Source organism: Panthera onca, chromosome X (assembly GCF_046562875.1).
Source record: "Panthera onca isolate mPanOnc1 chromosome X, mPanOnc1 haplotype 2, whole genome shotgun sequence".
In the NCBI taxonomy this organism is placed as follows: domain Eukaryota; kingdom Metazoa; phylum Chordata; class Mammalia; order Carnivora; family Felidae; genus Panthera; species Panthera onca.
Window position 1 is genome coordinate 45,051,553 of NC_138357.1, and position 72,089 is coordinate 45,123,641.

The 72,089-nt window shown below is 41.6% G+C and overlaps 1 protein-coding gene across 2 annotated transcripts; it reads right to left on the reverse strand.

The window, feature by feature from the left end:
• Window positions 1-16,305: 16,305 nt before the first annotated feature.
• On the reverse strand, window positions 16,306-32,749 carry PLP1 (proteolipid protein 1). 2 transcript variants are annotated; one of them, XM_081793754.1, is made up of 7 exons: window positions 32,579-32,749; window positions 23,855-24,041; window positions 22,900-23,056; window positions 21,514-21,682; window positions 20,907-20,980; window positions 19,847-19,912; window positions 16,306-18,737 (listed from the first exon to the last, which is right to left on the reverse strand). In XM_081793754.1, the coding sequence occupies exons 1-7, from the start codon at window positions 32,580-32,582 to the stop codon at window positions 18,666-18,668; spliced, it is 729 nt and encodes a 242-aa protein (XP_081649880.1). In that variant the 5' UTR covers window positions 32,583-32,749; the 3' UTR covers window positions 16,306-18,665. The 2 variants fall into 2 exon arrangements, with proteins under 2 accessions (XP_081649880.1, XP_081649879.1); XM_081793753.1 differs by having other exon boundaries at window positions 22,795-23,056; window positions 32,579-32,748.
• Between the last annotated feature and the right edge of the window lie 39,340 nt (window positions 32,750-72,089).

Here is a 72,089-nt window from a genome sequence, read left to right on the forward strand (position 1 = left end):
TAGGAGGAAATAGAAAACTTGAAAAAGATCATAGACAAAATAGACCTAAAGGACATCCATAGAAAACTTCACTGCAAAACAACAGAATATCTATTCTTCTCCAGTGCACAAGGAACATTCTCCAGGTTAGATCATATGTTGCACTATAACACAACACTCAGTAAAACACAAAGGATTGAAATTATATAAGGAATGTCCTCTGACCACAGTAGAATGGAATTAGAAATCAACAACAGCGGCACCTGGGGGGCTCAGTCAGTCGAGCATCAACTCTTGATTTCTGCTCAGGTCATGATCTCACTGTTAGTGGATTCAAGTCCCCGTTCTGAAAGCCCAGAACCTGCTTGGGATTCTCTCTCTCTCTCTCTCTCTCTCTCTCTCTCTCTCTCTCTGCCCCTCCCGCACTCATGCGTGTGTTCTCTCTCTCTCTCTCAAAATAAATAAATAAACATTTTTTTTTAAAGAAATAAACAGGGGCACCTGGGTGGCTCAGTTGGTTAACCGAACAACCGACTCTTGATTTCAGTCATGATCTCATGGTTTGTGAGATTGTGCCCCTTTTTGGGCTCTATGCTGACAGCATGGGAGCTGGCTTGGAATTATTTCTCCCCCTCTCTCTCTGCTCCTCCACTGCTTGCTGTCACACGTGCTCTCTCTCTCTAAGTAAATAAATAAACATTTTTTTAAGAAAACAAATCAACAACAGGAGATTTGGAAATTTGGAAATTTGGGGAATTTACAAATATGTGGAAATTAAATAACACTCACCTAAATAACAAATGTATAAAAGGAGAAATCACACAAAAATTATAAAATACTTTGACATGAATGAAAATTAAAGTACAACATGCCTAAACTTAGAGAATGCAATGAAAGCAGTGCTTAGAGGGAAATTATAGCTGTAAACACCAATATTAAAGAAGAAAGATCTCAAATAAATAATCTAACCTTTCACTTTGAGAAACTGTAAAAGAGTAATCTAAACCCTAACCAAGCAGAAAGAAGGAAATAGCAAAACTTAGAGTAGAAATAGATGAAATAGAGAATAAGAAAACAATAAAGAAAATTAATGAAACTAAAAATCATTCCTTCGAAAGATCAACAAAGCTGACAAAACTTTAGCTAGAATCAACTAAGAAAAAAGAGAGAAGACTCAATTTATTAAAATTAAGAATGAAAGATCATCCTACAGGAATAAAAATTAGAGAGAAGGGGCAGTGACTATGAAGAAGTGTAGGTAAATAACTTAGATATTCCCTCCCAAAGCAAAGAAAGATACTTCCTTCCATAAGGACATGTTCCCACCACCCCTGTTTGAGCCCCAGGAAATGCAATTCTACCTTAGAACAACCACTTTGTCCCAGCTTGCATCTACCCAGGGTTCAGGAACTCAGAGCATCTCACTAGGCAATCAAGAATTATTTTTTTTAATTTTGAGAAGGACATTTACAAGACTCTTTCAGTCAACTTTAATCTCAGGGAAGAGTTAGCAAAAACAATAGTGGTCTGGCTCAACAGCAATCACTGAAAAACCATCTGAGGGAGGGTTGTATGAAAGACAAACTTCCCCAACTTCCCAGTTGTTTTTTTTTTTTCTTGACTGCCTCTGGATTGATTAATTTCAGAGAAACTGAAGAGGGTCCAAAGGAAGAACCATCAAAATGATTAATAAAAGCAAGCTACCGAATGTTGTTAGGAGCTTCTAGTGAAGGACAAGAAAAGGGGATGGAGAGGGGGAGGCCCTGAAAGCTGAAGTCAAAGCAGCCATCAGAGACTGCATTGCTGCGGGGAGCTATGGGAGGAAAGGGCAAGCATCCTGGGCCCAGCTCCCCACTAGCCATCGCCCAGCATTGGACCAGGCACTCTGGAGATCGACAGGCACATAAGGCTTGGTCTGTGCCCACAAAGATAGGGAGAAAGGGATATATCCACAAAGGGACAAATTACAGTCCAAGCCAAGAATACACGTGCTGTGAAGAAGCATTCATATGTGCCAAATGACTAGGGCAGAGATAAGTGCTCAGCATTCCTAGGAGGATGGGAACCTTCACAGGTAATGGGGCTGAAGCCTAGGGGGAAGGACAGGATTGGCTAAGCAGAGAGGAGGGAGAGCCACACAGGCCGGGGAGAACTGCAAGACGAAAATGCAGAAGGTGGGATAGGAGCAAGAAAGAGTGAAAATCCACACCTGGTGAAAGGTGCAGTTCTCAGAACAGACTAGCGGACACTAGCAAAGGCGTTTACAGTTTATGCTATGGGGTGAGGGCAGCCACTGAAAGTGTCTGAACAAGACAATGTCATAGTGCCAACCATGCTTTGGCAAGATGGATCTGTCTAGGCACAGTGGATTGGAGGCTAACACTAAGCCTTTTTTTTCCAAAATCTGAGCTCTTTATTTTTTTTATTTTTTAATATGAAATTTATTGTCAAATTGGTTTCCATACAACTCCCAGTGCTCATCCCAACAGGTGCCCTCCTCAATGCCCATCACCCACTTTCCCATCCCCCAACCCCCCATCAACCCTCAGTTTATTCTCAGTATTTAAGAGTCTCTTATGGTTTGCCTCCTTCCCTCTCTGTAACTTATTTTCTCCCTTTCCTCCCCCCTGTTCTTCTGTTGAGTTTCTCAGGATCCACACATGAGTGAAAACATATGGTATCTGTCTTCTCTGCCTGACTTATTTCACTCTCCAGTTCCATCCACATTGCCACAAAAGGCTATATTTCATTTTTTCTCATTGCCAAGTAATATTCCATTGTATATATAAACCACAACTTCTTTATCCATTCATCAGTTGATGGACATTTAGGCTCTTTCCATAATTTGGCTATTAACACTAAGCCTCTAAGAAACCTTTTGCAGGGGCTTCTGGGTGGCTCAGTTGGTTAAGCATCTGACTCTTGGTTTCGGCACACGTCACAATCCTAAGGTTTGTGAGATGGAGCCCCGTGTCAGGCTCTGCACTGACATTGTGGAGCCTGCTTGGGATTCATCCTCTCTCTCTCTCAAAATAAATAAATAAACATTAAAAAAAAAGAAACCTCTTGCAGCTACAGCCACAGAAAATGTGTTCAAGCTCTGACAGGGACCAGGCCTCAGTTGACAAAGCCAGCTGGAATCCAAGATTTTCTCCAAAAGATGCAGTCTGGGTTCCACACCCTGAGACCACAGCCTTAGAAAGAAAGAAAGAAAGAAAGAAAGAAAGAAAGAAAGGGAAAGGAAAGGGAAAGAAAGGAAAAGAAAAGAAAAAAAAAGAAAATAAAGATTGATTTTAGATGTAATGGGCACATTCCTAGAAAGGCATACACTACTGAAACTGACTCTAGAAGAAATAGAAAATAATAGGTAAAGAGATTAAATTAGTAACCAAAAAGCTTCCCACAGAGAAAAGCCCAGGACCAGATGGCTTTATTAATTAATTCCACAAAACTTTTAAAAAGGATTAACATCAATTCTTTGCAAGTTTTTCAAAAAAAATAGAGGAACAGGAAACACTTTGCAATTCATTGCATAAGGCCAGTATTACTATCCTGATACCAAAGTCAGATAAAGACATCATGAGAAAAGAAAATACAGACTAATAATCCTTATAAATATATATGTAAATATTCTCAACAAAATACTAGCAAACTGAGTGAGGCAATATATATAAAAGATTATACACCTTGACCAGGTGGGATTTATCCCAGGAATATAAGGCTGAACATGTGAAAATCAATCAGTGCAATTCACTATATTAATAGAATAAAGGGAAAAAACACATCATCTTAGTAGATGACAAAATTGAACACCCTTTCATGATAAAAAAAAAAAAAACTCTCAACAAACTAGGAATACAACGGGACTTCCTCAACCTGGTAAAGGGCATCTATGAAAAACCTAATCTAACTTCACACATAATGGGGAAAGACTGAATGCTTTCTCCTTAGATCAGAAACAAGATATGAACTTTCTCCACTTTTATTCATTATTGTAATGGAAGTTCTAACCAGGGCAATTAGGCAAGAACAAGAAAAAAAAGTATCCACATTGGAAATAAAGAATTAAGATTATCTCTATTCTCAGATGACATAATATTATATATTTAAAAATTTAAATAAACGTTAAACATAGAATTAGTAAATGACTCAGTAATTCTACTCATAGGTATATACCTAAAAGAATTGAAAGTACATCTTGTCTCAAAAATTTGTACAGGAATGTTTATTGCAGCATTATTCATAATAGCCAAAAAGTCAGAAAAAAAAAAAAAACAGATGTCCATTAACTGAAGAATAGATCAAATGCAGTATATCTATACAGTGGAATAAATGTTACTTGGTAATTGGATATAAAATTCAACAATTGATAGATGTATTATTGCCAACAAATAGAACAAAGTGCTGATATATGCTACAACATGGATGAGCCTCAAAAATATTATGCTAAAAGAAAGAAACCAGTCACAAAAGATCAGATGTTATATGACACTATTTATATGAACTGTCCAGAACAGACAAATTCTTAGAGACGGAAAGTAGATTAGTGGTTGTCAGGAGCTGAGAGGGAGGGGTAGGATTATGGGAAGTGACTGCTAATGTGTATGGAATTTCTTTTGGGGGTGATGAAAATGTTCTAAAATTGATTGTGGTGATGGTTGCACGACTCTGTGAACACAATGAATTGTACCCTTTAAATGGGTCAGTTGTTTGTGTGTGAATTATATCTCCATGAAATTGTTAAAAACTAATCTATCACACACTGATAGCCTGAAGTATGAGTTTATTTTCACAGCTAACTTCAAAGAAAAGAAGAGGCAAAGAATAGCCTAGTCATCTTCCAGGAAAGCAAAAACTGTATCAAGCTACCTCCTAGATATTAGTCCCACTTACCCTTGAGATATATCAGAAACTCTGTATACATCCAACCAGAAAAATTATGAGCAATTTCAAGAACAAAGGATTCCATTGCAGAAGAGCTATTTATTTGTTTAATTTGGACCTCAGGTGGCTGAGAATTGAATAGATTATACTCTTCATTTGTATTAAATGATCATTGTCATTCTGGGCGAGGCCTCTCTCTCTCCCTGTCTCTATTTTTCCTTCTTCCATGAATCTACTCTCATTTTCTTCTTCTACTTCAGGTACCCACTCTCATATGTTTAATATAGTTTGTAAACATGCTGGTACTCCTGTGAATTATGTGTTAGTGTTTTATGTAGTATGTATTTTTTAGCTGTTTAATTTTTGATAAAATTTGTTCCACACTTTGTGGCTACATAATCTGCACAGTGGCATTTATGTTGTGGGACTCTTCCACATTGAGGGGACTAGGTGTCCCAAGTTCTGATTAGCTTGTTCTGGCCCTGGGCATCCGATCATCATTAATCTTATTTTGTCCTCAACATACCCTCCTTCTAGGATACACAGGACAGTTTTGTTACACAAATGTTTTTCTTAATTTCAAAGTCCCGCTCCCCTAAGATAGGAGGATGTGTCCCTGTCCTGTGGATCACAGAGCAATGGTTAAATGCAGAGACTCGGGAATCTGACTACCTAGGTTTAAATCTTGCTAGGAGCTGAATTGCTCCTTGCTAGGAGGAGGAAAAAATGGGGACATTTTGTCTAAAGGGTACAAAATTTCAGTTACGCAAAATAAATAAGTTCTGGAAATCTACTTTACAACATAGTGCCTATGATTAACAATACTGTATTGTACACTTAAAATTTTGCTAAAAAAGGTAGATCTTATGTTATGTGTTCTTACCACAAAAGGAAAAACAAAACAAAAGGGACAGAAGGAAACTTTTGGAGGTGGTGACTAACGTTATGGCATTGATAGTGGTGATGCTTTCAAATTGTACACGTATTTCCAAACACATCAGGTTTTAATATATTAAATGCCTACTGTTTTTTGGATGTCAGTAGTACCTCAATAAAGTGGTTTAAAAAATCTTAGTTCTAAGAGTGCCTGTTCGGCTCAGTTAAGCGATTGATTTCAGCTCTGGTCATGATCTCACGGGTTCATGGGTTCCAGCCCCGCCTGGGGTTCTGTGTGGACAGATCAGAGCCTGGAGCCTGCTTTGGAGTCTGTGTCTTCCTCTCTTTCTCTCTTCCCTTCCCCCACTCGCATTCTCTCTCTCTCTCTCTCTCTCTCTCTCTAAGATAAACATTAAAACAATTTTTTAATAGATTTTGGATACTAACACTTTATCTGATATGTCATTTGCAAATATCTTCTTCCATTCCGTCGGTTGCCTTTTAGTTTTGCTTATTGTTTCCTTGGCTGTGCAGAAGCTTTTTATTTTGATGAGGTCCCAGTAGTTCATTTTTGCTTTTGTTTCCCTTGCCTCAGGAGACCTGTTGAGTAAGAAGTTGCTGCGGGCAAGATCAGAGGTTTTTGCCTACTTTCTCCTCAAGGATTTTGATGGTTTCCTGTCTCGCATTCAGGTCCTTCATCCATTTTTAGTTTATTTTTGTGAATGGTGTAAGAAAATGCTCTGGTTTCATTCTTCTGCATGTTGTGCTCCAGTTTTCCCAGCACCATTTGTTAAAGAGACTGTCTTTCTTCCATTGGCTATTCTTTCCTGCTTTGTCAAAGATTAGTTGGCCATACTTTTGTGGGTCCAATTCTGGAGTCTCTATTCTATTCCATTGGTCTATGTGTCTGTTTTTGTGCCAATACCATGCTCTCTTGATGATTACAGCTTTGGAGTAGAGACTAAAGTCAGGGATTGTGATGCTTCCTGCTTTGGTCTACTTCTTCAATATTTGGCTATTCAGGGTCTTTTGTGGGTCCATACAAATTTTAGGATCGCTTGTTCTAGCTTGGAGAAGAATGCTGGTGCAATTTTGATTGGGATTGCATTGAATGTGTAGATAGCTTTAGGTAGTATTGGCATTTTAACAATATTTATTCTTCTAACCCATGAGCACGGAATGTTTTTCCATTTCTTTATATCTTCTTGAATTTCCTTCCTAAGCTTTCTATAGTTTTCAGCATACAGATCTTTTACATTTTTGGTTAGGTTTATTCCTAGGTATTTGATGCTTCTTGGTGCAATTGTGAATGGGATCAGTTTCTTTATTTGTCTTTCTGTTGTTTCATTATTAGTATATAAGAATGGAACTAATTTCTGTACATTGATTTTGTATCCTGCGACTTTGCTGAATGCATGTATCAGTTCTAGCAGACTTTTGGTGGGGTGTATCATGTTTTCCATGTATAATATCATGTCATCTGCAAAAAGTGAAAACTTGACTTCATCTTTGCCAATTTTGATGCCTTTGATTTCCTTTTGTTGTCTGATTGCTGATGCTAGCACTTCCAACACTATGTTAAACAACAGTGGTAAGAGTGGACATCCCTGTCGTGTTCCTGATCTCAGGGGGAAAGCTCTCAGTTTTTCCCCATTGAGGATGATATTAGCTGTGGGATTTTCATAAATGGCTTTTATGATGTTTAAGTATGTTCTTTCTATCCCGACTTTCTCAAGGGTTTTCATTAAGAAAGAATGCTGAATTTTGTCAAATGCTTTTTCTGCAACAATTGACAGGATCATATGGTTCTTATCTTTTCTTTTATTAATGTGACGTATCACATTGATCGATTTGCGAATGTTGAACCAGCCCTGCAGCCCAGGAATAAATCCCACTTGATCATGGTGAATAATTCTTTTTATATGCTGTTGAATTCAATTTGCTAGTATCTTATTGAGAATTTTTACAACCATATTCATCAGGGATATTGGCCTGTAGTTCTCTTTTTTTGTTGGGTCTTTGTCTGGTTTAGGAATCAAAGTAATGCTGGCTTCATAGAATGAGTCTGGAAGTTTTCCTTCCCTTTCTATTTTTTGGAAAAGCTTGAGAACATTAGGTATTATCTCTGCTTTAAATGTCTGGTAGAATTCCCCCGGGGAAGCTATCTGGTCCTGGACTCTTATTTGTTGAGAGATTTTTGATAACTGGTTCAATTTCTTCACTGGATATGGGTCTGTTCAAATTTTCTATTTCTTCCTGTTTGAGTTTTGGAAGTGTGTGGGTGCTTACAAATTTGTCCATTTCTTCCAGGTTGTCTAGTTTATTGGCATATAATTTTTCATAGTATTCCCTGATAATTGCTTGTATTTCTGAGGGGTTGGTTGTCATAATTCCATTTTCATTCATGATTTTATCTGTTTGGGTCATCTCCCTTTTTTTTTTTTTTTTTTGAGAAGCCTGACTAAAGGTTTATCAATTTTGTTTATTTTTTCAAAAAAACAACTCTTGGTTTCATTAATCTGCTTTACAGATTTTTTAGACTCTATATGGTTTATTTCTGCTCTGGTCTTTATTATTTCCCTTCTTCTGCTGGGTTTAGGCTGCCTTTGCTGTTCTGCTTCTATTTCCTTTATGTGTGCTGTTAGATTTTGTATTTGGGATTTTTCTTGTTTCTTGAGATAGGCCTGGATTGCAATGTATTTTCCTCTCAGGACTGCCTTCGCTGCATCCCAAAGCGTTTGGATTGTTGTCTTTTCATTTTTGTTTGTTTCCATATATTTTTAAATTTCTTCTCTAGTTGCCTGGGTGACCCATTCATTCTTTAGTTGGGTGTTCTTTAACCTCCATGCTTTTGGAGGTTTTCTAGACTTTTTCCTGTGGTTGACTTCAAGCTTCATAGGATTGTGGCCTGGAAGTGTGCATAGTATGATCTCAATTCTCGTATACTTATGAAGGGATGTTTTGTGACCCAGTATGTGATCTATCTTGGAGAATGTTCCATGTGCACTCGAGAAGAAAGTATATTCTGTTGCTTTTGGAAGCAGAGTTCTAAATATAACTGCTAAGCCCATCTGATCCAATGTATCATTCAGGGCCCTTGCTTTTTTATTGATCCTGTGTCTAGATGATCTATCCATTGTTGTAAGTGGGATATTAAAGTCCTCTACAATTACCACATTCTTATCCATAAGGTTGCTTATGTTTGTGATTAATTGTTTTATATATTTGGGGGCTCCCATATTCGTCACATAGACATTTATAATTGTTAGCTCTTCCTGATGGATAGACACTGTAATTATTATATAATGTCCTTCTTCATCTCTTGTTACAGCCTTTAATTTAAAGTCTAGTTTGTCTGATATAAGTATGGCTACACCAGCTTTCTTTTTATTTCCAGTAGCGTCATTGATAGTTCTCCATCACCTCACTTTCAATCTGAAGGTGTCCTCAGGTCTAAAATGAAATGAGTCTCTTGTAGACAGCAAATAGATGGGTCTTGTTTTTTTTTTTTTTTAATCCATTCTGATACTCTATGTCTTTTGGTTGGAGCATTTAGTTCATTTACATTCGATGTTATTATGGAAAGATATGGGTTTAGAGTCATTGTGATGTTTGTAGATTTCATGCTTGTAGTGATGTCTCTGGTACTTTATGGTCCTTGCAACATTTCACTCAGAGAATCACCCTTTAGGATCTCTTGTAGGGCTGGTTTAGTGGTGATGAATTCCTTCTGTTTTTGTTTGTTTGGGAAGACCTTTATCTCTCCTTCTATTCTGAATGACAGACTTGCTGGATAAAGGATTCTCAGCTGCATATTTTTTTCTGTTCATCACATTGAAGATTTCCTGCCATTCTTTTCTGGCCTGCCAAGTTTCAGTAGATAGGTTTGCCACTAGTCTTATGGTTCTCCCTTTGTAAGTTAGAGGCTGTTTATCCCTACCTGCTTTCAGAATTTTCTCTTTATCCTTGTATTTTGCCAGTTTCACTATGATATATCGTGTAGAAGACCCATTCAAGTTATGTTTGAAGGGAGTTCTCTGTGCCTCTTGGATTTCAATGCCTTTTTCCTTCCCCAGGTCAGGGAAGTTCTCAGCATGATTTGTTCGAGTACACCTTCAGCCCCTTTCTCTCTCTTCTTCTTCTTCTGGAATTCCTATGATATGGATATTGTTCCATTTGATGGCATCAGTTAGTTCTCTAATTCTCTCCTCATACTCCTGGATTTTTTTATCTCTCTTTTTCTCAGCTTCTTCTTTTTCCATAATTTTATCTTCTAATTCACCTATTCTCTCCTCTGCCTCTTCAATCCATGCTATGGCCACCTCCATTTTATTTTGCACCTCATTTATAGCATTTTTTAGCTCCTCATGACTATTTCTTAGTCCCTTGATCTCTGTAGCAATAGATTCTCTGCTGTCCTCTATGCTTTTTTCAAGCCCAGCGATTAATTTTATGACTATTATTCTAAATTCTTGTTCCATTTTATTGCTTAGATCGTTTTTGATCAATTCGTTAGCCGTCGCTACTTGCTGGAGTTTCTTTTGAGGAGAATTCTTCTGTTTCATCATTTTGGGTAGTCCCTGAGGTGGCTCCAAACTACAGGGAGCTTCCCCTGTGTTGTCCAGAGTAACTTGTGTTGGTGGGCGGGTCCACAGTCAGACCAGATGTCTGCTCCCAGCCCACCACTGGGGCCACAGTCAGACTGGTGTGTACCTTATCTGCCCCTTCTCCCAGGGGCAGACTCACTGTGGAGTGGTGTGGCCCTTGTCTGGGTTACTTGCACACTGCCAGGCTTGTGGTGCTGCTTTGATGGGATCTGGCATATTAGCTGGGGTGGTCCACAAGGTGCACTGGGGCGGGGGGGGGGCAGGCTTAGCTAGCTTTGTTATAGGTGATCCCTTGTGAGAGGGGCCCTGCAGAACTGGGAGGGAGGCCGACCCAGCAGAGGGATGGATCCACAGAAGCACAGCTTTGGACATTTGCACAGTGCAAGCAAGTTGGGTTACGGGAACTGGTTCCCTTTGGAACTTTGGCTGGAAGATGGGAGAGGGAAATGGGGCTTACCAACGTCTTTGTTCCCCCTCCAAGCTGAGCTCTGTCTTCCGTGGCTGAACACCTCTGCCTCCCAGCGTCCTCTCACCCTCCCTGCACTCTGAGGGCAGAGCTGTTGACTTTTAACATTCCAGATATTAAGTCTCGCTGGCTGTCAGAACTCATGCAGTCTGGCCCCTCCACTTTTGCAAGGGGCTCTGCCTTTCCCGTTGGGCTGCCCCTCTACCACCCAGGCTCCCTCCCCCTGGTCCGTGTAGCACACACCACCTCTCTGCCCTTCCTACCCTCTTCTGTGGGCCTCTTGTCTACACTTGGCTCTGCAGAGTCTGTTCTGCTAGTCTTCTGGTGGTTTTCTGGGTTATTTAGGCAGTTGTGGGTGGAATCTAAGCAATCAGCAGGAGGAGGTGAGCCCAGCGTCCTCCTATGCCACCATTGTCCCAGGTCTCTCTCGATTTTAAATGTTTTCTCAACCAATGAATACAAAAAGTACAGCTACTACCTTGGTGGAAAATTGAGAAAATTTTTAACTTGGAAAGAGATTCTCATACTCAAAATGCTTTGGAAAAACTGCTACTCAGTATGGTCTTTAACATGCCATGTATGAAACTGCAACATGATCCATTAACCCTGGTATTTACATTAATTTTTTATCTTAACATAAGAAAGAAAATTTTTTGTTCATATCTAACATAAAGTTCGACTCTGATGTAATCAGTTTATTTGTCAAAGGAATGATGCCTTTTTCACAATGAATGAGAAAAGCAAGTGCTTTTCAAAGAAATTGCCATAGAGAGAACATTTTGAAAACAAATATTTGAGAATGTTTCCTTCATCTTATGATTTTGCTGCTGAGCACTGCGTGTGACACCAATTTGCCCAGTTGTAAAAAATGAAGGTAATGGGACATCTAAAATTTGTCTAAAACATTCTACTCCAATAATTTGGGCTCATGTGTAAAAATATTGTAGCAGGCAAGAGCCACTGATTGCTGTCAGGGAGGGTGGAAATTTAATAGCCAAATCTTAACAAAAAGTTTTGCATAACTGCAGAGTGAGACCAAAAAGTAGCGTGCTTTGCTAAGCACAGCTAATGTCATATTGCAGCCATTTAGATCTATGAATCTTTGTGAGGTATCATTTTCAGCTATGACATCCATTAGATACAAGCACTGGTTTAAAATGAACTCAGTATTTCAAAATGTTAAACCATCATTTCAAAATTAATGAGGCATAGTCTGTCATAATGTTGTTACAAAAATATTTAAAACAATGTTTCAAATAAGAGATAAATTTGTACATAATCAAGTAAAATAAATTTATTTAAAAATATTATTATGTTTATCCCATCTTATAATTTTAAATGTTCCATTTTGCAAGATTTATAATGCATACATTAGTACAGCAGTACATGAATATAACATTAATTTTTAAATATAAATGTATTACAGGTTTTAATACATTTATATGTAATTACATACAAAACATCTCAAATTTTAATGTGCATGTACATCATCCTGGGATATTATTAAAGTGTAGTGTCTGATTCAGTAATTCTAGGGCAGGGTCTGGGTATGCATTTCTAATGAGTTCCCAGGAGATCCTGATGTCACTTGTCCTCAGACCACACTTTGAGAAGCATGGGGCAGACGTGTGGGTTCTAACATGTCTTACTATAGGGTTGCACCATCAGAGATGTTTGCAGATGACTAGGAATAAACTCCCTTCAGGTTATCCTTTGGAACTACCGCTTCTCTTAGTGGACTTTCTGGTAGGGACTGTGCTACAGTGACTTAGGTTCTGCTCCCTGACAAACACCTGGATGCAACTCATGTCTACAGCTTTAGCAGCCAGTTGAAGTGGAATAATATTGACATCCTCAAATTCAAACTGATGTGACCAATAATGGCACGTGTTCCAGCCTGGAACTGAGGGATGATAGTTGCCTCAGCCTCGGAGGACTCAGTGTGAGGATTCAGTGAGATAAGATGTCTGAAGTACTGTACTTTGTGGAAAGCTCAATAAAGTATCACTGTTATCATTGGAGGTGGGGCTGCTTGTGGACTGGACCAAGACTTTTTTTCAGTTATTCTGGGTCTTCTTCACCACTGAGACAAATAGGCCATCAAACCCCCATGTCATAAAGCATGACATCTAAATTTTTTTTTTCAACCTGGAAATATTTTAAAGTATCTGTAACCACCTCAGCTACTAAAAACAAACAACAACAGCAATACACATACACATACACACACACACACACACACACAATCAGTAAAAACTCATAAACCACCTGTCTTTGAGAAATGTAATTTATTTGTGTGTCCACCCAGATAAACCAGTCACAGAATATATCCTATGATACTTTCTCTATGGAATTATTTACACTATTCACCAACAAGAAGTTGGAAACATGTACTGAAAATAGCAAATCTGGTTTTAGGAAAAATGTAGGCTTTCTTTCTAACAATAATTAGCTGAGCTATTTGTTTAGTAAAACACTCCTAGCTTGTAATAACATCATGTACATATAGGAGAACGCTTATGTTTCCATTCACATTTATTTTTTGTTAATGAGGACTGATTTAAGATTTTAAATCAAATGAAACTTTGGCAAATTCATGTCTGGTATGTTTGGGATCATGGAAGGGAGCTTTGATTGCAAGAGCTATATCTCCCTTCTTTTTTTAATGTTTATTTTTAAGAGAGAGAGTGCGAGCAGGGGAAGGGCAGAGAGAGAGGGGGACACAGAATCCAAAGTAGGCTCCAGGCTTCGAGGTGTCAGCACAGAGCCCAACGTGCAGCTTGAACTCATACCTTGAGATCATGACCTAAGCCAAAGTTGGACATTCAACTGACTGAGCCACCCAGGTGCCCCCATTTCCCTTCTTTTTTTAAGCCACTCTACATGTGATCTCAAGTCATCAAATAGAATTAGAGCCATCTACACATTTTCAAATATCAGCTGGTTTGTTTGATTTTACTATTGTAACCCTCAGAATCCAGCTTTGTGGTTTTCCCCTTTCATGTTTGAAAGGCAGAGTTTCACATAACACATGGAGTATCCACGAAGCTAGTTCTTTGGAGCCTAGAGCTGGCTTACTGTCCATGTTGGTCAGCGAAACAGTACAAGGCCATTTAACATTTTTCAACCCTAAATATCATAGCATGTCAGCATTCCTTCTCTACAGACTTGCATGCCTACACCTTCTTTTACTTGACCCTTTGTTTCTAAGGGGACTGTATAAGATTCTCCCTGATTCTGTTTTCCACCTTTTCTGTTAAAGGATGTTCGTCTCATTCTTTACCACAAATCCTATTTCCCTCTCTAACCCTTTTTTGTCTTTGAGTTGAATTCTATAAGGGCAAAGACAACCTATTTTATTCACTGCTGTATTACCAACAGCTAGCATAACACTTGGCACAGAGAATTTGTTAAATAAATATATGTTGAAATTTTGAATAAGATGTTAATGTTGTATTTATTTTGGTTATTTCATAATCTTGAAAATACTCATTTCTTTATCTTATTTTTCTTTCCTTGTAATAAATTAGACCAATTGAAGGAGTACCACAGCAGGAATACACAGACACCAAACTTTAGAGGACAACAAAAATTTAGAAAAGCATGGTTTATTGTTTCAAAGTGAACAAGGAAAATGTTCCCAGTTTATATTGACTTGAATTCCTTACCTGTGTATCAATGTAGGAAAAGGCCAAGCATTAATCGTTTAAATGTAATAATAAATATTTCTTCCATTTATTACTTAATTTTCATCAAGCTAATGGTTAATGTCAAAATAGACACATTATCTGTGCTCATAGTAAGGAAATTCAGAGAGAAGGGCCTTGTATCTTATACTGCTCTTCCATGACTTCTCAGATTCAGCCTGGATGAAAAGGAAAAGACATGCTAAATAGCCTGTGTTTATATAAATCCAGATCCATGTGCCCTCTGACTCCCCAGATGCCTGAGTGGGTGGAAGCATGCACATGCATTGTGACAGTGTATGCATAAATACTGTCACATGTAAGGTCAGAAGCAGAGTGACATGGAGAGAGCGAATCACAAGTTGTTAAGACTCTAAATTGAAGTTTTGTTTTACCAAGGCCCTGGAAAACCAGAGCCACATGAAGTCATGGCCCTTAACCACCACCTCGCCCACATACTGAGGGGAGAATTCAGATGCCTATTGCAGTCAGCCAGTCAGATTGGTTCTTGCATACTCCCTGCCTCCACTCCATTTCACCCTGGAGGACCTCTCTGCTATGATTGAGGCTGAGATCTCTGAATGTAAGGTCATTATATTTATCACTTTTCTACCCATACCACCCCCAAACGTGGCATTCCCAGGAGTTAGCACAAAGCTTAGTAGGTGCTCAATAAATGTTAATAGCCTGAATTAATGAATGAACAAATGTTGTTCTGGCCAGAGCTGCAGTATCTAAACCCTGCATAACTGCACTCAGTACTCACCCTGAAGATAGGACAAGCAACACAACTGGCACTGTAAGAAAATGTTTCTTGTTTATACAGCTGCATCTTGATCTTTGGCTGATTTAAGCACAAAGAGAGCTCTTTCAGTTCAGAGAAAGGAGGTTTATGGTGTGTGGGAGAGCTAAGAACAATGGGCTCAATTGATAGACTGGAGATGCTCTCAGCGTCTGAGAGCCTGGAAACTCCATCTATAGATCAGTCCCAGAGGGCAGAGCCAAATAAGGGCAGATGGAGAACATGGCTTTCTTGGGAACTGGCTTTCTGCAGCTCTGAGGCAAAAATACATTCACTCTATAGCACCCTGAATCAACTCTTCAAAATATGGTGCTGTGTCCTTGTTTTGCCAGGGCCTAAAAATAAGTCTTTGTCATATTTTTATGCTTTTTGTCTTAAAGTCATCCAACCAGACTTGCTTGTCGAATATTAATTGTGGTGAAGCAGAAATCAGGAGATTAAATTGAAACTACTATTCAATTGGAGCTCCTTAACTGATGACTGACTTGTTGCCACCAGGTAAAGTTGCCTTTCTCTACAGTCATGCTCATTGCCAGATGCAACTATGGAACAATGAATCTACAGCTAATTTTAAGGCCACTTTCTTTAGGCTGGTCATTAGAGTGCTGTCCAAGAGTGCCATATTGTAGCCTAGGGTTGTAAAAAGGATTAAATGCTATTTGGGCTAGTGAGTGGACTGGCCATTCAAGGTAGTAAGTGTCACTAATTTACTTTAATAGTGCCCTGCCACAGACTGTTTAAATTTACATTGTCCTTACCATATCTGCTCTTCCTCTACCTTAAACCTTTTATCCAGTACTTTTCAGATAAAACTAAGCACTATTCATGTATGAACACTGAACATCCAAACAATTGAAAGAGAAAGTAAGAATAACTTAATCCTCAACACACCAGGGCTGGGGCACCATTATCATATTAAAGAAGTAACCATATTTCAACCTGAATGAACAAAACACTCTGAAGCCCCACTTCTAGAAGAAAAAAAACAACCTTAAAACAGGTGTGTCCAAGCATATAGGCTTTTGCTCTATATATTTGAGTAGAAGTTCTCACACATTAAGACCTGAATTCTACAAAAACAAACAAACAAACAAAAACAAAAAAACAAAAAAGCCCACCTGAGTTCTAGTCCAAGCTCAGATATGTGCCTACTGGGTTTACTTAGACTCTGTCTCAAGCTATAAAAATAGTAGTGTTTTATCTATTCTATATTTCAGAAAATTGTTGTCAGAATAACATGGGTGACCTGAAAAATAAATGAGCTTCTTGAACACAGCACAATAAAGGTCTAATTATTCGAGTTTCTATTGTGGAGTTAAACAAAATAATTCATTCAAAGGACACGATGTTTGATTGAGAGCATTCTTAATTTTATTTTTCTTTAATTTTATAAAATACATTTTGTAAGATAAGTTCCTAAAAGTTTATCCTTTATGTGTGTTAAATTGAAATTCTATATCAGAAATGAAGGAAACACTTTCAGTTAACTCTCTTCATGTGTGTATACGTGTGTATGTATGTGTGGGAGATTTTCAGGGAAGGGTTGGTTATTTGTTATGTTATTAAATCAAAACAAAACACAAGATATGGATTACTTCACTTTCCTTGATCTTGATTGGTTTCTCACAGAATCTTTTCCATCTCCTCCTTCTATGCAGCCTTGAAGCTTATCTTGTATACTGGTCTGAAGACAAATATTAAGTATATTTTTGTAAATATCTTACATCTCCTTAAACGTTGCTGAAACCACTTTGGAGGAGGGAAAACAAAGTAGCTCTTTAAAACAAAAGAGCCATCTACAGTAATACCCATAAAATCTTTCTTTCGATAAAGACCACTCAGCCTTTTCTTTTTTAACCCAAAGTTAACAAACACAGAAAGAGAAGCCTGAAACCTGGGAGATATTCAAGTTTCAAACTCTTTCCATATTTCCATTTCCATGGAGCCTGATGGCTAAGGCATTTGGTTATATAATCTATACTAGGAGAATAACCTGTATGTTAAACCTGACTCTTTACACACCAAGATAACACTGCTAAATCAAATCATCCCCCACTAGCATAAAAAGAACAATCAAATAAGTTATTCAAATTGAGGTTCAAATTCACCAAATCTGTTTCGACCAAGAGCAGAATAATTTGGAGAAAATCTAGTAGATACATGGGACTAGCCAATTTTAAATATTATTTGCAATGTTTAATGTTCAATGTTCATCTATTAAAGAATCATAATCAAAGAATCATTTCCTAGACCTTTCTGGTACAACCCCAAAAAAGTGATAAACAAATTGGAAAATGTGAAATATGCATCATTCTGAAACAAATCAAGATCTTCTAATTATCCTCTATGACTGAATGGATAATACCCCATGAAAAGAGCACCATTGTGAAGATATGACAGAGGCCAGAGTATAGAACTAATCAACAGAAAAAAGACACGCTATCTGAAGAGTTAGCTATCCTGTGTCTACCAGAGGGCTAGCTCAGTTTACACCGTTAGCCACTAACAACTGCTGCTCCTTCGGTCAGCCTTTTTATTTCATATGAGCTAGGTTCTCTCTGTTCTCAGCTCCTTGGAAACCACAGGGTTGTCATGGTAGCTGTTATCAAGGAGAAGGGAGTGAGAAGATGCTGACAACACCTTGCCTCTCTTCTCTAATAAGGTGTAAGGCCAAGTGCCCCCTTGGGCTACACAGACACTACACTCCCTTATGCTATAAGTAAGGTTGGCTGAGTTAGGGCTTAAATAGTCCATCGCCATCAGGGTCAGTGCTCTCTTTCTATGGGTGAAAGATCCTTGCTTTGACCCTTTTCTCCCAGATGCAATAGGTAGATTTAGGCAAATGCTCCTATTGTTTTGTCTGCATTTTTTTTCTTCTATCTTCAGTGGTAAGAGGGAGACAGAAGTAGGTTCTTTGTTTTGTACACCAAGGAGAATATATTTGGCCCTGATAGGTGTCAAAGGGACCAGGTACATCCCTTCTCTCTACCTGAGTATCTTTCTTTCCACTTTGTTTCCATCGGCGGAAGTGCCTGAGAAGAAAACACTTCCTGGTCCTCAGGAGATGCTTGAAAATTGAATTAGAGCCTCCATTTCTTTGTGACTTGCAGTTGGGGAGTCACCATCTGAAGAATGTCCCATTTCTAGCAGGAGCCAGCTGTGAAGCAAAATGACTAAAAGAGGTACATAAGAGGGGAGAGTCCATAGAGAGACATTAATCACCACAAGACTCTCCTTTCTTGTTACACTCATCAAGTAAGAGGGCCAATCAGTGGCAAAGGCAAAGAGTTAACATGGGAGATGAAGCATCGTAGGCTGTGTGGTTAGAGCCTTGCTATTAGAGAAAGGGAAATTTCTACAGGAGATCAGAACTTGGTGCCTCGGCCCATGAGTTTAAGGACGGCAAAGTTGTAAGTGGCAGCAATCATGAAGGTGAGCTGTAGGAACAGAAGAGAAAATGCAAGTGAGAGTAGAAAAGAAAGCTCTCCCTCCTCTAAAGCTTTTTGGGTATGAAGAAGGATAGAAATAAAAACAGTTAAATAAAGGAAAAACCCCTTATCTGTGAAAAGCAGCGTGTCTCAGGCTTTTGTCCTACATACTTGACTAGAAGTTCTCTCTGAGACATCTCCTTCTAATGGCTCAGGCCCAGAGAATCAACTCAACAAGGATTTGTTGACCTATGTTAGGCCTGGAACTGGATTTTCCTCAATAAAGTGAACAATGCATGGGCTCTGCCATCATGCTATCCACATGTCTGAGTGATCTGGAGTCACAGGCTGCTTGCTGCAGACACACAGCCACAACATGCAGTACAATCCTCCCTGTTTAATCTATTACAGAATGAGGAACAACTCAAGTTTGTATAAAAGCTTCAGCAGTAGAAGCCAGGGGGGTTACAAGCTCATCCTTGAACAGTCACTACTTATTTAATGACTACAGATGAATTCCTCACCCTTCAGTGCCCTAGGTTTTTAATCTGAACAATGAATGCACTCCATTGACACTGCACTGTAACACCATCAGCAGGACCTGGGGCATAAAATCACATTATAGTAATAACAGTTTATAATGTTAGAAGGTCCTCCCAGTATTTTTAGGAGAGTACCTAAATCCTTTGGAGAGTGCCCAAGGTGGATTCATATTTACAGCATATAGAATTCCAGGCTTTGGAAAATCATGTTTAGTAATGTATCAATGTTCTTGTCACTCATCTGACCAGGGTGTGTTGAGAATTAACTGCAATTTATGATTGCAAAGTACTTGGCAATATTACATGCTCTGTAAATGCTAAATATTATCATTTCTGACTATTAATCTCTTACCTTCTTTTTCCTCACACCACTTTGCTTGTTCCTGTCTAATTTCTGAAGTTTTTCCACCTTGGTAACCCAAAGTAGAAGTTCATAGTCTATACCTTTTTTTGTCTCTTCCCAGGAGCTTCTTTCAAGCATTTCAAGGTTAGGAATCTATCTTTTTGCCTTTCAGCATGGCTGTACCCAAGCTATCCCAGGACCATTTATTTGTTTAGATCATTCAGACAACTCACCAGGGAAACCAGTGTGGCTGCAGCTCCCACAAATGCAGCAATAAACAGGTGGAAGGTCATTTGGAACTGCAAGAAAATGCAAAAGGGAGAAAAGTTTCTTGCAACTGCAAAAATATGTTCTGCTGTAAATCATGAATGCAGCTTTCTTAATATGTTAACATCTTTGTGCTAATTCTGCATCTATAACTAAATTGCCACTTCTTTGCATATAGGCCTCCTGTTCTTTTTTTTTTTAATTTTTAACATTTATTTATTTTTGAGAGAGAGAGAGAAAGACAGAAACAGAGTGTGAGCAGGGGAGGGGTAGAGAGAGAGGGAGACAGAATCTGAAGCAGGCTTCAGGCTCTGAGCTGTCAGCACAGAGCCTGATGCGGGGCTGGAACTCACGAGCTGTGAGATCATGACCTGAGCCGAAGTCAGACATTCAACCGACTGAGCCACCCAGGTGTCCCAGGTCTCCTGTTCTTTAATATACATCACAACACCTAGTCACATAGCATCCAGAGCACGGAATACTCATAAAATATTTTAATCAACTGGTTCCCGACAGTTATATCCAGGATTCCAAAATTTAAAGTCACAAAGTTTTTAACTTTTAAAGTTACTGCCATCTTCCTCAAGATTTACTTTTATTCCCCTGCCTCATTTGTATATGATATCCATTCCCAATACAGTGTTTTCCCTTTCAAATGTACTTTTTGTTTTTACTTCTCATTACAGATGGAAAGATTCCAAACTGAAAGTGTTTTGTAAAACCTATGAGTGTCTCCATGCACAAATCATTTTCTTGATAAGGTTTTTAACTAAAAGAATAAAATTTTTCATTTGGGGGTTTTGTCATTAAGCTCTATCTTTTCCTAAAGCTACAAATTTCTCCTTTAAGGAAGGAAGTCTTGGAATGGAAAGCTTTCTATGCAGCTCTAGGGAAAATAGATGTTTTAACAGCTACACTCAAAATCCAGCAAAGAGAAGTTGTGGTTTTTAAAATTGAAGGCTTTGTGTAGAAATTTGTATGGTACTAGCCAATTACATTGTAAAATAACTCAAATGGCCCACTCACCTCAGCTGTTTTGCAGATGGACAGAAGGTTGGAGCCACACACCTTGCCAGGGAAAGCATTCCAGGGTAGAACACCTGAATAAGACACACAAGTCAACCAGGGTGAGTTGTGGAGTTGTGGGCTCCATGAAGATTTTCTTTCAGGGCCCTTCTTCTATCCTTAATCATTCTGGCTGAAAATTTGGGTCCTACTAACAATCACAATCCCTTTTTTTGTAAATATTTGCCAAAGAAGAAGAAGAAGGTAAAGGAGGAGGAGGAGTAGGTGGAGGAGGAGGTGGGGGGGAGGAGAAGAGGAAGAAGGTGGTACTGAACAGTTGTGTAATCTGGTCTTTGTCTTTGAAATGTGCTGCTTCTGGGTTGGGAACAACAGTCAACCAGGCTAGAGCAGTGTGAACAGCCAAGAAAATTCCTACCACTTCCAAAAGAAGTTCCCTTTCAAGGGAAGAAGTCTCTCCAATTTCAGTGGAGAAGGATTAAAAAACTAAGAGCCAGGCATCCATAATATTTTCCCTTATAATTACCATCCTCATTATTCTAAGTAAAGGACAAAATATATAGTGCTTTCACAGGGGGTAGGAAGCCAGAGCACCCATATCCTAACTTACCATACATTCTGGCATCAGCACAGAGACTGCCTATACTGGCAGAGGTCTTGCTGGGGAAGGCAATAGATTGGCAGGTGGTCCACGTGTTGAAGTAAATGTACACAGGCACAGCAGAGCAGGCAAACACCAGGAGCCACACAATGGTCAGGGCATAGGTGATGCCCACAAACTAAAACAATTGAAATGGGGTGGTTAGAAATCAGCATCAGCCTGGAGATGTTGAAACACAAACTAGGAGATCCTGGAACGGCATGTGCCAGATATGAAACCAGATTCCAGAGATCTCCACCAAATTAAATTAGTAAGCAGGGCACCTCTGCCAACTGTCATGGGCAGTATCTACTAGAGAACTGGCCCCAAGTGTGTTGGAGGGTGGGGGAAATGGGTGGGGGTTGGAGTGAGGAGGATCCCTGGGTTAGAGAGGCTTCGGGAGATTTTTTGGCAGATAAGGTGTAAAGAAATCAAAACAGATCCTGAAAGAAAGTCGTGCCATTTCTCAAACCTTAGGCTGAGCTTAGAAAATGTTCCTCATCATAGGACTTTTGATCCCTAGTCATTGAGCAAAGCCAATAGGAGATTTAAATATCAGATCCAAAAACCTTTCTAAGCCAACTGCTGGCCACAGAAGACATCACCATAATCCATAGATGTTCAACCCCCAAAGGATCTTAACTCTAGAGATGGAAAACCAATGTGTATCTCAGTAGAAGCATGGATAGCCCTCAGACAAAGATGAAGCATTAAAAATGCAGATCTATGCTAGTTCCCTCTGGGACCTCCAACAGAGTAAAATCCCAGAATATTGTGAATTCCTCCTTGGAGTCAATTATTTTTTTCCATGATCCACCCTCCCTCTCAGATCAAGCACCTGTATCTCAATCCCATGAGTAGCATTTTAGACTCTTAGGCAGTCATATCTAATCTTGTTGTGGTCCCCGCTAAGAGGAGAGTAAAGGAATACCAACAGATGTCTTAGAAATTGTCTGATTGTATGAAGTGTCCACAAAACTTATGCTTTTTCTTTCTTTCTTTCTTTTTTCTTTTTTCTTTCTTTTTTTTTTTTTTTTGAATGAAATTTTCTAGGGAACTTTTGAAAGTTGACGCTAAGCCAGCTGGGCACCACGTTCTTCCTGACCTTCTCGTTCGGCTGTAGCCATCACTTCCTCACTCAAAAGCCAAGCCCCTAGAGAGGGCTCAGCCTTGGGTGGGGATGAGGCCACAGACTCACGCCCAATTGTCCCCCACCCCTTGTTATTGCCACAAAATCCTGAGGATGATCACCTTGTCGGGATGTCCTAGCCATTTTCCCAAACAATGACACACCCGCTCCAAAGAATGAGCTTGATGTTGGCCTCTGGAACCCCTCCCCTTCTGGCCCCCTGTTACCGTTGCGCTCAGGCCCTTGCCGCAGATGGTGGTCTTGTAGTCGCCAAAGATCTGCCTGACTGCACCGGTGGTGTAGAAGCCCTCAGCCAGCAGGAGGGCCCCATAAAGGAAGAAGAAAGAGGCAGTTCCATAGATGACATACTGGAAGGCATGGATCCTGCATTAACATATAGACAAAATATATCAGGAAATCTTATTGAGGACCCAGCTAGAGCCCTTCTTGCAAAAGTGAGGTGGACACTTGAGTGGGCACCTAAACAAGGCTAGGGATTCTTTAGGAAAATCACTAGGTTCCTCCTCAACCTCTCCACCTTATCTTTATTGAAGTAAAGAAAGACAAAGAGTGTGGCCAATAGCACATGCTCCTCCACCCACCCCTTGCTTACCCTGTGACCTGAAGAACTAGGACTCTATTCTCCTTGGCCTGACCCTTCAGAGATATTCCTTCAGTAGGAGAAAGAAGAGACGAACTAGACCAGGAGGAGGATGGATGAAGGAACAGGGGCCTAATATGCTCTAGGAACAGGAAAGTCTTAGTACGGGGGCCTGAGCAGAATCAAATGGTATATCAAACCAAGAGCAGCAGCCCCAATCTGTCCAGTCATTGGACCTTCCCTGAGTTCTCCATACCTATCACTGTAGAGGCTCCAACTCAGTCAATGTTAACCCTATGGGCAGAAGTTAGAACATGTGGGACAAAGCAAGTGCGGTGGGTGTGAAGGGGCAATGAGAAGTGGACTAGCCAGCAGACAACCCTCCCATTTCTGAATTTGGCACTTCCCCCCATTTAGGACCTTAGATGAGGCATAGGTGAAATCTGCAAACAGAAGGAAGACTCAGAAATCCTGTCTGGCTCCACACTAATCCCCTACTAATCATTAAGGTACTGATGAGTCCTGTATGTCTCCAGGAAGAGACAGAAAGAGAGAAGGGTTCATGTAGGACAGGTACTTACACATTGATGAGATACTCATAGTCCTGGTAGTTTTTGGAGAAATAGGTCTCAATTAGCTTTTCTGTGCCAGTGAGTGCTTCATGTCCACAACCACAGAACAGTGCCACCCCAAAGAAACACAACCCGGTGGCCACCAAGGAAGCAAAGGGGGCCCCTACAAGACATCTTGCACAGCACTCCAACAAGCCTGGGGAAGAAGAAGGGGAAAAGTCATGTATGTTCCCTGTGTGGCTTGTGCCACTCATACTTCTTTGTCAGACAAGTCAAGGCCCATGCTCACATGCACAGATGGAGTAGTCACCCCAGATTCCAAAAGCAGAAGAGTCTGAGCTTTAGGGTTCTGGAATGTGAGATTGACCCCAAAACCATTACTTAGCTGTATTCTCTTTTTTTGGACTTTTTTTTAATTTTTAAATTTTATTTAAATCCAAGATAGCTAACATATAGTGTAATAATGATTTCAGAAGTAGAATTTTGTGATTCAGCACTTACATAGAAAACCCAGTGATCATCACAAGTGCCCTCCTTAATGCCCATCACCCATTTAGCCCATCCCCCACCCAACACCCCTCCAGCAACTCTCAGTTTACTCATGAAAATAAATCCTTACTTTTAATTCCTAGAATGTATGTGTTTCTTTGATAATTAGTCATTGAAGGGGCGCCTGGATGGCTCAGTCTGTTAAGCATCTGACTTCAGCCCAGGTCATGATCCCACAGTTCATGAGTTCAAGCCCCATGTTAGGCTCTGTGCCGACAGCTTGGATCCCAAAGCCTGCTTCAAATTCTGTGTCTCCCTCTCTCTCTTCCCTTCCCCCACTCGCACTCTTTCAAAAATAAATAAACATTTAAAAAATGTTTTAATAATAATTAGTCATTGAAGTAGCATGCTAGGGAGATTAGGCAATCATCCTCTCTTTTCTTATCATTCTGATTTGTTTGTTTTAGTCATTTATCAATTCTAATGGAGTACTTACTATTTGCCCAGTATTGTGCTAGGTGTTATGTGGGATGTGAAAACATAAAAGACATAGACTGTGCCATACGAGAATCTTTTGTTTACTAAGGAATAATGAGCTAGGTAGATCTAATATTTTCAACTAACAATTTCAGACAGCCAAGGAAATGGTTACAGAAGGTAAATAAGAGTTCCAGGAAGGGATGGGTGCAAGCCAGAGATATTGGTATTGTCAGACAAGATTTGAGCCTTGGAGAGCATTCCAGGTGGGAGAAACTTTGGAAATTGCATGCTCCTTGATATTCCTGAATACTGTGTGTATTTGCTGCATGGAATGCTTGCTTCTTCATCATCTAGAATGTTATGTGGAGAGCAGTCCAATGGGAAGAAGGAAATTGGCAGGGAGCAGGGGATAGTAATGGGAGGGTTACTATTGTTCACAGTAATAAAAATGCAAGCTTAATGATTTTTTAACACCTTGCATGACTGATTTGTCCCCCTATAATGCAGCTTGGCCAATGTCTGCACCCTCAGGCCTACACTGGAGTTCTGTCAAAACAGCTACAAAAAAACTCTATACAAAGTCAGAAAAACATAAAACATCTTTCTGGCATGACGAAAACACACCAAAGCCTAAGAACACAGGTGTCTGAAAGTGCTAAGAGTCCCTGAGATCCCAAGACCTGTTACCCCAAGCCCCATGCCAATGTTGCTGAGAAAGAGGAAAGGCACACAAGAAGTCATAGGTTCAGAGAACTGCTGTGCCCCAAGTACTAGCCCCATGTTCTAAGTGCCACATGGAGCAAAACTTAACAAATGTCAAGTAAATGGCTGACTAAATGAGGAAAGGATGGCTCCTTCTGGCCACTTGGCCATATCCCAAATCTATACCTATATCAATATCGATATCAATATCAATATAGATATAGATACACATACATATGCTATCTGGTTTTATACATCTATTCACATATCATACAATATATATGATATATGAATTATTTTGTACATATATCATATATATATGGATTATATACAAATATACAGCTGATGTGCTGAGAAGCTGCTTTTGAAAAAGCACTTTGGAACGCCTTATAAAAAGAAAGCAGATTGTGCTAATTTCTACTTTTGAATTTTTATTCAAAGCTCACTTGTCCATACCATTGTAGCAAGGACTAGGGGAGTCCTTTGCCCAACCCTCTTAATACTAGTAGTTTCTTTTTAGCCCTATGTGCTTAAACATCTGTTGGTTTGCATGGCTGATGCAATGTGAACAGATTTTGAAGGACCAAATTATCTCTGATGGGAAAGTTGAGGTAAAGGCATTTATCTCTGTTCTCAGAGCCACAGAATGAGTGAGTCCTATTACCCATCATCCCATAAAAAGACAACACTTCCTTGGTCCTCAAAGAGCCTCTTCCTCAAAGATTCTGGTATGTGACACCAGAGATGAGGCTCAGGAGCTTCAGAAGCAAGCAGAGTAAGTAGCTAACATTTGCGGCAGAACTGAATTTTCATCCTTTTCTAAAAACTGAAGAACTACTTTCAGAAAATTTGGCCTCTATGAAAAGCAATCAATTTGTAGCTGTGCTGCTGTAAATGGAGGCAGAGTTTACTTAGTATGAACTTTGCAATAATGTTTGGGAAGAGTGTTTCATCAGAGCTGGCCCATGGTGTGTGTGTGCGTGTGTGTGTGTGTGTGTGTGTGTGTGTGTTTGTGTACGTGCATGTGCACGCATGCATGCATGCATGCAAATGTGCACATGCACACATGTATATACCAGAAAGAAAGACACAGCAGGTGAAATTGATCATTGTTCTCAGGAAACATTAGAAAAATTGATCTTCCTCTTTCTCAACAGGTTAAGATACTAGATGCATCCTGTAAGTCAATAAAAGGAGCTTGGAAATAAACAGTGCTTTCCTACTCTGTCTATCCAACTCTTTCCCACCCCCAAACTCTTAGACTCTTCTAGTAAAGAAGGTCTCTGAAGCCTGAGGATGGGGGGAGGGGAAGGTCCGTGACCCCACTGTTCCCTCTCTCCCCAGCACAGGGTCAGGGCTTGGACAGAACCCTCCATAGCTCCCTTGGACAAAGAAGCCTTGTTTTTCCCTGAGATCTCAGGAACCTCATTGGTATTCTGCAGGGACCTGCAGGCCTGGGGGTGGGGAAGGGGGTCAGACCCAGGGAAGAATGGCGGAACTGTTTATTTAGCCCAGAGTAAGGACAGCCATCCACCCTAGCAAGTGACTGTCCTGTGTCACTCACTCACCCAGCTTTTTCACCCTGGGAAGAGCTAAACAGTCCAGTGTGATTAGGGATGAAGGAATTTGAATTCTTGCTAGCCAAACAGGGAATCCACTCTAAGTTTTAGTTAATATCCCCACCGGCATTGTAAAGATAAGGAAAAATCCTCTTTAGTGAATCAAATCCCTTGATAATCATCCAAAAATAACCAGAGTGCCTTACGGAATATCTTTACTGAATGATAAAGGACTAAGCCTTGGAAGCAACTCTGGATCATCAACTGATACACTTTTTTTTTTACATATATTTTTCCTCTATTCTCTTAGACCTCAAATAACTTAGCACCCCTTTTCTGTTCCTCTGACATTCAAAGCAAGGGTCAAGAGGGACATAGGTTTTAATGAATCTTTAATGCGGAGTTGGAAATAAATGGCCCCAGATAAATCTATCACTCTGGAGCTCTACATAGTTAAAGTATATCAGCATACACATTACATGTCAATTTCTTTATAATCAAAATGAAATGTTGGTTCTGATGCCATTTAAGTTCAGCAGAAGGGAAGAATCTCATTCAATCCATCCAAGCAAAAAATCAACTTTTGGATTCCGAAGGGGAAAAACTCAGAACATGCAAAAAAAAAATGTGTCTTCATCAAAGTAGTTGACAATCATAACGTTCTGAGAAAGGTCCACTGGGTTCACTTTGATTTTTTACAGCCCAAGAAATATCCTTGGGAATGTGTGAAGCCACAGGCTCTACATTTCAGTACCTTTCATGGTTGAAAGGGTATTGGTTTAATTTAGGAAGGCTATAATGGATTCTGGAGAAGTTCTCTGGCTCTCTCAAGAGACATGCTCATGTTTCCAGGCTAAAGACAGACTTTCACATGGTATAATTGGCATAAAAGAACTGTATAGTAATAACATTACCCAGTGCAACTCAAATGGATTAAACTGCCTGACTTTGGTGATAAGTTATAGAGAAAAATAAATACCTTTCCCAGTGTTTTCCTTTCATTTCTTTTGATGTGGATTCAGTACAATTATTAAGCATATATGCAGTAAGCTAGGCATTGTGAAAAACAAATGGGAATTATAAAGCCTTGTCCCTTTCTTCAATGACATTTCAATCTTGGGGAGAACAAACTTGTGTCTGTGAATCAAAGACCAAAGCTACCTATAACCTAGTGTTAAAATGTATACGATCAAGTGCTCTGGGCAAAATGTAAGCAAAAGGTAAATACTCAGTGTTGGCTAGATTTATCTGCAAACTTCCAAAATGAGTCCAATCAATCTGTGATTGAACTTCAAACCCTTCTCACCAACGCTTTTCAGAGGAATCTAACAAAGATCATCAGGACCATTGTTACTCTTATCCAGATCCATGTCCATCCAAGGGATTGTGTTGATCCTGATGCTGTCTCTTTAAGCAGGAGCCAAGAGCTCCCAAGCCCTCTCTCCTTTCCTATGCCCTGGGAATGCCTCAAGGACCAGCTCCACGATGGAAATTCAGTGTGAATCTGGGAACTCATCAAAGGGAAGAGAGTAGGGGCTTTCATCGAAAGAGATGGTAGAAAGAGACCAATTGTGCCTTGCACAATTCTCAGCCTGTCCCTTGAATCCAGCTGACAAAGGGAAAGATAGAAGAACCCTGTACAATAGAGCTAAACAACAGGCAGGCTCATTGAGCAAAAAACTGGCCCCATCTCCCTAAGTCTCTAATCTGCACTACACTCTTACCCTCCTCCCAGAACCCACCCCTAACCTCACTCCATGAACAGAGGCCTCCTTGACTGGGGCCTATAATGGTTGACGGGGCCAAGATGCTAGAGCAGCCGTGACTGGTACTGGGGATGGATGAGGATCAGTGGGTGGGTTCTAGGAGTAAAACAACAATCATCAGGAGTTCCAGAGACAAAGACTTTTCTTCTGGCCTTATCCTGGTCAGACAAAGCCCTGCCTATAATCTCGTCTTCCCTACATGAACTCAGCACCTATACCACATTCAAGTGCTGAAAGGGGCCCTGCAGCCACTGGAGCATGGAAGTCAATCCTGCTGGATAGTCGAGTTATACGGATAAAGTTAAATAAAAAAGAATTTCAGCCTCTTCTTTGAACAGAAATTATATTATTTTTACCATAACAACAGCATTTGAGCCACCTTGTTTCCTATACCCCCTACTCCTCCCCAAACACAAACACACACACACACACACACACACACACACACACACACACACATATGTGACGATTTATGCCCAAACATATGGAGGTTGGAATAGAACCTTGATTGTTAAACTCTGTCCTTGATACATTTTCTTCATTTTTCCCACTTATGCAGAAGTGAAAAAGTACCCGGCAATAAGCTAAGAGATAACATTTTCTATACCTTATTCCTTATGTCAGTCTCTGACCATTTTTTTCCTCTCTCCTTGGTTGCAGTGTAAAGCTGATCTGGGGAACGTTGTTCTCTTACTTGGGATATCACTGACTCTTTTCCAGATCCCTGCCTAGCAGAGAGCTCAGAGGCAAGTGCAGATCTGAGATATCACCCTTAGGACCATTTTCAAATAGCCAAGGAGGAATTAATCAATCGGTACTTGTTGAACTTTTGAGGTAAGTTTGACACTGGATAGGCCCTAACAGTGGGAAAGAAAGGGAAACCTGCTCTGTTTGCATTCCAGACTGATGTGACTATTCCTGACCATATCGCTGCCCTGACTTCATCTTCTCTGGATCTGAAGTTCTGTAGGCAAGGATGGCATGTCTACAGTTGCTTTCTTTCAAGACCAAGAACTATACCCTGAGGATGGTTTTCAGAGTTTCAAGATAATACACAAAAAGGCAACAGGGAAAAAGATGCCACTGGCTGGGTGCCAGTGCCTTGATGGGTTTAGACACTATATGTCCCCTCCCACCCATCTCCCAGGGGGTTCTTAGGCCTTATTACTACTCACATAGCTTTGAAAGATTAGTTCTAGTTGTCAGGCTGTTGAGTAAACTTCTGGCTTTCATAGTGCAGAACCAGGGCAAAGGCTCCTCCAAGCAGAGCAGGCCTTTCAGTCTGCCTAACTCTCCAAGATCTCCTCTGGCTCTGCAAGGCTAAGGTGAGAAATGGGGTGGGGAAGGCTGTCCATCATCATTTTGGTCAGTGTCTCTAGGAAGATTAAGTGAGTGTGCGGTTTTGGATCTGGTTTCTTTTTAGCTCTTGGCAGTTTTGTGGCATTCTTGCCATCCTGGTGGGATTCAGTTTGTATTCAGGAATTCTGTAAAATTGGACCCCTCCTCCGCTTCCACACTTCTTGTCTGAGCAACCCTCACTTAGTCTGCACCAGCCAAAACTATACTTACTGCTCGGCAAAGAGCCACCTTTGGAAGGAAGCATCACAGTCTGGTTACCAGGGTAACAGCCACTGTTCTCAGACAACAGGCTTGCAGGAGCCAATGTTTTGCTGTTCAGAAATGGCATTGTGTTACTGAGCAGGGAACAATCAGTTACTGCTCTTTAGCTCTTTTCTGTTTCCATTGTTATCCCAAAGACTCATTTGGAACATTCCCCTCCCAAGTTGGGAAAAGGTTTAATGAACTGTCATTTCCCCCATAAGCCTTCTGTATAGAGAATACTGAATTCAGTGTTCTTCTTTGTTTCTCATCCTATAGGATTCTATCTGGTCGACGTAGTTAGCTCCCTGTTTCTGGAGGTGATTAAACAGAGACGGTCTATTATTTATAAAGTACTTGAGATATTTTGTTATTGAATAATTGGAAACTCAATGGCTACTCTGTTATGTGCACCTGGCCCAAGAATTGCCCACCCCCAGGATCTGGGATCCAATACACAACCTCAACTTTGCCCTTATCTGTGACAATTTCCCCTGGAGGAAATCATCCAACCTCCATGATATAGGAAACTGTCCCTGTGGTCACCTCATTTGTTCCTGCCTTTTCCTCAGGGCTTTCATCCTCTGAGGAAGTAATATTTAGCATCATTCTTTACTCCCTTTCCATTTTTTAATTCACAACCTACCCAATCAGCTGCCCTGACATTATGTAGTGTTCCTGACATTACCAAGGGTAGGAATTGAGTTTCTCCAACATTCACCTCTCATCTGGCTACACTGAGTTGGTCAAATGATTCTTACCCAAGTGCACAAAGTGTACACAAAAAAAGTCCAAACCACTTTGGAAAGAGTTAAGAGTCAGCTTATACATGCATTATTTTATAATAAATGGTATTATCATTATTTACAATTGTTATAGAGCTTTCCCATTTTCAAAGGACATCCACAACATTAGTACTTGATTTTCACAACCCTGCAAGTAGACAAAGCAGTTATTGTTATCCCCATTTTCTAGAATATGAAGTGATAATTCACAGTGACCAACCCAAGGTCATGAAGTTCATAAGTGGCAGATATGGGATTCAAACCTGGTTGATTCTAGCCCTGCCCTCTTAATTATCCATGTTGAATACATGCTTCAAAAAGCTCTCTCAGGATGAAACAACCTAAAGGCTGACACCAGCTTAATATAATTGAAAACTGTTTTCCGTGGATGTTCCTGTAGTCTTCTGGGTACTATATTTGATGGTGAATACATACAATAATTGATTCTCATTTCACTTGGGATGTATTCAAGCTGCTACTCTTCTTTTGCCAAATGTGAGTGAGCAATGTCTACACATCTCTGTGACATCCTGTGTGGACAAAGACCCTCATGCTCTATACACCTTGCTCTAAGTAGACACTATGAAAGACCAGATAGCTTCTCTCTTTGTTCATGGAACCTGGAGAAGCCCTTAGTACTAAACCAAGTCAGCAAGATCCCTAAGGTCCCAGCAGCCTTCTTGTCATAGGAGCATAGGAGGGATTTAGAGTCTGAATCATGCCCTCAGAAAGGCTAAGTCTATGATATTAGTTAGATATGATCACCCATATATGTACACGTGCACACACACACACACACATACCCTACCCATATCCATTGAGGCCTTTATTTTCATTTCCTGAACCCGAGATTGGCCTTTTCAGCCATAGCCAAGCCTGAGTTCCATCTTGCTCAACTCCCCAATTTCCTTCTGATGTCAAACGGGGTCCAAATTTCATATCAAGCAAGCAGTCATTTTATACATCTGAAGGCTAGCCAACACTCAGTTGTCACCAGAAGAACCAGGGATGTCAGCTGACCCAGTCATTACCAGGGCCTAGGAACCGGGGAAAAGAGAAGGTAGAGGGAAGTGAGGGGGTAGGAGGACACATGACCATATCCAACCCTCTGGGCACTCTCTCCAAGGACCTGTGGTACTCTCCACGTGCTGCTGGAGTTCTTGGGCAATAAAGCATCATTCTCAGTACAGCAGAAAAGGAGTTAACCTAATTGAGTGCTAAGGAATTAAAGACAACAAGTGCCAAAACACAGCTTATTGAAACCATTGGAAACCCTGAACATTAAAGTTGGAAATTGTCTTGCAAATTTCTGTGCCTGCTTGAATCTTCCATGCTAAAGTTTTTGAAACTCACCCATGTCTTTGGAACTCTGACTCCAAATTGTAGCCGGCTGGCTAGTCTGCTTTGCGGCTGACTTTGTTCAGCTGGAAGGATCCTGGTCTCTCCAGTCTCCTTCTTCGGTCCTTTACTTTTTTCTGAGTATCTTTGTCCTCTTCTCCTGCAATGAAAAGGGCTTTCTGATTGACAGCCAACCCCCTTAAAGAGACAGGCCCCGCTTTCCTCCTCCTCTCCTCCTCCCCTTCTCCTCCCCTTGTCCCCACCTCCTTAGGGATACTCCCTTCTATAAGAACTCCATCTTCTTTTTCTGCCTTTCACTACCAATTGTTTCATTTTCTGTTTTTCAGTTTTTCTCTAAGCCTTGTCTGTGAGGAATTTCACTCTGATGCAGAGCATCTGGAATGTGGTTTGGGGGTAGAAACAAAAAGAGGTCCTAGGAACCTCCAAGTGATGCTTGGGTCTATTTGGTGTGGGATGTTGCAGTCCAAGTGTCAGAAGCCATAGAAGCTGTAACCATGGCCAGGGGCTCAGGGTCAGAAACGTAGATGTTATTCCCAGAGTACTTCCAACTCTGCCCCAACTCCACCTCTCACTCTTAGCTGATCTTGGCCCTGTCTACCTTTCCCCTCCCCCCACCAACTCCTTAGCAAATAAGCATCCATCCTCTACCCAGCTCTAAGAAACATAATTGAGAAGAAAATTTTGTCTTTTTAAATAATTTCTTCCAAATCCTTCTTGGTTTCAACTAAATGAGGACAAAACACAAGCTGTTGATTCCACGAACAGATTTTGACCAAGCTGGGGGAAGCTACAATTGTAATGATTTTATAGAAAGGATAACAGAGACCCCAAAGAGGTGACAAGACCTATGCAAATTCACAGAATAAGGTAAAGAGAAGGTCAGAGTTAGGGGTATGGGTGATTTCAAAGGAGGGTAATTAACCTTGAGACAAATCACTAACATGATCTGGGAATCAGGTGGTCAGTATTCAATCCTGAGACTGTAGTGTCATCAAAGAGCTAAGGCCAGGCTGGTGAGAGGCAAAGGGTGGGTTGGGGTGAAGCAGTGGCTGCCAATGAAGGTAGAGAGAAGGGGAAAGGAAATATAGTCCTTGCCTCAGAGAAAAAACACTAAGAAAAAAATGGCCAAGCAACAAAAACAGGGGAACAATATATGAAACCTACCTTACCAATAATACTTATTTCTAAAGACTGTGAAGGTATTTGAGGGCCCATTGTTAGGTGGGATTAGTCTGGGAAGGTTTTCTAGAAAAGGTGGATCTTAACTTAGTCTCCTTATTAGTGCTCTCTTTCCCTTCAGGGGCCTCAGAGAGAGTCACCACTCTGTTGACCTTGAGGCCCACATTCTCCCATGGATGACCTATGAAGAAACTGGTTCGCATGTAACTGAAGGAATACTTGTTAGAAGACTCCACGAAAGAAGGTATGACCCACACACACAAAAAACACATTTTTTCTAGAGCTTTTCCTTGGAGATAGAGAGGAGAAGAAAGAGGTACTGAACAGAGCTTAGAATCTTCCTGTGGGGAGGAGAATGGCAAAATTGTATCTTACAGTTTTCTCTTTGTGCTGTGACCTTGGACACATTCTGGCTTGAGCTCTGATGTTAGGTGAATCTTCTGCAGATGTCTCTGTGGATTCACCCAGGTCCTCAATCCTACAGTATTTGAGGCTTGTCCAGAGTCCTATAGCTCTAGATCCTTTGCTCTTATACCAGCCCCAAAGAGACAGGATCTCTGGAAATGCTGCCCTTTTTGCAGAGCTGTATAGGAGCTTTGTAGAGCAGACCGTGCGACTGATGGCAGAAGTTTCCAGGACCCCTGACCTTGCTGACCCTGCTCTCCAGCCATAGATTCTACCTCCTGAGGAAGCTGGGTTGTAGGATTGTGCCAACAATTAACTTCTGGATGATTGTTGTCAGAATCTCCCTGGAGGAGAGGGAAAACCAAAAGCAAGAAGTCACCAAATGTGTGCCCTTAACAGCTCAGATGGCTGAAGAAACTGAATCCAAACTCTGGGGGTTCTGATTTAGCAGGTGAGAGAGATGGTTTTTCACAGCTCGGATAGATGAGACAGCTCTGCTTGCAGGGGAAATCGCTTGGGCTGAGTCTCCTCACAAATCTACCCCTAGATTCTCAGCAGCAGCTCTGGGGACTGTTAGGCTACTTGGAAGAAAAGATGTGTTCCCAATAAACTCACAGGTTCCAATTTTTCAACCATGTTCCTCAAATACACATTTCTCTTCTCCTTTCCTTCATCTCTATTGCCTTACCATTCATTCTATCTTCAGAAGTCTCAATCTTTCTGTTTCTGCTCTCCATCTCTGTCTTTCTTTTTCTCTCTCCACACTTTTTGATGGATCATGTCTTCCTGTATCCACCTTGATTTTATGTCCAGGGATGGCAAAGGTCTCAGGTAGGTCATGCTCACACTCCCCAGTGCCTTAAGGTTCCAGCTACCCAAGATCTAGTATGTTGTAGTCTGTATGTCCTGACTGCTTCATAACCCACTCACCACCCCTCTCCTGAGACCTCCCCACAGGCTCCACAGTGGTTTCTTTCCAGGTCCCCAAGGGTTGTGTGTGTGTGTGTGTGTGTGTGTGTGTGTGTGTGTGTTTTAATCTACCCACCCCCACCTATTTCTATGATACTGCTTCCAATAGTTCTGCTGGGCACCCTTAGCAAACGTTCTCCAGAGTTCACTTGGGTCCCTGGCAGTGCCCAGGGATTCCTCAAGAGGGCACTACCAGCCTTCTTGGTGACAGCCTGCTGCCTGTGCTGGGTGCTTGTGGGAACAATGCAGGATTGTATGAAACTAGTAAACAGTTTCCTTCATGAAATTCTGATAGTACCTCAGAGGATTTGGACCCTTCAATCATAGCTTGCTTTTGTTGTGCAGATTTATTGCAAATAATTCCAAAACACTTGGATATTACTTCCACTCTCTGTGGTGTGATCCCATAGTAGCAGATTCTTGCAGGCCACTAGGCAAGTGGGTTCTCTTTGGCACATTGAGTAGATTGAACTCTGAAACTCAGCAAAGTCCAGCGAATTGCCTCAGGAAACTAAACAAGGGCTATCGTGCCCAATCTTGTGGTCCATATCTTCCACCATGTCCACAGAGAAGATTGTAAAGTGGAACAGAGAATGTATAGTCCCAATGAAAGCCTGAGATCACCTGCTAGCATTTAGGCTTCTGGAGCTGAGGCTCTGCTTCTCCTCCCCAAGATAATATCCTCCCAGACAAAATTTAGGAAGGCAAGTGGCTTCTTCTTACAGCTTTTCTAGCCCTGGCACAAAAGGCTAGCTGGTTGGCAGGCAATATATTATGTCCTATGTACTTGTAACTAGAACTTTCCACACCCAACTTCATGCCAATTGGCTTGGCCATGCCTTTCTAGCCAACAGAACTGAGGGCTGAGGGCCAGAAATGTCACATACTTTGGGCTGGCACGGAGTGGGGGGAATGAAGTGTGCTCTCCTTCCTCTCCTGAAGATTCAGGAACAATGCAAGAATTAATGGGGGCTGACGGTGTGTTGGGTATGGATTGTGGATTGTGGAGATGCCCATGACTTGGGGATACTGTGAAAGGTAGCCTCGAAGCCAAAATAATCAGATGAATAAACTCAGGAGTACCTGGGGAGTGCCAAATAGCTACTAGCAAAATGGAGACATCAGTTGTCCACATAACGCACCTCCACCAACATGAACACTAAGCCAGCTTTGGCACAGTGGTCCCTGCAAAAAGGCTGCATGTTTGATATAATCTTTGAGCACAGCAAAAATAATACCACTATCCTTGGCTGTCAAAAACTCACTTAATTTCTGAGGACTAATGTTATTTGCTCAATTTTACTGATGGTGTACAGAGGCAGCTTTCCCAATGCCACCCAGCAGGTAAAGTACAGAGCCACTGCTAGAGAATGCCTCTTTCCAGACTCTCATTGCTTGGAAGTTACTCATAAGATTTTTCTACTCCTAATGAATTTTTGAATAGAGAGCTTTTGGTCTGAGCAAGAACAGCCAGGGGCAGAATGGACAGACTTTGGGGTGCTGTGGCTGAAGTCTCCAACCCTCTGTACTTCTCAGGCTAAACCAGATACCCATGTTAAAGATTCAGACAGGGCAAGTTGCATGCAGTTTGTAGATCAGCAGGATTGAAAATCAGTCAGTGGGGATTAGATGATACTAAGGGCTTCATTGTATTTGTTAGGTGTGATAATAACATGGTGGTTATGTTTTTTAAAGAGTCTTTATCAGTTAGAGATGCATAGAGAAATATTTATGGGTGAAATGTCATGATGCCTGGGATTTTTCCTACTCCAGAAAATTATAATAAAAAAAGGTTAGATGAAATAACATTGTCCAAATGTTGAAAATTATTGAAGCTGGTTGGTAGGTACATGGAGTCACATTAAACTATTTTCTCTCCTTTGTGTATGGTTAAACTTGAGGTCAGAAAAGAGGAGTCATTAAAGTTAAGATTCAAGCTAATTCAGAAGGGAAAAAGAAAACCAAAGCTGGAGGCATCACAATTCCGGACTTCAAGCTGTATTACAAAGCTTTAGTAACCAAGACAATATGGTACTGGCACAAAAACAGACACATAGATCAATGGAACAGAATAGAAAACCCAGAAATGGACCCACAACTATAGGGTCAACTAATCTTTGATAAAGCAGGAAAGAATATCCAATAGAAAAAAAGACAGTCTCTTTAGCAAATAGTGCTAGGAAAACTGGACAGCAACATGCAGAAGAATGAACCTGAACCGCTTTCTTACACCATATACAAAAATAAACTCAATATGGATTAAAGCCCTAAATGTAAGACAGGAAACCATCAAAATCCTACAGGGGAAAATAGGCAGTAATCTCTTTGACCTCGGTCTGAGAAAAGAACATTTTCAAGGGAAATCTCTGATCTTTCTGGAAAGATGCACATAGCCCGGTAAGAGTGGCCGCTTGGGAGAAAGGGATGGGGGCATGGAGTGGGAGGAAGACTTTTCACTCTATGTCTTTTAGTATGGTGGGAATTTGTAATTATATGCATTTCTTACTTTTTCTATTGAGAAATCTCATTTGAAGAATCTTTCGGGCACATTGAAAGACAGCAGTCTGCAAGCCTCTTGAGTCTGCTCCATACCCTTCTTTGCTTGTGTCTCTGAAACACTGACCTATTCTCAAACAAGGGCTGCCCCCAGTGACAGGAAAGGACTCCCAGGAACCCCTCCCAAGGCACAGCTGGATAGGGAGGAGGGGCTGCTCTTGCCCTGCTCCCCATGGGAGGAGAAGACATAAGCCCTTGAAAGCAAGAAATGTCCTCAGCCCAAAAGGCCACTTCTTCTGTCTTCCCAGGAAATAGGGCCCCTCCCTGCTCTTCCGCAGCCCCACAAACAATGAAGGCTACATCTGCCACTGAAGGGACCCTCTCAGGCAATTGTCCAGGCCTCTTTATTTCTTTTTTCAATTACATTTTTAATGTTTTTATTTACTTTTGAGAGAGAGACAGACAGAGCACGAGCTGGGGAGGGGCAGAGAGAGAGGGAGACACAGGATCTGAAGCAGGAGGTTCCAGGCTCTGAGTTGTCAGCACAGAGCCTAATGCAGGGCTCGAACTCACAAACTGCAAGATCATGACCTGAGCTGAAGTCAGATGCTTAACCAACTGAGCCACCCAAGTGCCCCCAGGCCTCTTTCTTTCAACACTGCTGCCTAGGAATGCCTTTTCAGAGATATGATTATATCTCCTCTAAAGTAATAATAATTATTATTTTATATAAATATGTAAGAAGAAGAAGAAGAAGAAGAAGAAGAAGAAGAAGAAGAAGAAGAAGAAGAGGAAGAAGAAGAAAACATTTTTAAGTGGTCTGTCCCTTTCAGAGTCCTTCAGCTCTGGTTGCTTGTTCAGGTAAAAGTCACTTGGCTATAGATGACACCTCTTATGGAGCAGATTGTCTACCCTCAGGGCTGGGGTGCCTTCCTTGGGAAATTGTGCCAGCAGCCAGGATGGAGAAGAAAGGGGGCCTCAGTTTCCCCTGCTATGATCGGGGCACTCCAGGTAAGCAAATGATGCTAAGATCATGGTGCCAGAGCTTAAAGCAAATGACCCACACAGGGAGTCAGCTCTCCCCTGTCCTCTTAGGGTTTTGAGGCTTTCTTTCCATCTCCTTTTCCCCCACCCTGGCCAAGCCCAGGAAGAGGCCAGGGTAGCTACTCTCCCACCAGCGTGGGCTCCTCTTGCCACCTAGTAGGATGGGGAAGGCACCCCTACCTTCCAACTATTCTTACCTTGGGAAACTTCATTCCTGTGGGACTTTCTCTGTGATGCCCAGGAGGACACAAGGGACACAGCCCCAGAGCTGAGACTATAGGCAGACTATTGAGCTGGTACCTCTCCCATCCCCTAAAGCAAGGAGAGGTTAATCCTCCATCCTGGCCTGCCCCTTCCTAGGCAGTAGACACATTGGCCCCAAAGGAAAATGAATTCTCTTTTTAAGCACAATTAGTCCCAAACCATAAAGTCTAAGAAATGATTTGCTCAGAGGACCCTCCGAAGAGGGTTTTACATGCTCCTTGGGTTATCCTTGAAAAACCCTTCAAAATTTCTGAAGCACTGCAATTATTTCCACAGGCTGGATCCATCAGTTCTTGGAAGGGTTTCAAAGAGTAGAGTGGCAGCAACTTCCCTTAGCCTCTACTCCCTCCCCATAGCAGGGGCCTTCAGAAAGAGAAGCAAATCCTCACTGGGATGTCCTCTCTCCCCTGACTATATCGCTGTTACCCAACCACAGAAGATCTATTCAACTCTTAGCCCACTGAGACCCCCTCCAAAGAGCTGGCCCTTAGAGAGAGACACTGAGCCTAAACTACAAGCCTAAAGAGACAATAGGGTTCTCCATTCTGGAAGTGAGCTGCCCAGCTGTCCTTAAATTTCCTCAAGAAGAGGACATGAAGGTGGCTTGTGAATGCTGGTGTGGGACTGGCTGTCCCAATTAAAGTTGGTTTGGAGAACATGGCTAGTTCTCGGTTTCCTAGGAGTAGCCATCTTCTCTTTATTGATAACTAAGCAAGAAAGAAATTTGGGGGGTGCCTGGGTGGCTTGGTTGGTTGAAAGCTCTTGATTTGGGCTCAGGCCATGATCCCAGGGTCATGGGATCAAGCCCCACATCGGGCTCCTCACTGAACATGGAGCCTGCTTAAGAATTCTCTCTCTCCCTCGGCTCCTCTCCCCAACTTGTGCTCATGTGCTCTCTCTCTAAAATAAATTTTAAAAATAAATAAATAAAATTTAAGAAAGAGGTTATTAGGAATGCAGCAGGAAGGATTTTAGCTAGATATTAAATGTGCTTTCCAGATGATCAGGGCTTTCTATGAACAATGGAATATGATGATTAAGAACACAGACTCTGAAGTCAGACACCCCTGGCCTTGAATACCAGCTCTGTCAAATAGCAGCTTTATGACTTTGGGCAATTCAACCCCTCTAGGTCTCTATTTTTTTATTCCTAGAAAGGTATAATAACAGCAGTAACCTCACTGGGTTATTGAGAAGGTTACAGAAGACAATAACATAAAATATTTAGCACAGTGCCCATGGTAAATTATGATAACAATAACAATAACAATAATAATAACCAGTTGAGGTGACAGAGTATCTCTGGAAATGTTCAGTAAACACTTAACAAGCAGAGGCTGAGCTTAAATGATCTCTAGAACCAACACCTTTCAGACCTAGGATTCTTAGCCTTCCCCCCAAAACTTGTCCATGTTGAAAACAGACCTAAGGAAATGTGGTTAGAAGAGGTATTAAGATTCTTTGAGACTCAGCTAGCAGTTTAGCCATGTATTTGTTATCTTCCAACATCTCCAGCTCCTGTAGGTGTGTCCCTCATTAGCGTAACAAACCATCTAGGTTTGCCAAGAACTAAGAAGTTTCCTGAGATGTGGGAATTTCAGCGCTAAAAGTGGGTGATTCCCAAGAAAACCAGGACAAGTTGGTCAGTCTACCCCAGCACTGGAGCTGGCTATAAGCACCGTGCTTGAAGCAGTTCCCTCAAGGAACTGGCCAAAACAGCAGGTGTTAGGTTCTTTGCTGAAACCATGGAACAGGAAATTCCAAAAACCCCCTATTTCTCCACTCTCTGAAATACCATGCTCAGGTGAGTAGGCTTGCCAGATAAAATACACAATTGCCAATTGAATTTGCCTTTCAGATAAATGACAAATAATTGTTTAGGATGAGTATGTCACAAATACTGTATGGGATATACATATACTACAAAAGTGTTTATTGTTTATCTCAAAGGCAAATTTAACTGGGCGTCCTGTATTTTTGTTTGCTAATTCTGGCAACCCTATCAGCAAGAACAGTTTCTGTGGCAAGCCAAGTTTGCTTCTGGGGGCAGGCCGGGTGGTGGAAGGGGAGGGTTGCTAGGGAAACCACAAACAAGAAATCACGGTTCCCTATAGACACACATTCTACTCTCCATTTTGGGCCCCCAATACCTTCATTTTGCAGGCCTTGGGGCCCAGAAGGGGAGGGGGGGAGTGCAGCCACACCTAGCTTTAGGTAAGATTATTTGAGTCAAAGCAAGATGCAATAAACTCTGAGGCAGGCTGCATAATGGAATGGTTAGGAGTTTGGGTTTCGTACCATGCTAAATTGGGTTCATGTCCCACCCCAGCCTAGGACAAAGCACAATAAGTGCAGTTGTTAAGACTTAGAGCCTAACCTCCTTGTTTATCTTCTGTCTTCTCCTCTTCTCCTGTATCCAGTACTTTGCCAGGCTTTGAGGGGAACACAAAAAAATGGGAGGATTTCTAGACACACCTCTAGCCTAAGGGAGCTAACAACCACATAGGGAAAGCATATTAGAGACATTAACCAAGTGGAGATTCAAACATAGCCAGCGTGGAGCACCTGCCTGTGGTTGGCCAGCCTTGAGTGCACATGTAAGCCAGATCAGTAGAGGGTCAGCCTGTCTTTTCACAGTCAGATAAAATTGGCTCCAGCCCCCCTGTCAAGGAAGCCTAGTGTCTTCCCAAAGGTTCCTGAGAATTCTAAGGGAGGTCAGAATCCCACGGCTAATGTGGTTTTCTGATTTGGGGCTCCTAATGAGCTTCTGATTCACAAAGAATTCATCTTCCATGGCTACCCCCCACTATTTTTCATCACACCAGACTGGGAATGCTCTTTTTCTTCCTGGCTTTCTATGAAGACCTCTCACATGAAGCATTTATGCAAATAACATAATTTATCAAAGTTTGAGTAGATGAAGGGTCATATGTTATAGCAGTATAAACAATCAAAAATTGATTACTAAACACTCCTGCATTTAGAAGTTCTTGGCTGCATTACTATTTGGGAGTTCTGTGCAAACCATTCTCCTGTCATAGATCCACTCTTGCTTCTTTCTCCCTTCTCCCATTTCCTTTTTTTCCTTCTTTGTCCCACCCCAAATTCATGTTTGTTTCTTATGAAGGGCAGTTTAGCTACATATGTGTTATCTTCCAGTCCTTTCCATCAGAACTTCTCCTTCTTCCCTGCAATTGCCATATCAGAGTATTCTCCTTAAAAGAGACTGTCTTTTTCTGAACAGAAACCTTGGTGTCAACTAAGGAAAGAATCATTTTATCACCCCACTCCTCATGCAAAAACATAATCTTTGTTAGTTGCACAAGACATGAAGTAGGGTTTGTTATACCCATTTTTACACACAAGTAAACTGAGGCTTCTGAAACCCACAGCTAGCACTGAAAGAGTTAGGATTGAAACCCAGTTTTTCTCAGTCTGAGTCTAGTCTTCTTCCCACTACCCAGTACACTACAATTAGAGAACAAGTATGTCCAGGATGAGGGTTGCAGAAATTGCTCTCAGGTGAAGGGTTCCCTAACTGGGGGAGAAGGGTATACTGCAGGCTACAAGCCTCTCCTTGAGGCCAACTCCAGGGCCAGTAGAGCAGTGCCCACTATCTGCAGAAAAAATGCAGGCACCCAGATTCATTAGGCCACTGGATTCCTGAGCTGTTTAGTCTAGGTGCCAGTTGAGACACAACCTGGACACTTATGTTTTTTTAAACAAATTTTCCTTGTAGGTCTTGTAGCAGCTGAAGGAAGTGAATACTGTTACTATGTACAATTTACAGATAAGCAAATTGAATATCAGAGAACTTAAGTGACTTGACTGAGGTCACACAGTTACTAAATAGCAGAAGCAAAAATGTAGACTCTCGGACATCACACACTGTCAATGCCCTTCAGCCAAACACCACCAGGACATGCCTGCGGTTGATTCAAGCTGGGGTTATTGTTCATTGCAACAAAGAGAGACACCTCAACATCCCCACTTTCCACCTTGTGTTGGCCTTCCTGGCAACAAGCAATAAGCTCAACTTGTTCAACCCCAGGTGTGCTCCTTGTGGTCTTTGGCTGGAGGACATTGACAGAAATGGAGGTTCACTGAGATTCAGTTGAAACACTCACTTCCTTGGACCCAGCTCTTCCACTTAGTAATAGTGACCATAGATAGCTTAGACTTCTTGTGTCTACTTGTTTGAGATACCAATCTGCCCATATCTGGGAAGTAAATTCATGATGAGCTGAGCTCTGATATTTCATTGAATTTCTTCAGTTTTGGGTTTATTTTGCTTTTTTAAAAAAAAATGTTTACTTATTTTGAGAGAGAGAGAGATAGAGAGCGAGCAGGGAGAGAGGCAGGGAGAAAGGCAGAGAGAGAGGGAGACAGAGAATCCAAGCCGGCTCCACAACTGTCAGCACAGAGCCCGACGCAGGGCTTAAACCCACAAACCACGAACCTGCCCATAACACGAGCCAAACCGAGTCAGACACTTAACCACGCACCCTGTGTTTATTTTACTTTTTGAAATGAGATCCTTTGGAGTATTTTTGGTTATCTGATTGGATTTATATTGTTCCTTGATGAAATTGTTTTCTAGCCTTCTTACACATGCCCTATAGTCTGTCTGCTTGTGTAGTGCTGTTAATGTTGTTTTTAAGAGGAAAAGTCTATAGGGAAAGGATGACATAGATTCGAAAAACTTTTCCTTGTTCTGGCACAAGGGATATTCAGAAGGTCTCCTCAGACCAGTGTCTTTTAGATAAACTTTATCTCAGGTTATCATTTTAAAACCTTATGAAGACTTCTTAATCTTTCCTTTGTGTCCCTGAGACCTGCTTTCTTTAGCTGCACCTACCCAGAATCAGAGCTTTTTGTCTGCCCTTGGATTGGAGGTAATTGGCCTTCAACCAAACTCTGAGGGCAAAGTTCACCACCACCATCTTTACAGACTGAGTTCTCACATGGTTTTCTCAGTCTAAAAATGCACCTCTTCTGGGCTACATACCTGCTTCCTCCATGTTTTCTCTCCCTGATGCTAAGTTGTATTCTTATCCCTCCAATTGGCACAGCTTCACCAGGGATATTTTAAATTGCAGTGTCCCCTTTGAGGGGATTTGGACATGAAAGAGAGGCATTTTAGAACAGAAATCAAAAGAAACCCTCATGAAGAGATTATCTTGTTTGTCTAAAAGAGAGATCAGGATTTTTTAACTTAGGAAATATCATCTCCTTGGTTTCCATATTTGAGAGATTAATAAATGTTATATTTTTAATTATACAGCTTGATAAACTTGTCAAGGGTCAATGTTATATCAAAACCAGCATTGGGGCACCTCGGTGGCTCAGTTGGTTAAGCGTCCAACTTCCACTCAGGTCATGATCTCATGGTCCATGAGTTTGAGCCCTGCATCAGGCTCTGTACTGACAGCTTAGAGCCTGGAGCCTGCTTCAGATTCTAGGTCTCCATCTCTTTCTGCCCCTCCCCCCCTCAAAAATAAATAAAAGTTAAAAATTATATCAAAATGAGCTATATGCCACTCTTTTTTGTGTGTATACCTCAAAATCTATACTTCTACAGGTTAACTTTCTTCACCTTGCAGAGAAAGCATAACTAGCCCTTTGTAGTATAATCACATACTTGATTGTAGCTGGGTCTCTCTTTCTTTTTCACTTTGTTCTATTCTACTTTCTTTTTCCTCTCTTGTGAAACTTGAAATATTAACTTTTCAAAAAATAATTTAGTTATATTGCATATACCCTAGGGATATGTAGTCCAAATAAAATCAAATTTGTCTAAAAGAAAATTTTAAAAATTACTGAACCATGTTACTTTTTGTGTACACTGGAAAGTATATTTACCTAATAGCTATTAGAAAATATCTAATAGCTTACTATAGCTATTAGAAAATAAGAAGAGTCTTTACTTTCAGGATAAAAGAAGAATTTTAGTGTGATTCAGGGTCTTTAGCACACTATTTTGGTTTATTCAAGACTAAATTTAAATTTTTTATAATTGAAACTTCCTAAATTTCCCACATTGGCTTTATGAACTAAATAACTTGCCATTGTTTCTAAAAAGTGTTTAAATTGAAATAGGTGTAGGAAATTGTATTCAACTAAATAGAATAGTAATAATGGATATCTTTTCAAAATATTATGGAATTCTTAAAATGGTATGTCATAAGAATTCAGTGTGTTAGTTAAATTACAATCTCCAGGCAAACCATAAGGCACTCTCAAATACAGAGAACATACTGAGGACTGCTGGAGGGGTGTTGGGTGGGGGATGGGATAAATCAGCGATGGGCATTAAGGAAGGCACTTGTTGGGATGAGCACCGGGTGTTATATGTAAGTGATGAATCACTAAATGTTACTCCTGAAACCATTATTACGCTACATTTTAACTATCTTGGATTTAAATAAAATTTAAAAAAATAAAAAAAATGTTAAAAAATAAAATAAAATAAATTATAATTTCCAGATTCTTAGATAATTTTAAGAACTTAGACCTAAGTTAATTACAAATAATGTTAGGATGTCTGGATACTTCCAGAAAAAAAATAAACCAGATACAAATATATTTATTCTTGTTTTTTAGTGGCAATCAACTAACAAATTATGCAAACCCTTTTGAACGATATTATATATATATATATATATATATATATATATATATTTAGATAGATAGATAGATAGATATTATATATATATATACTCCTGAAACTGTTAAAATGGTAAACAATTTCTCATGGAGAAAAAAATTGCTAAATAATTTTTTACTTTCTGTTCTTTAGTTTTCTCTTATGTCTGAAGACAGAAAAGTTGGGTATTTTGATTAAAGATAAGAATTAATATAAATGGTTAGTTGCACTTGGTACAAGAATTACAGAGAAATAGAAACATGTATATAAGATAATGGATATTATTTTCATTTTGCTTATTTAAAAAGTTGTCATAGTTATTTAATATAACATATATTTTATTTTAAGTACTGATAAGTTAATTATATTTAAAACTGTATATAAAAGCTTGAGATTATTGCCTATTTTCATATTTATATATCTGTGTATGCATAAATACATATATATAAAGATACATTAATAAATCCTTTATTAAAAATTGTTACATGAATAATGTTCCAAAGGAGTGAAATTAGAATATGGGTCTTTTTTACATAGAATGACTAAGTCTATGATCAGATTAGTAGAGGTTCCTTTCTGTCACCAAATTATTCTGTTAACTCTCAGAACTTTGTGACATATTCTGAAATTGCTTTTTAAGCAATTCTTTACTTTTATAAAAAAAAGCTAATTTCCTAATAGACATTGTTGTTTATCATTAGGTAATTTTACAGTGTTAACGATAAATATTTCTTCCTTTAGATATTTATGATTTACCTTGTCCATTCTAACAACTATTCTTAATTTTACCTTTCCCAATTGCAGAATAATAAAACAATTAAGGTTTTTTATGCCTAAAAAATCTTTGAATTTTCTAAAATGGTCATTAAGTAACACAAAGATTTGCCCATTCACCTCATAAAAGAAAGGACAACAATAATTATGTTTCTCTAAATTTCTCCAACTTTTAAGTCACACTGTTATAAGAACTTAGTATTAAAGTAATGTGACATATTAAAAATAGAGTTTATCTTCCAGATAAAAGTAAAATATGCAAATACTGATATCATTCTACGTTGATAATTTTCAAGTTAAAAGAAATATACCCCTCTTTAAACACAAAGACTGATATGATACCTCTCTACCAGAAGATTTTTCCAGGATTTTAGATTCACAATCTCTCTTTTCATTTTTGTTTATGAAGTTTCTAGATAGGCACTGGGGTACTAACTTAATTACATGGGAATGGTTAAAGGTATATTATTTCAGTTCTTCATTAGATCCAGTAGCTAAGACAAAGCACCTTGTCTAAGAGCTATTAACAACAATAGCAAACGTATAAAAACTTCAATTAGCTTAGTTCTGGATCACCTCTAAGCCCAGTGGTTCCCTGTGCTGTGCAAACTCTTTTATGGACAAAAAGACATTCACCAATTTTCAGCTAACCTCCTAGGAAATACTGAAAGCCCTTTCACTGTCAGTTTCTGTGATATTTGAAACCCAATTAGGCTTCTTCATTTACTATGAATGGAGATGGAAACAACTTTCTGCCTTCTTCTGTTAGGGAATTCTCAACATCCTACATAGACCTTCAGAGACCCTTTGTCCTGCTTTGCAAGAACTGTTCAACTTGACTCAAAAAACTGTTAAGGGGCATCTGAGTGGCTCATTCGGTTAAGCATCTGACTTCGGCTCAGGTCATGATCTCGTGCTTTGTGAGTTTGAACCCCTGTTTGGGATCTGTGCTGACAGCTCAGAATCTGGAACCTGCTTCGGATTCTGGGTCACCTTCTCTCATTGCTCCTCCCCCGCTCACACTTCCTTAGAGAATTATGTTTCTCTAGAAGTAATTTTTAATTTACCCCCAAATTACCCAGTTACCTCCCAAATAAAGCACAAGTTACTCTGGAGAATTCCCAGAAGGGATAAACTGACTGCCTCTTCATAGATACTATTCAAACTGTGGTTTCCACATTAGGAATAATACAACTGGCAAAGATGGTCCACAATTTATTTCTGACTCTAAAAAAAGTCATAAACCGCACAACCTCTAGTCAGAAAGCCCAACAAACTAGTCTAAATTCAGTATCCAGGGCTGTTATGGACAATCACATTACCTTTGATTTCCTTTTAACTAACCAAGGGGAATTTTATGCTATAGCAAATACTCCTTGTATGCCCATATACAAGATAAACAAAACAGCTGGGGAGGAGGGAAAGTCACTTGTTGCCTTGACTAATTATCATTTTGTTTCTGATAATTGTTAGTATTACAGTTGGCTGATGTATCCTGTTCAGCAATTCAATTGCTGCTCCATAACCATTGTGACATCACAGGACTCAACAACTCATTCTTCACCATAAGAAGAACACATTAACCCTAGTCCTATTACAGACTACATTCTCTAAACAACTTCCTGATCAGCAAAATCTTGGCAACAGTGAGAATCTGAATATCACTGATTAGTGTCCTACAGTCTGACTTCATCTGCCCTTGGCTATAAAGGAGACACTAAAAAAGAAACAAGCATCCCCTGACAACTAGGACCTGGTCTGGTAGTATCAGTTGGGCCTTATTATTCTCCTGCTGAACAATGTCATAGAAAATCAATATCAGACAAGGCCATTCTGTGACCATGATGGGATCAAGACCAAAAAGACCAGTGTGGGGGGCAAGATAGCTCAATTGGGAGAGGATTAGAGTGGAAACACTGCTGTCTGAACACAGACAAAATATGAACATTATCTAAACCATAGAAATGACCAAACTTCTCCCAATTCTGGTTAATATGGGTGACTCCTTCTTCTTAAATTACATCTTTATCTTATCTCTAATCTCCCCTTTTTTTAGATAAGATTTTTTTAATTTAAATTCAAGTTAGTTAACATACAGTATAGTCTTGGCTTCAGGAGTAGAACCCAGTGATTCATCACTTACGTATGACACCCAGTGCTTATCCCAAAAAGTAGCCTCCTTAATACCCACCACCCATTTAACCCATCCCCCCACCAACCTCCCCTCCAGCAATTCTCAATTTTTTCTCTGTATTTAAGAGTCTCTTTTGGTTTGCCTCCCTCTCTGTTTTTATCTTATTTTTATTTTTCTTTCACTTGTCCTATATTCATCTGTTGCGTTTCTCAAATTCCACATATGAGTGAAATGTTATGATATCTGTCTTTCTCTGACTTATTTCACTTAGCATAGTACTCTCTGGTTCCATCCACGTTGTTGCAAATGGCTAGATTTCATTCTTTTTCACCACCAAGTAGTGTATATATATATATATATATATATATATATATATATATATATGTATATATATATATATACATATATATATATTCTTATATTATATATATATTCTTTATCCATTCATCACTTGATGGACATTTGGGCTCTTTTCATAATTTGGCTATTGTTGATAGTGCTGCTATAAACATTGGGAAGTATGTGCCCCTTTGAATCAGCATTTTTGTATCCTTTGGATAAACACCTACTAGTGCAATTGCTGGGCTGTAAGGTAGTTCTATCTTTAATTTTTTGAGGAACCTCCATACTGTTTTCCAGAGTGGCTGCACCAGTTTGCATTCCAACCAACAGTGTAAAAGGGTTCCACTTTCTCTGAGATACCCAATTATAGAATTACTTCTGCTTCCTGACAGCATCCAATTCAGGTAAAACCCTACTTCATTAAACCCTCTCCCAAATCACTTAAGTTCAAATTCTGAAAGACCCCATGCTTCCCCACAGTGTGCATTCTTGCTTGCTAATATATATATATACACACACACACACACACACAAATACACACACACATTATCTTACTTTTGTCCCACAAAGAAGAAATTATTATGATCATCATTTTGCAGATAATGAAACTGAGACTCTGAGAATTTAAATAACTTTTCCAAGACTACCCAGTTAGTAAGAAGAGAAACGCACACAAGAAACCAGGTCTTGTTCTTTGCATCATGTCATGCTGTTTTTAAAAGAGTATTTCAAGGGGGAGTGGGTTAGATTCCTAGCAATTGTTCTTAAAAAATCCATTTGCCAATAGGTTGCATCTTACTCTTAGTTCACATATTGGCATATCATCCCTTCCATGATTATTCCCAGCAACTTGAATGCTCTCATTAAGCTTGCACACAGTAGTTGCTCATCAAATTGTGTGTGTGTGTGTGCACGTGTGCACACGTGTGAGTATGTGTGTGTTGTGGGTGGGTGGTGATGTACGTTGATGTGTTCTGTGATGTGTCCTGGAAACTGCACCTGGTTTCTTGAATCATCCAATCATATCTGCACAGAACAAAACCAAGCAAATCACTTCCTTCAGTCCCTTCCAGGCTGAGGAGATTGGGAGCTGAGGAGCTGGAACCACCCTGGTGAGGATGCTAGCTCAACACAGGGGTTGCAAGGGAACATGAAGGGAGGAGCCAGAGCCGCCACTGCAGAGCTTCTGACTAGTGCTGACAGTGGGGAATTGGCTGTCGGTCACTCAGCAAGGATGAAGTGAATTCTTACTGCTGTCAGCCTCTTGCCCACCTTGTTCTGGGCACAAGCGGTGGAGGAGAATGGTCAGAAAGGGTATGAGATATGGCCTCCACATCACAGAATTTACCTTAGCTTCCCACAATGAGACTACCTCCTGCCTCCTATTTTCTCCTTCCCATCTGCTGCCATGTGTTGAGATGCTAAAGGAAGCACTCTTGGGGAGAAGGGACCAGATGTGCTGGCTGATGTGGGCATGAGTCACAGCTGTGAGAACCCTCAGATGAAGAAGTGTGAGCATTCATTGACCTAAGCATGTCTGCTCTAGGATAATTACCGGTCAGGAATGTCTCAAGAGGTGTTGAGGATAAAGAAAGGGAGGGAGGCAAGGAACAAATTTCCAGCCATTTTCATGAAGCAGTGGTTTAGGGGCAGCGATCTCAAATTGTATGTTAAGGGAACAGGGGAGTTTGCCTGGAGGCTGTATCTGACTAAGGTCACTTTATTTGGATTATACTTTCATTAGGGGTGGCTTGGTGAGCAGGTGGCAGTCTGTAGCAGTAAGAGTAGAGCTAAAGCTGCTGTCAGATACCCTTGGTTTTAGGTGTGATGAGAGGGGCTCCTTCTTTAGGCCAGCAGGCAACAGAGGAAACCAGAGAGATGGGACCAAGGAGAAGGGTCTGGAGTCTTGAGAAAGGAGCAGCAGAGGCAAACTATCTCAAAAACATTGGTTCCTTCCTGAGAATCAGCCAGAATAGTGGTTGCTTATGAGCTGCTGAAGCCCATGTTCAGGGCCTTCCCACAAGGGCACTGTGGTTAGACAGTACAGAGGGTAAGCTACATATAGCCCAGGTGTAAGGGCTCTAAGACCAGATATCTTCTCCCCACAAAGTCCTAGCCTAATATGGTGCCTTATTCATGGCTGGTCTTTATTAAATAATTAGACAACATTTTCCCTTCTGCAGTCATAGATTTAAGAAGGAAATAGAATCATTGGCATGATCCATGGCATTCTTGATATTTGATTCTCCAAGCTTTGATCTGGATTGATAGAGTGGAGGGCTGACTAGGTCCATCTGGACTTCCATCATCTTATTTATCCCACAACCACCAAAGCTACCAGCAGACTTTCCACTCCTCCTCTTAGAAAGTCCCAGCCCCAACAAAGGCACAATGCCTCTTTCTCTGTCCCCAGCAGCTCAGCTGACACAGGCCAGCAGTTTTTAAAAAGAACCTCCTCTCACCCCCAACCAAAGTGGAGATAATGAATAGGAAAGAAAGTATCTGTAACGTCAAATGGAAACATCTCAGAGCATTGACAAATTTACTGGAGTCCCTGGCTGGAAGGAGAGTGGAGTTTCCCAAAACATGTTTCAGAGGATGCCAGTTAGTTTCATTGGATGTTGAAAGGTGTAATTTAAAAAGGGGGCCCCTCAGGGCTCTGTTGGGGAAAGGCTGGGTTGGCCAAAGTTGAAAATAATAAGTGTTTCTACTTCAAAGCTTCTCAGAATCTCCAATACGCTAACGTGCATATGGTCTCTAAAAGATGAAGAGAATGAAGTTTGCAGCTAGAAGCCATTTATCAAGTACTTGATATGTGTTGGGCTCTGAAAGAAGTGCTTCACGTGTATTAATCCTTATGTAAGCTTCATCACATAATAGATACCACTGTTCTCTTCATTCTGTAAATGAGGAAATTGAGGCACAGAGAGGTTAAGTAACCCATCACAAGCTGATACTTTAGGGGATTGCACTAGAGTATGGATCAGTGTGGCAGAAACCGTACAGATGCTTACTGAACCCATTTCCTCTTCTTACAGGGCCCATCGCCAAGTTACATTTCCCAGGATTCCTTGCAATGAGGTGGTCATCCTTATTTTGAAATGTGAGCAGAAGTGATGTGTGTCCCCTCCAAGCAGTGGTAATTAAGAATGGGTGTGCCTCCTCTACCTCCTCTGTTTTCCCTCACCTGTTGGCAGAATGCAGAGGATCCAGTAAAGGGCTTCAGGGACATAAAGGTGGCCAAGCTACACTAGGAAATGAGTTTTAGTATCTGAATAACGGTGTACGTCAGTGCCCACCAGCCCAGCCCATCCTCATTCTCTCCAAGCAGCATAGATAAAAAATATCTGTTGATTGCATTAAACTACTGAGATTTGGGGGTTGCGTGTTACAATATTTATCCTACCCTATTCTGACTAATATAATCAAGAAATTCTTTTTTTCTAGAACATTTCCTGGGACAAAGATTCAGAGGATTTTACACTGAGGAATGGCTGTGTAGTATGAGCACCAGCTTCAAAGTCAGTCAGAAGTAGATTCCATTCTCAGTTCTGTGCAAGACATGCAACTTTGGGCAAGCCACTTAATTTTTCTGAGCTTCTGTCACCTAATTTCAAAGTGGAGATAATAATGCCAAACTCAGAAAGTAGTTGTGAAGATGAAGTGAGATCATGTACAGTAAGTGCATGACACATAGTAGGGGCTCATTAAAAGGTAGTTATTATAATTACAGGAAAGCCCTGGCACCCTGCCTGACACACAGTCATAAGGACCTAATAAATAGCAGTTCTCTTTCTTTAATTCCTTTCCACATCTCCATAGCCTAAGGGCTGGGATGACTTGGTAAGAACCTTGTCTAGATTTCTACCCTCCCAGCTCCTTCCTAGCCAGTGCCTTCTTGGAAGCACCTTCTTTTACCTAACCCTCAGGAGCTGAACCATGCTGCAGCCTGATCCTATCCCAAACAAGCACCAAAGCCCCAAGTGAAATGTCTGGCTACTGAGGGCCTGCATCTTTAAAGGACTTTGTGGGATGAATCATGTTTTTCTTCCAGATTCAAGTCCTCAGCTCCAACTTCCTCTGGAGCCTCTAAGTTGACCTCACTGGCTGGGGGCAGGGGGCAGGGCTGCCACCCTCACTCCTAGTGTCTACTTTAAAGCTGCCTTCAGTGTGTATGGAGCAAATGTGAATTCAAGTGTCAGTCAACATGCAATTTGACTATGCAGTGTCAAATCCTGCATAGGAGCATACTCAGGCCCTGGGAAAAACAGAAGTAGCAGCAGCTATGGGCAGAGGGCTGATGGGTGAGGGGGGCAGGGTTGCCTGCTGCAAAGAGAATTCTAGTGCCAAGGGGATCCTTGATCTGTGGCAATATGTGACCACTCCAAGCATTGATCCAGAAAATTGAATTCACACATGCTCACCTCTTCCTAGATCAGGCATAATAAATGTTTCTTGCATTCTGTCCAGTTCCAATACCCTCCTAATCCCTCCCCACCAAAAGAAAATAAGTGAAAACCTCAGCTATTTTTAATTCTCTGCTTCTTCAAAGTTGGCCTGGATCTCTCAACTCTTTTTCATCTTCCCTCAGTGCTGGAGTTTTCACTGATTTGAGATTCTCTTATTCCCTCAGGCTGATCAACTTCCTGAGGTAACCTCTTTGGTGGGTTGTACTGGTGGGTGTCAGTGAGGAGCATGCCCTTGCTTGGGGCATGGATGGCCTTCCCTTGGCCCCTGTAGGCTATGACCTCCTCCCCAGCTCCCTCTGACATTTCCTGCTGTTCTTGACTAGGAGGCTTAGGGTACCTACTACCAACCCCAATCTAGACCATTCTGTTCTCTGCATGAGGTAGATCACTGGTCCTCACAACCTCAAGGAAAGACAATGTTGGAACTCACCAGGCAGCACTGTTAGAGGTCTTCAGGGCTTCAGAGCTGATTACACTGGGCTGAGGCTGAGCCAAAAATCCCTGGAAAGAAATATTTAGAAAATGCCAGGGCACCTCATCAGTGAAGGTATCTAATAAGAATCCCTGGCAGCTTGGGAGTTGGGAACAAATCCTCCTGAGCCTATTCCCCACAAGAACTAAAACAACATCAATAGCAATTGTATTGGGGTGGGGTGGGGAGTAGATGACAACACATTTCCAAAGGTCAGACAAGCTCCAGCCTTGGAACGGCATGGCTGGTAGAGGAAGAGTCCATGATACACCTCATCCTACCTTGACTATGGGTGGAGGGTGGAGAAGGGAAAACAACTACAGCTAATAGTTATTGAGTGCTTAGTATGTGCTCCCACACTAACTGCTTTATAGACAATAATGCATTGAATCATAAAATATCCTTATAAGGAAGGTATTATTATCCCCCCTTTTTAATGTTTTAAATGTTTATTTATTATTGAGAGAGAGAGAGAGAGAGAGAGAGAGCATGGAAGGAACAGAGAGAGAGTGTGAGACAGCGGATCTGAAGCAGTGTCCGTGCTGAGAGCAGAGAGCCTGATGGGGATTTGAACTCACGAACCCTCAGATCATGACTTCAGCCAAAGTCAGATGCTTAACCGACTGAGCCACCCAGGTGCCCTACAATCACTTTTAATTCCTTCAGTTCCAGTTTTTTAATGTTTATTTATTTTTGAGAGAGAGAGCTAGTGGGGGAGAGGCAGAAGCAGAGAAAAGGGGAGACAGAGGATCCAAAGCAGGCTCTGTGCTGTCAGCAGAAAGCCAATGTGGGGCTTAAACCCATGAACTATAAGATCATGACCTGAGCTGAAGTCAGACACTTAACCGACTGAGCCACCCAGGCACTCCATATTATCCCCCTTTTAGAGGTAAGGCAACTGAGACATAGAAATGCTACACAGCAGGTAGGATGAAAACCAAGGTTTGTACCTAAACAATCTGCCTCCAAATCCCATGCTTCAAACCACTATGCACACTGTGTAGATGAACCTGCTCTCCTGCCCTCTACCTCCTGATTTAGTCCTTCTCCACTCAGGACCTGGTTCCCTATGCCTGGGGGTGGGGGCAGAAAAAATCCTATTTCATTGCTTTAGTAATACCCTGGGCCAGTGTGGGCTTAGGGCATAGAGCAGGGAGACCCTCCTAGGAATGTGAGAAGGCCCAAAAAGAGAAGGGAGGAAGCACAGCTAAATCAGGAGTCTGGAGAAGGAAGTAGCTAGTAAAGTGGAGGGTGGAAGAGAATTCCCTCTACTCTTCAGGTAATACAACTGCTCCCCCAGCCCTCCTTACACACACACATGCATACACTCACATGCATATACTTCTGTGCTTAATTATTTCATCAGAAGGGCAGAGCAGGGCTGCCAGAGAAGAGATTGCTTGCTAGTTAGGAAGCTAAGCAAATGTGTCCTCCAGCTATACCTTTGAAAAAGATTAGAGCATTGGGGGCTGGGCAACATGCAGAGCTCCAGGAGCTCAGAGAGCACTCCTAGCTAGGGCAGATGCTAAGAAGACACTGGGCTGTCCTATAAGACTGGCTTATTAAAGGTTCTGTGAGTAAAACTTTGTGGAGAGCCTCCTCAACTCCCAATGAAATCCTAAGGCTCTATTCTGGAACTTCCCTAAGGAAGACTGAACAGAGGTTATCCAGAGGAAGTTTCATACCCTTCACTCTGGTTACCCTGCAGTACCCCTCCATCTTCTCAACCCATAGGCTACCTGAGAACAGTGCTCAGGCCCTGTGAGTTCTCTAAGTTTTGAACCCTCTGCATAAAAATACAGTCTGGTGGCTGACCCTTCAGTTCCCTGAAAATAAACTCACTAAACCTAAAACAAAGCCTTCCCACAATGCTTCTCTTCCTGTGGCTCACTACCCTGTGTTGTTATAACATGTCTACCTCACATCATCAAACACCTCTACAATTGCCACCTACTTTTCTATTTTCACTCTTCTAATTTTATAGGAACATGGTCTCACATGTACGCACATGACTCAGTTTACTCATCTGTAAAATGAAGATGATGCTGCCTTGCATATCTTCTAGAAGTTTTGAGAATCTGATGCAATTGAGTTCTGAATGCTCTAGTAAGCACACAAAGTGCTCCATGTACTAAGAGACACATTCATCTCACCCACCAGGCTCTAAACTTCTCATCTACCTGATTATTTTATTCCTAGTGCTCAGCAGAATGTTTTGCACATAATAAATACCCAGTAAAATTGTGCTTCATGAATTTGAGATATGACTGGGAGAAGAGCATTTTAGGTCAAGCCTCTTACTGTGAGCTGCTCCACAGATTAAGTCTGGGACCAGGATCTTCCCATATCCCCAAAAGCAGCATCAGGTGACACCAAGTGGGAGCAGGGATGTGCTGGACTATAAGGAGATGGGGTCAAGGCAGTTTTTCCCCTCCATTAATGACAAGGAAGTAGCAGGGAGGGTAATAACAGGGACTAACATTGTGGTGGTAGAGAATGAAAGGGGGGCAGTAGGAGACATGGAAACTGTTTGGGTTCTCTCTCTGTGTTCATTCAAAACCATTTCACAGCCAGTGTGAACACGGTGAAGGAAGAAGGCTAAGTGGGATAGTTTTCACTCTAGCAGCAGACAGATGGCCTAAGACTTGAGAGAGGGGAAATTATCAGAGCCACAGACCTGAATAGGACCTTCGAGTTTACCTCCTTCATTTTACTGTTGAGGACCAAACCTGATGTAATTCACCCAAGGTCACAGAACCAGAGAAGGTCACAGCCATGACTGGAACCCCAGCAGCCCAGCAGCCCAATTCACAGACCCGTGTTCATTCTATTCTCCATTCTCCCTCCAGGGGTATGTGGTTTTTTATTCTTTCATATCCCCTAGCCCATTTGATCTTCATGGTGACCCCAGGAGTTAAGCAGAACAAAGGCTGTCATTCCCATTTTATACCAGAGGAAATGGAAGCCTAGGGAGGTTTTTGCATTAACAGCCACAGATATTGGTGACATGGCCAGGAGTATAACCTAGGGCTCCTTACAGGACAGCAAAGTGGTTAAGGACTACACAGCTGGAGTCAGACAAACCTGGCTTTAAATCTCATCTCCACAGATAACTGCCCTTGAGACCTTGGGGAAGTTATCTATCCTCTCTGGACCTCAGTTTTCTCAACTATTAACTGAGGAATGATAATAGTACTGACCTCAGAGGCACATGGAAAGTGCTCCATAACTCTTAATTCTTCCTATCTCTTTGCACTCTCTCCCCAACCTCAGTGCCTATCCCTTCATGAGTCCAAGTGGGAGGAGGGGGAGGGGCCGTTGATAAAAAAAAAAAAAAAAAGCTGACAAAGTGAGCCTTGGAACATGTGGCCAGCAGTGTTCCTCTATCACCTGGCCCCAGCCCCTCCTCTTTCCCTCATCTAGCCAAGGACACTGGACAAAGGAGTACTCAGAGCAGACTGGCACTCCCCATGCCATTTGCATTCCTGGGCAGGAAGCCTGCAAAATCTTCAAATACAAACAAAAAATAAATGAATAAATCAGCAAATCCCAAATGCCTGACCTTGAAAGCCAAGAGACAGACAGATAGACAACAGATGTAGAGGAATGAGCCAGGAGGACTCAGGGCTCTGCAGCTTAGAAGTGGGGGGAGGGAGGTGGAGGTAAAGATACAATGAAGGCAAGGAGATAAGTGGGCATAAATATGGATGCTCACCACATGGCTGAGTCCCTTTTTCCCCAGACAGACAGGCAAGCAGCTTTGTGGCCTGGTAGGACCAGGCTTCCATCTCCCTTAACACCACCAAAACTAAGGTCAATGTCAAGTCCTGACACTGGCCCAATAAGAATCCCAGCAAGCAGGAGCTTGGTTAAGAAGAGAAGGAGAGTAAATCATAAATAACTGCTCTTTCCAAAATCTCTTCCCTTTTATGCCCCCATGTATACTTGTCTGTTCCTTTACTATAGGGGCCAAGGCAGAGGACTGCCCCCAAAATGTGCCACTTTGACATATTGGTTGTTTTAAATAAAAGTTACTTAAGAGACATCCTGTGCAAGAAGGACACTCAAACCTTCCTCTTTCTCCCTGAAATCTGGAAATAAATCTCCCTTGTGAAAGGTACCCTCCATGTACCAGGAGGTAAAAAGACATACTTATCACCAAAGTTAGGAAATTCAGGGCTGAGAAGGCTGTGTAAAGATCTCTTATTACTTCTTACTAATTTACTACCTCAGCCCAAATTCTGTTTAGAATTCCTTACTAATTGAAGTTCCCAAAGTTAAGTCTTCTCTTTTCTGTCAATTCCTCACAGATTTATCGTCTTTTTATCTAAAAAGTACAGAAGCTGCTTGCCTTGGTCATTTCTTCAGGTCTCAATTTCATCATTGGGCTTCCATGCACATGTAATAAAACTTCATGTTTTTTTTTTTTTCTGTTAATCTGCCTCATATCAATTTAATTCTTAGTCCAGCTGAGAAATCTTGAAGGGTAGAGGAATAATTTTTCCTTTCCTACAATACCATTCTCTTGGTTCTTAGAACACTGGCCTGGGGGTGCCTGGGTGGGTCATTCAGTTAAGTAGCCCGCTCAGGTCATGATCTCATGGTTCCTGAGTTCCAGCCCTGGGTTGGGCTCTGTGTTGACAGCGTGGAGCCTGGAACCTGCTTCAGATTCTGTGTCTCCCTCTCTCTCTGCCCTGGTTCTGTCTTGGGACCTCTATGAGGGAATTTTATCCCTCAGCTACAAAATAGGTCAAAGTCACACTGGAGACCTGAAGCATTCCTGTCTGGTTGCTCTATTGTCACGACTCAAGTCTCACAGATTGCTCTTCCTAAACCTTGCCTTTGGGAACAAGAATTTTCCCACTCCTTACCTTACTTCTCTTCTTTGGCAGCATGTCACTAAAGGCCTCCAGAACTGGCCCTGTTCAGGATGAGCCAGGCTGGGCTAAACAGGTTGGCCTTCAGCAGAAATGAAGGCTGAGGCAAGTGAAAATCAGGTTTTCTGAGCACCTTCCTGCTAGGGACTTTTTAGCTCAGTATGTGGACTAAGTCTCTTGAACAGTATCAGTGCCTTTGGGATCATTTCCTGTGTCCTTATATGGGGAGGGAAGTTTCCTTAAATGAGCTCTCAGGTGTCTTGGTTATGGAGCCCATTTCCCAGAGTAGCCAGGAGGTCTTTGGGCAGGTGTAGTGTTGTCTCAGTCAGGAGAAGAGGGAAAGCTTCTCCTCACCACTAAGTGAATGGATCCAGTACTGCCAGCCTGGCTACCCTAGTGATTTGGAACTTTGGGTCAAGTTCTCAATACAAAGATGGTAGGACTGGGGACATAAGGAACAGAGAGAACTCACATACCATTGAAAAACATTCAGGATGTGGAGACCTCTTGCTGGTCTCTAACCACACGCCCTTGTTTCACAGGTGGACCTATTGGAAGCCATGGACAGATCCAAATGCCCAGGTGTTTGTCTCTTAGTACTCTCTACTCGCCATGCCTTCCCTCTCAAAGAAAAAAAAAGAGATGAATCAGGAAAAAAGAAACTCACATTTGCTGAGCAAGTATTGGTTGCCAGACATGGCTTTGGGTACTTTCCTATACCTTCTCTCATTTCTTTCTATTTTATTTTCCTTTTTGGTGGGCAGGGAGCTGTGCCTTGCATGCAAAGAATAGCATTGATTAAAATTCTGTTAGAGTCACACTATCATTAGTTCATGCATGACCCACTTTTTTAAATTTTATTTCTATTTTTATTCATCATACTTTATTTCTTTCCCTTTTTATTGTCCTTCGCAATCCAATCTCCTTTCTGGATGGACACCCACTCTTGTGTGTTTGCCTTACATAAATGATACTGTTTTATACATCTCTTTCTTCTTCTTTATTTCATGCAGTATCACAGTTATGGAGAGCTAATTAGGTTTTCATCTATGGATCTAGTGTGTTCACTTTGATTACTGCAAAGTGTTCCATGATTTGTATATTTTGCATTTTATGTATCCATTCCCCGTTGATGGGCATTTAGGTTGTTTCCAACTTCTATTACAATATTGCAATGAACATTTTTATATAAGCCACTCTGTGTGACTGTGAGAGCAGTTGCTGGGGGATATATACCCAGAAGTGGAATTGTTCTGCCATGGGGCATGTACAAACTTAAATTTTCTAAACACTTCCAAATTCCTCTCCAAAATGGCTATATCCATGTACATAATTCCTAGCAATGTGTGAGGATCCCTGTTTCCCTATATTGTTACCAACACTTGTTATTAGCTTACTCTTTTTAAATGTTTTGTCAGTCTGATGGGTATAAAAGAGCATTTTGCTGCTGTCTTAATTTGCCTTCCCCAATTATGAGGTTGAACATTTCTTCAGAGGATTATGATCCAGTTATTTGAACCTCCCCTTCTGTAAGTTGCCTATTTGTACATCAGTTGTTCTATCAGATTTCCTATCTCTTTTTTGCCCTACATATTCTGGATATTAACCTTTTTTTCTCATATACATTACAAATATTTTCTCCAAACCTGCCACCTCTGATTTTCCCATTGTGTCCCTCATAGAAGACGAATCTTTACTTTTAGTGGACATTAATCAAATCCATCCACTTTTGCCTTTATGATGCATGTGCTCTCCACCTTGAGAAAACCTTTCTACCCCAATGCTGCAAAGATGTTCTTCTACATTTTTTAGTTACTTGCATAGTTTTGCCTGTCATGTTTAAGTCTTCAATACCTCTAAAGTTTATTTTGTATATGGCATGAAATAAGCATATTTAATCTTATTTTTCTATATAATAAACAAATTTTCCCGCTATTGCTACATTATGCTGGTTTCACATAGCATGGACCTTTCGTGTGGCCGTTGGTTCTTGAGCAGTAAGTCAAGACCCATTTACCAAGATCCTATTGTGTTACAAAACACTGAAGATGGAGTGTAGTGGAGTTTTTGACATAAAGCCAACCTGTAGAAAGCATGCCATCTGTCTGGGAGAACAAAACATGGACACAAAAACTTGAGAGTAGACACCCAACAACACCTAGGAGAGGATAAATATAGACCTTGGAAGCTGAAAATACAAGTTTGGAGAGTTAAAAGGGGAGCAGGGTCCCTATTCCCAGGTTAGGATGGATAAACAGCTTGATCTAGGGATGCCGGGATGCCATGTAATACCTTCACCCTGAGAAGTCCATCCAATCAAGCTAGCTTTATGTAGTTGCCCCAGGATGAAAGAGGACACAGGAGCCACTGAGACATCACCATTTGCCATGATCTGGCCTTGCTGGTGCACTCAGGGTTTCCTTCCCAGCTCTCCTTTCATGTAGCTCCTCAGCCCCAGGGTACCAATTAAGAAGGAAACAAGGTCATTTTTTTTAATATGAAATTTATTGCCAAATTGGTTTCCATACAACACCCAGTGCTCATCCTAACAGGTGCCCTCCTCAATACCCATCACCCACCCTCCCTGCCCTCCCACCCTCCATCAACCCTCAGTTTCTTCTCAGGTTTTAAGAGTCTCTTATGGCTTGGTTCCCTCCCTCTCTAACCTTTTTGTTCCTTCCCCTCCCCCATGGTCTTCTGTTAACTTTCTCAGGATCCACATAAGAGTGAAAACATATGGTATCTCTTTCTCTCTGTATGGCTTATTTCACTTAGCATAACACTCTCCAGTTCCATCCACGTTGCTACAAAAGGCCATATTTCATTCTTTTCATTGCCACATAGTATTCCATTATGTATATAAACCACAATTTCTTTTTTTTAATATATGAAATTTACTGTCAAATTGGTTTCCATACAACACCCAGTGCTCATCCCAAAAGGTGCCCTCCTCAATACCCATCACCCACCCTACCCTCCCTCCCACCCCCCATCAACCCTCAGTTTGTTCTCAGTTTTTAACAGTCTCTTATGCTTTGGCTCTCTCCCACTCTAACCTCTTTTTTTTTCCTTCCCCTCCCCCATGGGTTTCTGTTAAGTTTCTCAGGATCCACATAAGAGTGAAAACATATGGTATCTGTCTTTCTCTGTATGGCTTATTTCACTTAGCATCACACTCTCCAGTTCCATCCACGTTGCTACAAAGGGCCATATTTCGTTCTTTCTCATTGCCATGTAGTACTCCATTGTGTATATAAACCACAATTTCTTTATCCATTCATCAGTTGATGGACATTTAGGCTCTTTCCATAATTTGGCTATTGTTGAAAGTGCTGCTATAAACATTGGGGTACAAGTGCCCCTATGCATCAGCACTTCTGTATCCCTTGGGCAAATTCCTAGCAGTGCTATTGCTGGGTCATAGGGTAGATCTATTTTTAATTTTTTGAGGAACCTCCACACTATTTTCCAGAGCGGCTGCACCAGTTTGCATTCCCACCAACAGTGCAAGAGGGTTCCCATTTCTCCACATCCTCTCTAACATCTATAGTCTCCTGATTTGTTCATTTTAGCCACTCTGACTGGTGTGAGGTGATATCTGAGTGTGGTTTTGAGTTGTATTTCCCTGATGAGGAGCGACGTTGAGCATCTTTTCATGTGCCTGTTGGCCATCTGGATATCTTCTTTAGAGAAGTGTCTATTCAACAAGGTCATTTTTGACTAGAATCCAGGCACCCAGTCCACAAAATCTCTCTGAATCAGCTGTCTTTCTTCTCAGAGCAATGAACTGAATTGAAGGAAACTATTTATAGAACAAAAACAATATAATACCTTTGTAACCCTCTAAGAGCCCATATTTTCTCCACAAATATGCTTTACCTTGGTCACCAGTGGCAAGAGGGCAGCAGATGGAGGGAGATGTAGTGGACTGGGTGCCTGGAATCCAGTTAAAAACTATCTTGGGGGTGTGGGAGACACTGGACAAAAGTTCCCTGACTGCCAGGACTGACCTGCCTCCCTGTTTCCAGAGGCCTCCCTCAGCCCAAATTCCTGGTTTGAGTTTGCCTATGCCTTTCATATTCTGTGACCAGAAAGGAAAAACTATGGAGGCTTTAGAGAGCTTCAGCAAACCCTCCTCCCCCACCAGTTCCCTTCTGCCTCAGGATGCTGTGCCATGCCACCAAGGTGAAACATCTTGTGGCCCAAACCTGGCCCTCCCAGAAGTCTGCATTGCAAACACACACCAATTATTCTTAGTAGGGCAGCCTGTATTTAGTGTAGCCTGCATCAGGAGCTGATTTTCCTCCTAGTAATCTCCTTCTGCTTTAGTGGTTTGAGAGTTTGAAGGGAATGGGGGTAGGGAAATTAAGGGGAAGTGGGGGTGGGAAAGGAAAGCAAACAGAAATCATCAAAACCACCAAACAAAAATGCTCAAGCTCCCAGCTCCTTAATCCTCTCAGGCCCTACTCCTCACCATGGCAACCAGTAAGCCTTCAGACCTTCTTAATCCTCAATCCAGTTGTTAGTGAAGAGAGGAGGCTGGCTGCTTTGCCTGGGATGATTTCAATGCAGGGCAAATTAAACTGGTCCTGGAGAGATGTGGCAGTTGAAGGAAGGGGAAGCAGCACAGGGAGGAAAGGGAACACTGAGGTGAGGGATGGCAGGTTTTCATTAGGCAGCATCTCTCAGAAACTCTCTTGGGAAGGTGAGGAGGGCCTTCAGTGCCAACTTGGATTAACCCTCAAAGGTCCTGATGAAGGCCAGCCCTCCCCACTCTCTTACCTATTCCCCTCAGACAAGCCTCTGCAGTCTGAAGAATCCTTTGGTGGATGGGTGTGGGGGGGAGCAGTCAGCCCTTTGCAACCCAAAGTGATTTGCACCTTCTTTGGCCAAAAGCAGAAGGAGGAGATAGAAAGTAAAAGTCAGTGGATATCCACTGCCCAAGAGGCAGCTGGTCATTGGTGAAAGTGTAACTCTCCCCCAAGAAACATGAGGCACACTCAGGAAAAGTTCCTGGAAACTCAGCTAATCTGACAGCCAACTCTGCTTTGCCAGGCCTCACAAAGGCACCATTGCCACAGCCTTTGTTTGCTTTGGTCTGTCCACAAAACTGACCCTGACCCCCATGGAAAGAGAGCCAACTGCCAAAGTGAGCAGTCCTTCAAGTCATATAAGAGGCTCTATAATTCTCACTGGTGACTACTTTGGCAATTGTCTTTCCTAGAAAACTGAGGTTAGAGCTGGGGATGAAGCTAGAGCAGATTTACTGACCCACATAATAAGCTGGGCCTTGCCTCAGAAATCTGGTCTGAGGCTAGTCCCCAGGCAGCTCATACTGGCCCTACACGACAGCAGTGTAGGTAAATTCTTAGATCCTTTCCTAAATGCATGCTTTAACAAAGGAAAGGGAAGCAGTAAGAACAACAAATAGGAGGCCTCGGGAGTTTTACTCAGGTTCACAGCTAGTGAAGTGTTACTTGCTCAATTTGTTCTTAGTAGGTTTGGTTTCATTGCAAAGGGAACTGGATACTCCTTCCTCCTTAAAAGCATTATCTTCATTCATCTGTATGTTTTCCTGTACCTGATACCATCTGTGCACACTTTGTATTCCCTTAGTGAGCAGCTGAGTCCCAGAATTTGGAAAAATGATCATCTCCCCTTCGGCCTAACGTGTAAGACCTTAATGACTTAGAGTTATTAATTTCTGAGTCAGAGTGGAATCTTGCTTTCACTCACTCACTCACCAAACATTTACTGAAAATCACTTGACTAAAGTCCATGAGGGCAGGTGCCACATTTGATATTGCTCACCATTGTGTCTCCAGTCCCTGCTTGGCACACAGTGTATATTTAGTGAATTTTTTTTGAATGATGCCTACTATGTGTATGATCCCAAAGTTTGTTGATCACTCAAAATAACAGCAACAGCATCTAAAGTTTTCCTTTATTGAATAATGACTATGTACCAGGGCCTGTGTTAAGTATTTCCTAAGTATACTCTCATTTAAACCTTATGACAACACTCAGGAGTAGAGAGTATTATTCAGTTCCATTCCATACATTAAAATAATGAGGCTCAAAGATGTTAATTAACCTTTCCAAATTCACATGGTTAATAAATGACAAAGCCTGGTACCAAACCCACATCTCTTGGAATCCAGAGCCTACTTCCCTATACCTCTAGTGTTAGGGAAGTGCTACTGAGATTAAAGTCATTATTTGGCTTCCCCAAATGCCAGTTGGCTTTTCACAGACATAGTTCCTTGACCACATACTTTATTCCCAGGAATGGCAAATCAGTTTTTCAGAAGAAGCCCAAGTGAGAGAGTGTGGGTTGCTAAACTTGCCTTTATACTAATCATATCCCTCACACAGGTACAAAGTTTTGCAGTTCACTTATCTCTCCTACAGTCCTCAAAGCAATCAAAAGAGGAAGTTCTGTTACTATTACTCACTTTACATATAAGGACACTGAGGCTCAAGGAGATGATACAAATTGCTTAAGGTCACACAGCCAAGTAGTGGAGTTTGAATTAAATTCACTCTTTTCTGAATCTAAAACCCCAGAGCATAAGCCACTTGACCTCCTTGTCATATAAGGCATTGGAAACCTTGTTTTGTGTCATGTGTCAATTCCCACTAAAGGATTGCAGCCTTCTATTCAAACAAGAATGATCTAGAGCCCTGGTGCTATATCTGAAATTGCCAACTCGGAGAAACTTGGCATCTCTCATGCACTGTCAGAAGGAGAAACACATCACTTTGCAGGAAAACCTTTTGATGTCTTCTCCACAAAGGTGTTGTCTGGGAATTAGCCTCCCCTCCCCATTCCACCACCCTCAACTACAGAGGGATATGTGATAAGATTCAGTGCAAGCTGGCAAGGGCTTCTGTGAGTTTGTTTATTTTTCCTAGCACCTAAATGAAGACCAGGAATGCATGTCACTCCTTATACCCATCTGTCTTCTTTCCCTTATGAGCATTCTTAATCATTTTTAAAGTCCAATGAATAAAAATAACAGGCCACCACCTCTAGAGATTACAACCCTGCTCCTTGGAAGTAGGAATTGGTCATTAAGAGATCACTGTTTCATGGGGCAAAAGGCAACAGATTACTAGGGATTTGCAGCAGCCTAAGTAGGCTTAACTTCTAAGTGGCAAAGTGGCTTTGGCAAGGATCTTCAAGAATTCTGTTAGGAACTCATGTGTAGCTTTCCTCCTCTTCTCCTGTACACTGTCATCCCACCCCCATTACACCCATAATAAGATGCAGCCCTTTCTGCCTCTCCCACTGTCAAGAGACTCATTTCTGAAAAAACAAAATTTCCTGGGCTTCCTTTACTAAATTATTCATCTTTGCTGCCTGGGCATGACAAAACCTCTCATTAAAAGCCCTGGGTGGGAGTGACCTGTCTGGCCCCAGCTCCCACAGCTAGCCAGAAACAGAGCCAAGGAGAAGAAGAGGTACAGTGACAAGGATGGGAGCTTTCTCTATAGAGCCTGTGACAGGGAGTCCCTGAGGGTGATGGGACACATGCAGGCTCTTCACTGCAGGGTAACAACAGTGCACATCTGCTGTGATCCTTCTCAGAAGCTTTGGACAAACAGAGGTTTGATTCCACCATGCTTCCCAGCCTTAGAACCTTGCAGTGCTGAGGGGTCAAAGAAAACCCAGTCATGGGATTGAGGAGAACTCAGCCTCTGTCTAGGCTGTTGGACTCTGCTTGGCTGGGTAAAGTAGGTCAAGTTATCCCTATTGTACCTAGAGAGATGGGGCCATGTGGGGAAGAGATCCAGAGTGGAGAAGAGGAGACCTCATTTCTGGTTCCAGCTCTGGCACTATCTGGCTGTGTGACTCCAGGCACATGGCTTGGCTTCTCTGGCTGAATCTTCACTTGTACAAATGAGGAAACATATACAGTTTAGTGATACAGAGCGTGGGCTCTGGAGACAGCCTTCCTGGGTTCACACCCCAGCTCTGCCTCTTCCGAGGTGCATGGCTGTGAAAACCTGTTTAGCCCGACAAAGCCTCAGTCTCCTCATCTGTAAAACAGGAACAACAATAGTGCCTACTTTAAAATATTCCTGCAAACACATGTACAGCAGTCAGCACACAACCTTAAGAAACACTCAATAAATGGTAGCTCTGTGTCCCTCATCAGAGACCTTCCTTCTCCAGAGTTTGCTCTGTTGAATGGTGACCTTTCAAATCTTTCCTTTGTCCCGGGTTCAAGTCACTGGGACTGGCTTTTCATTCTGGAGGGGGCATGACATTCTGGTGATGAGATGTGGTTTGCAGATTACCTGAGCCACCCCTGCAGGATATATACAGATTGACACAAATTGCATGTGATTTCATGCAAACCCATGTGTGACCCTCCTCATTTTCTAGGTTCCCTTGGAAATACTGTTGTGAAGAACAATGCTCCCAGGCTTCACAGCCACCTGCCCATGACTCTGCATATGGCAGGATAGGGGCTGTGGGGGAAGGAAAAATAGTTTTCCCTGTACCCTTCTAGGTTCTTGACCGATACCAGCCCCCCTCACCTGTATTAAAAGACAGATTCACAAGAGAAAAAAAAATAAACACACATTTAATAACATGCATCCATGGGACAGACCCAGGAAAACTGAGTAACCCCCCCAAATGCCACAAGCCACCGCCTCAAATATCATCTTCAGCTAAAGACAAAGGAAGGTGTTGGGGGTGCAGTGGATTCAGTTTTGGGAGGTTACCAAGCAAAGCACAGTAAGCAAGGGCAAGGTTGCTATACAGATTGAGGTTGTTGCCTTCCCCAGCGATAAGAGTTTCTGAGATTTAGCCATCCTTTTCTTCCTGGTACAGAGAGGGAGACACCTCTACAAATGGAGATTTCCCTTGCAAATGTCAATTTCTCTTACCTGTCTGCTGTTCCTTAAAAATAATCAGCCTAAAATAATCCTTGTGCCAAAGGGCATGTTTTGGGGTGCCAAATTGTGCTTCCCTTCAGTACCTACCCTCCGGGAGCCAGGGGGCTGGGCAGGCCAGGACCAGGGCAAGAGGGAAGCAAGCTCCCTGGCCTCCAGGTACCCAGCCAAGTAGCTGGAAATGTGGCACTTGCCCTGGCCTGTTGCCTCAGACTTGGCTGCCTTGACCTCTCTGTTTGCTTTACATTTTCAGAGTGACCTAGGATTCTTCCAAGAGGCTGGAACTTAGGAGGAAGGGGGACCAGGCCCTGTTTTGCCACCTTTCAACCCCATTAATGGTATCGCAAGCAACCTTGCCAACAGAGAAGCTAGAACTGGCCCCACAGAGGATTGCTGCTCGGCATTGTCCTCCAGGGTGGGGCTGTTACCACTGCCTCCTCATCCGTACCTTCATTTATTCATTTATTCATTCATGCATTCATTCCAAAGTATGTAGCTGCCATTTTCCTGTGCTTGGCCCTGCACTAGGTGCTGTGGGTGCTCAGCAATGAGAAAAATAGGCACGGACCTGGACTTCATGGAGCTTAAAGTCTAGTGAGGAGGGCGGAGAGAATTTATGAAGAACCACACACATGGATATGAGATTACAACTTGTAATAAACAGAAGAAAATACAGAGCAGGATGTTGTGCACGCCCACACAATCAAGTATTAGGCCAGGAAAGGACTCTTGAGGAGGTGGTGTGTAGGCTTGACCCTGAGACAGAGAAGGCACCAGCCAGGCAAACAGTGCAGGGAAGATGTGTGCAGGAGGGCTGAGGTGTGTCCCTGCCTTGGGACCAGGGCATTTCCAAGCCCTTTGCCTTGGAGGAGTCAGACTTTCAGAGAATCAGGCTTGTTGGCTTTCACTTGTCAAACTGACTCTGCTGCCGTTGAATCTTTTCAACACCAACCCTCAGACCATGTGCAACACAGCTGGTTAGAAAACTCAGTAAAATATAGATGCCTGGGCTGTACTGTCCCCCAGAGATCTGGATTTAGCAGGTCGGGTGGAGCCTGAGAATTTGCATTTTTAATAAGGTCTCCTAGTGGTTCTGATGTTACCGGAACTTGAAAAGTCTCTTTAAATACTATGGGTGTATAGAACGCGGAAGTTGGTTTGGTGGCAAAAGCCAAGCTATGTTATTATTGCCCATGTTTATGAACCTGGGTTAAATAGTGGCTTTCTCTCAAGAGCCTTCTGTGGTCCCTGCATGTGATTGTTTAATGTCAGGCTCTGAAGAGTGTGGGTTCCCTTTATCTTGGACTTTATGAATGGATCTATTCTTAGGGTTACCATTTGTCCCAGCTTATTTGGGATTCTCCTCAATACATAAGTGAAAGTTCCATGTCCCAAGAAACCCCTCAGTATTGTCAAAACAGGATGATTAGTCACCTTAGTTTCTTAGAAAAGTTTCCACCTAGATTTACCTTGTAAAGCGAGGAGTCACTGTAAGTGCCTTGATATCCTTCTGGTCAAAGTGTTCCTTACTTCCTAAACTCCTTTCATCCATTTGGAAAGAGCTGCACAGAGTCCTTCTCCCTGGAGCTTCCCAGCATGTGCTCTCTCTTTTCTTTCTGAACAGGTATCATATCAAGAATGAACCATGACAACATGCCAGCAAGTCCCACAGCATAAGCAAGGTGCTAGAAATGGAAACACCAAGGGTTCACTGAGGGCTAAGCCCTGGACTTAGAAACTAGAGCTGAAAGGAAGGATCAACTGCCAGATTCACAGGGTAGTGGAAAAGAAGACATATAGCATCACCATGGCAACCAGCATCCAGAAGCCCTCAGCACCTGCTCCTTTCCACACAAGATTTCCCCAAACATGGATGATTCTCACTTCCTTGTTTTTCTTTTCAATAAATATGTTAATTTTATTTCTCCTCATTTGTGCTTAATGTTCCAGTAGCAATTCAGCCTCTCCTTGCTCTCCACCCCTTCCCTGTTTCCCCAAACCTTTTCTTCTGTTTCCCTATCCTTCCTTTCCCTTCTATCTCCTCTGTTGATTCTGCCTGTCCCCACAGCTTTCTGTCCCTCTCCTTGTGAACAATATTTCTAACCATCTCTTCTCCCAGAGGTAAGCCCTCATCCAAGATGTTTTATCAGCTCCAGTTCTGACAACCAAGTAAACTTTGGTCTTTGCTTTCTGGGTAAGAATTATATGGCACTCCCTCCAAAGCCAACATTTTCTGTTCTTGTATCCTCCAGCTGGGGGGATACAGTGCAGTAAAACCACTTCAGCTCAAAGAGCAGACGAAGGGAAAGAAGGGTGCCAGGATCAAGAATAATTAAAATTTATCTTGTGCTGACTGTGACAGGCGCTATTATCACATATAATCTTCCTGACAACACAATGGTAGATGTCCTATTTATTATCTCACTTTAGCAAATGGATAAACTGAGGCTTAGACTGGTCACATCTCTTGTAAAAGGTCACACAACTAGTAAGTGGTAGAACAAGTGGTAGTAAGGATTTAAACCGGGTAGTCTAGCACCAAAGTCTGCTCCTTTCATGACTACTTTCAGAAGAGGTTTAGGGAGAAAGTTCCCATCCTGACTCATTGAATGGAAAAGGGGTCCAGGCAAACCCTTTAATCAGCATTTTTTAGAAGGGGTCTTGTCAAAAAAAAAAAAGGTCTTAGACAAGAAATACATGTCTTTCTGGTTAGATACATGGGAGCAGTGGAGGAGAAAAAGGAGCAAGGGGGTTGAGAAGTCCTCACTGTGAACCTCTTCTCTCTTCAGACACTCAGTTCATGCATTTACTCATTCTTTCATCCATGCAACACACATTTAGCAAGTATTTCCCATAAGCTAGGCTCTGCTCCTCCTATCCATAGGCACCTGTGTTGTTGTGAAAGACTATTGGGTGCTAGGAGTCCTTTTTATGAGGCTTGGCTCTCCACTTGCCATGTATGAGCTTGATTATGGGGACAAAATACTTGTGAGGGGGCACCTGAGTGGCTCAGTCAATTGAGCATCTGACTTCGGCTCAGGTCATGAACTCACAGTCTGTGAGTTTGAGCCCTGAATCTGGTTCTGTGCTTACAGTGCAGAGACTTCTTCAGATCCTCTGCTACTGACAGCGTGGAGCCTGCTTTGGATCCTGTTTCCCTCTCTCTCTGTCCCTCTCCTGCTCGTGCTCTCTATCTCTCTCAAAAATAAATAAATAAACATTAAAAATATTTGCTAGCTGATGGAAATCATGGCTAAGGAAGTACCTGACATGATGCCTGATATAAGACGGGCCATCTTTGTAGAGATAGAATCGCTGCTACATGGGAAAGTTCCACCTGAAACAAGGGGATTGGTGCTGAATTCTTCCAGATATGGAATGGGTCTGGGAGTGCTGGACTGCCTACCAACTGTCTCAGGAGTGGGCTTTCTCACAGCAAGAGCAAGAGTGGGCTCTCATGGCATATACCAACTTGCTTCTTGTAGCATGCAGCTTCCTCTTTCCAAATGGCTTATTTCTTGTGGTTGAAGAAGAGATTCAGCCATCTGTAGAAAACAACATTTGGTTCTGACACCAATCTTCTATGCTGATGAGGTCTCTGGATAAAGAAAGACACTGCTGAGGCAACATTTTTTTTTATCATTATCATTATCGTAATGGGACAAGGTGTGTCCAGGGTTGCAAGGGAAGTTGGCCCCACAGAACAGGGATTAAACGAATTGAGTAAATCGGGGGTGGGTAGCAAGATATTCTATGGGAACCTACTCATTTCTGTTTCTCTTTCTTGCTCTCTTCTCTCTTCTCTTCTCTCATGTCTCTCCTCAGCTCTTTTTGGGGGTGGGGAAAGAGAATGAGTTACTGAGTAAACAGTTGTGGAAGCAGCATGTGTGTGCATAATTTAGCTGACTTGTGGGTTAATATAAAGGGCCTTCCTTGGCCCTACTGCTGACCCTTTACTGCAAGCTAGCAACTTGGGAAGGCCAGATCACCCAGGCCTGTGCTTTGCTGGGAAGAGTTCGTGGTTACCACGTGCAGTGCAGAATGTAGATGTGTACATGCATGCCTTGCAGAGAGAGGCATAGGGAAAATGTCACAGAGCACAACACAGAAGATAGTTTGAGCTTTGTGTAGAAGGCAGCAATATCATAGGGAGCAGCTGCCTTGGGAGCCAAAGTTTCTGAGGTCTACTCTCAGCTAGGTCATCTATCATTTCACCTTTTTGGGTTTTCAGAAAGATGGGATTAGATTTGGTCTCTAATATCCTAGCCATTTCTAACATTCTATGACTTGGTGGTTGTGCATGAGATCTTGAGGAAAATTCCAGCCCCTCTTCTTCATTTGTCCCATGCATGTAAGTCTCTCTTGTTGAATTTTAGTCTCCCTTCCCCCCATTCCTCACCACATTAATATGCTTCAAGCACCAAATGGAAGCCACAAGGCACTTCTAAACCACCTGAGAAGACATTCAAGGTTGCTACCATCTCTACTCATAGCTGGCTGGGCCAAGCTTCTGCATAAAGAAATTAG

Excerpts from the sequence above, each read along its gene's own strand:
- PLP1 (XM_081793753.1), bottom strand. Across the intron at positions 20,981-21,513 it reads TGCTGATGCCAGAATGTATG|GTGTTCTACCCTGGAATGCT; the intron begins GTAAGTTAGGAT and ends TGTCTTATTCAG. Across the intron at positions 19,913-20,906 it reads CCATCTGCAAAACAGCTGAG|TTCCAAATGACCTTCCACCT; the intron begins GTGAGTGGGCCA and ends ATTTTCTTGCAG.